At 41.9% G+C, this 72089-nt stretch overlaps 1 protein-coding gene across 1 annotated transcript; it reads right to left on the bottom strand.

Moving 5' to 3' along the window:
* Positions 1-43241: 43241 nt before the first annotated feature.
* On the bottom strand, positions 43242-68493 carry LOC118358277 (angiopoietin-related protein 2-like). The gene is made up of 5 exons (XM_035735900.2): positions 67969-68493; positions 57168-58114; positions 51224-51417; positions 49730-50000; positions 43242-49550 (listed from the first exon to the last, which is right to left on the bottom strand). Exons 2-5 carry the CDS (start codon positions 58075-58077, stop codon positions 49351-49353), a joined length of 1575 nt encoding a protein of 524 aa, XP_035591793.1. The 5' UTR covers positions 58078-58114; positions 67969-68493; the 3' UTR covers positions 43242-49350.
* Between the last annotated feature and the right edge of the window lie 3596 nt (positions 68494-72089).

The raw sequence follows: 72089 nt of genomic DNA, 5'->3' as shown, positions 1-72089 counted from the left end.
GATGTGTTATTTTAGTGTTCCCTTTTTTTGATCAGCGTATTTCCTTCAGAAAATCGAAACAGTGACTGTTTCTAGTGGTTCTTTGAGGTGGTAAAACACTAGGCTATACCAGGTCATATCATTTATGTATTTTCTCTGGGTAAATTTTGACATCTTATTTTGAAACTTAAATAAAAGTATGACTTTTGCTCATGAAGAGGAAATGTTTATGACTGCCTGTTTCAGATGTTGCTTGGTCATAAAACCCCATTGGTAGAACAGCCTATGCCAACCCTTCTTAACTGGCGGACCGCGGTCCGAATCTGGCTTTCAATTTAATGCCGTTGAGCGTTGTAATAGTACTTAGAATGCAATTTCGGAATTTGGCAGCGCATGGGCAGTTTTCATCTTATGTCATGAACTGACAGATCTTAGAGCTATTTGTAACCTGTCAGAAATGTCCAGTTGATCAACTCGCCCATGTTGGCTAGGCTGGTAATTTAGGCCAACCAGTTATATAAATCTTGTAGTTATCAGGGCTAGATTATGTGCCCATGCGGGCCTCAACCACCTGGCTTACGTTGATTTTGTTGAGTCACTCCGGCACTGTATCATATAAATACACACGGCACGGCAAAATGTGTAGAATTGCAGAAAATGTGATTTAAAACTTCAAAATGTTCTTTCTGCCAATGAGGGGTTTGAACCGTTTTGGGTCGTGAGTTGGGAGTTTGTTACTACGCCGAAAAAGTATAATATCCATCTGGACCTTTGGCATCTAGGAAATGTTTGTGACTGAACCTGGCCTATACTATATCTCCCTTTTAAAACAAATGGAATCATCTCCTTCTCTGGGCTGTCTCCTGTTGCCTGTACTGACGTACCCTCACTGTTAGAGCACAGCATAGCTTTTGTGCCATCCAGTCTTTATTTAGTGAATGTGGGTAAATGTGTAAGAAATTAAAGGCAGGCAATAGGCTATTTACAGTAGTAGGCTATCCATGCATGAATCCATGCTCAGTTTGGTAGCTTTTGAGCTGTGCCCAAACCTAATGAGTATATGAAAGAGCTATTGGGCCTGGATATTAAATTGTGGCTGGCCTTTTTCCTTATGATCCATTACAGTATGTTTATAGGTCCTGCTGGTGCAATATTTCTAATGGCACTTAATGAAGGGGCTAATTTCTCTGGTTATTCCGCTTTGATATTTTGTGACATTACAAAAGTGTTTTGGTTTCATAGTTGGCACTTTTTCCAGTCATATTTTCCATATTTTTCTGTAACACAAGAGTTATTTGACATTTTCAGATGTGCATTTGTTGTCGCTGTATTTGAGTGACACAGGCATTATTTATGGCCTGTTGAATAGGAGGAGTGGCTGTGCTGAAATTATGGACATGATGCCTCCCTCTGATTTTTGCCTGTTAAATCATTATTAGGAACTATTCAGCGACGAGGCTCTAAATTATTCACCCCATTCCTGCCTTTATTACTCTCTTAAGATTATGTTTTAATAACCAGAAAATGCATGAATGTAGGCCTATACATTGAATTACATTGAAGGTTTGTGTTAGTACAACAGTAAAGTAGATTGATAGCTTGGCCATGGACAGAAACACATGTCATAAACTGGAATTCATAGTGTTAATATTTTGAGATGATCAGTCATTGATATTACATGAATGAAAGCTGTAAACGTTAGGCTTGAACAAGGGATAGGACAAACAAGATTTCTTTGCCTTTTGACAGACAGACAGTTATTGTAGCAATGTGCAAAAGATCATGAATCGTTTACTGTGCTTTCACAACTAAATAAATGAGCTCATTCACCACGGGAACATTAAAACATAACTTTGATTGGATGTTAGGCTACAGTTTATATTAGCTGTGGAATTCAAGACATTGTTTAACTGTTGTGTATAATTTATCACGTTTTGCTTGAATCGCAACCGCAAAGCTAAGCTTGACTGATTTTGGGATGTCACGCAAACCCAATGATGGACAGTGGAATGTTATTGTCAAGATTCTTAGTTAACATGTTATTGTTATAATTGTGGCATGTGTTGAGCTGATCTCAGACCATTTCCATAGTTACACATAAATTCCAACCATAGACATTGGGAATAGATAATGAGGCATTAAACCATTTTGGAAATGTAGAATCCTGTGTCATCAACCATATGTCAGCTGTGCCCCAGAACCATGTATCCCACATCACGCCAAGCATTTATAGGGTGGTTCACTTCACCTGCTTTCCTAAAAGTTTTTTTTTTTTTTTTTTTTGGTAGTACTTTACCACTTTTTCACCCCAATTTCATGATATCCAATTGGTAGTTAGTCTTGTCCCATCGCTTGCAACTCCACTATGGATTCAGGAGAGGTGAAAGTCGAAGTCCGGCCTGCCAAACCCTCTCCTAACCCAGACGACGCTGGGCTAATTGTGCACTGCCTCGTGGGATTCCTGCTCAAGGCCGTCTATGACACAAGGAAGACATCAAACCCTAACCTCCCGTTGCCTTGATGACAGCTTTGCACACTCTTGGCCTTTTCTCAACCAGCTTCATGAGGTAGTCACCTGGCATGCATTTTAATTAACAAGTGTGCCTTCTTAAAAGTACATTTGTGGAATTTCTTTACATCTTAACGTGTTTGAGCCAATCCGTTGTGTTGTGACAAGGTAGGGGTGGTATACAGAAGATCAAGTGCTATGATGAAACTGGCTCTCATGAGGACCGCCACAGGAAAGGAAGACCCAGAGTTACCTCTACTGCAGAGAATATGTTCATTAGTTACCCGCCTCAGAAATTGCAGTCCAAATAAATGCTTCAGAGTTCAATTAACAGACACATCTCAACATCAACTGTTCAGAGGAGACTGAGTGAATCTGGCTTTCATGGTTGAATTGCAGCAAAGAAACCGCTACTAAAGGACACCAATAAGAAGAAGAGACTTGCTTGGGCCAAGAAACACGAGCAATGGACATTAGACTGGTGGAAATCTGTCCTTTGGTCTGATGAGTCAGAATCATGGAGGAGGAGGTGTGGGGGTGCTTTGCTGCTGACACTGTCAGTGATTTATTTAGAATTCAAGGCACACTTAACCAGCATAGCTACCACAGCGTTCTGCAGAGATATGCCATCCCATCTCGTTTGCGCTCAGTGGGACTTTTTTTGCTTTTCAACAGGACAATGACCCAAAACACACCTCCAGGCTGTGTGAGGGCTATTTGACCAAGAAGGAGAGTGATGGAGTGCTACATCAGATGACCTAGTCTCCACAATTACCCAACTTCAACCCAATTGAGATGGTTTGGGATGAGTTGGACCGCATTCCAGGTGAAGCTGAGAATGCCAAGAGTGTGCAAAGCTGTCAAGGCAAAGGGGGACTACTTTGAAGAAACTAAAATCTAAAATATATTTTGATTTAACACTTTTTTTTTCTTGGTTACTACATGATTCCATGTGTGTTATTTCATAGTTTTGATGTCTTCACTATTATTCTACAATGTAGAAAATTGTAAAAATAAAGAAAAATCCTTGAATGAGTAGAACACTTCTATTGTTTCAGAGCCTATCAGCTGCGTGGAACCTGCTGCACTGTACCTTAAAATATACTGTATTACATTGTAAAAAAGAAACCGTTTCCAGGGCAAAACAGACCAAAAGGACATGGTAAAATGCTCAACCATTTTAAGGTTTAGACTTGCTGCCAATCTGCCCCTATACATCTTACATTGATGGGGCATTATAACCACATAGGAGCTAAATTGGTACCGCATGCTCACTCACAAGGTGCAACAAATATAGCCTCTTACAAGGCACGCTTCAAAATATGGTAATGAGAACGGAAACAACACCATGCACCCACTAGTGGTCATTTGTTTTTTTGGCGCTCCAAAGATACGGTACATTACGGTCCTCTATTCTGTGGGGTAGAATTACAGTCCCATTTGAAATACAGCAATTCTTTCCCCACCCCCAACATTTTCCCACAATGCACCATGATGTACAATATGCTGCCGTAAAACATTTCAAGTTATTTTACTGCTGATAAAAATGAGTGTATAATTTACTGTTTACTTGTACAGTATGGGTTACAGTGTGAGAGAACAGTTTGTTTTGCTCTTAGCTGATGGACATTGAAAGGGGTAAAGAAAATGTTATTGTACTGTTTGATCTTGTATCTTTTTTCTCTTTTCTCTCTTGTAGGCAACGCATTCCTTGAATTCATGTGATCATTTTAAGTGTTATTTCCATTTCAAGGGAAAATCGAGTTCATGTGTTTTATTGGACTTGCAGCTGTCATGGGAACACTTATGAAAATGGGATTTAGTGCAACAATGTGCTCCATGTCAGTAACGGACTAGGAGAGCTGATGGCTTTAAAGTAAATCTTTAAAAAAAAAAATGTTTTACTCTAACACATTGGCATACCATTCTACAATACGATAAGTTCACCTCTAAAGGGTACAACAGCAGTGTGTACTACTGTATATCTGTGTTATGACTCTTTCCAATTCCTAATCTCTCTTATCCTTTCGATAATGGCTAAAGCAGGCGCATTGACAACAAAAACAAAGTTCCTTCTGGCTTTTCTCCGACAACGAAAGCCAGCACAGTGCTACAGACCGGTCACCCTGTGGAAATGAAGAACGTGGCAGAAGAATGACATCATCCACCCCAAAAATCTGGAAAGGAACAAACGACTGAAGATTGCACAGAGGTCAATAAATCATTGAGTTTATTGAGGATGTAAGGAAGTAGGATGAAAGCAGAGTCTCAGTATTAAAATTAAATACATTTGAACTTGTAATATTTTATTGTTTTTGTCTGCTACAAAGCCGTACACTATTGTGAATCCTTATAGCAAGCCATATAATGCATTAATAGCTGTCTCATGTTGAAAGCTTGATGCTCTTCTGTTTGCCTTGGAACTGAATGACCTATGTTCTCTTATCTCTGCACTTTAGATCTTCAGACTCAGACAGACTTGGACGGCATGACATGGTAGGACGGTAAGAAGTTGCTCACTGCATCAACACCCTGCTCTAACTGTTTCAAGAAGTATATGTTTGTATAGTCTATTCAAACACAGGACAGATCAGAATGTCCACACAGAGAGAAGTGAACAGAAGTGGGTTGGAAGAACTTGAAACATTGGTCATCAGTTTTTACCCAGGTTTCCCAGCTGTCAGTAGATCTAGACATCACCACATTTTGAAGCCAGTTCATGCTCAGTTCAATAGTTTTGGTCATTGAGAAAGTTGAATTATTCCACATTTCATACTGACAAATGCAATAAACAACTAAGGGTATTTTTCTTCAGCCAGCCACACTGCATTAGCCAATATACTATGTGTGATTCTCTGTTTCTAAATGTTTCCAATGACTACCATATGATGATAATACTTTTGTGACCATCATTTGGTGTGGTTTGGATATAGGCAGGGAAAAATATACTGGTTCGTCTTTTATTGCACACCATTTATTATTAGAATGATTCCATCCATGCTGTTTAGAATGGTGTTTTTGCTGATTTGCAATGAGTCAGTGAAGTGGTACCATTCTCTGCTCTAATTCAGTGACATGCTACACTGTATATCACCTCCATGGGAAGGTCTTTACGTGCCAGTTTCCTTTTCCCAGTCTGATGTACTCTATAGGGCATATTTGTTTATATATGATAACAAAGGTCAAAGAGGAATACTCTAGTATGACCAGACTGGATGAGGAATGTTCTTCACATTACCCATAACTGCCTGTCACCATTTAAGAGTGGAATATGGGACATTTGGGCTTTTTAAGCTTCTTTATGGAAATAGGCACATAACATCAGAGCACTTTGCAGTAAATTATCTTGGTAAAGTTGTAAAATATAGGCCCTAACACTGGCCCTAACACTGATGCCTCTCAACAATGGGCCTATGAGACCATATTGTCTATGCATTTCTCATTCTGTGGTTGGTTAAAGTGACTCCATAACTGTCTGCCCTGGAAGCTTTGACAGATTTACAGTGTCTGTGTTTTACATTGTGCTGCATGAATGCGTTAAGATTTCAGAAAACATTTCCACATGCCTAACGCCTTGTACACACATGGGATGGAATTCCATTGACTGTACGCCCTTTTCATGCAGTGTTGCCCCACTACTGCTCGGATAAGTCAATGCAAAATAAGTATAAAACAATATTTTTTATCTTTCTGTGTTTCATCATTTTCCTTCACTTTGCAAGTGCCTGAATCGATCTCACCGTGTAGTGTTTATAACGCAAGATGGAGGAGAGCCTGTCTCTCTTCAGATTTTCATTTATTTTGGGAGATTGAAAAATATGTCCTTTTCAGTCAAGACAGGAGAAACATGTTGTTTCAGGTGATAAGAAAACATGTTTAGTTACTTTTTCCTCAACTTGTTTCTCTTACTTTCTAGCAAGTCCAGCTAGCATACACAGAGCAACTAAAGTTAGCTCCCTCTAGTTTGTGTGTATGCATTGATATGTAGGCTGTGTGCCTTTTTATCTAGTTCTGTCCTTGAACTGTTCTTGTCTAATGATATTTTGTATTATGTGTCATGTTTTGTGTGGACCCCAGGAAGAGTAGCTGCTGCTTTTGCAACAGCTAATGGGGACCCTAATAAAATACCGAAACCAACAACTAGACTAGGTTGAAGATTCTGTAGCGACACCTAATAATTATCATCATAAACAAATATCATCACCATCACAATTTCTTCAGCTTCCCTGAAACATTGCCTCAGATCAGAACCTGTCTGCAATTTGCTGTATTGTACCATGATTGTTGTTGAAGGCAGATAACTATGTTGACAGCACAGCAACCCCTCGTCAGCTTGATTCAGCCTTCACTAGGTTGCTCAGCAAAGACTAGTGTACTGCAAGGCAGAGATGATGTCTTCTAATACAGTACCTTTGTGAAAGCTACATGACAGAGATGGAACGATAGGAGAAGTAGAGGTGAGGGGTAATTCAAACGCCAATAGGAAAATATGACTATTTTATCAAGGTCCGCCTGTGGAGTTTGAGTAAAGAGAGGAGGATGGAGAGCTAAGTATGCAATGGTGCTCGTCAGGTGGAGGGGGGAGAGAGTGAGAGTGATAGATGAGGGTGTGCTGCCATAAATGATATATAGATGATATACTATTGCTGGCTGTTTTTAGCTGTTTGTATATAGACCAAATGCCTTTTAAACTATACTGAACAAAAAATATAATCAGTCAATTGAAATAAATTCATTAGGCCTTAATTTATGGATTTCACATGACTGGAAATACAGATATGCATCTGTTGGTTGCTGATACCTTAAAAAAAGGTGGGGGCGCGGACTAGAAAACCAGTCAGTATCTGGCAGTGGTGGAAAAAGTACCCGATTGTCATACTTGAGTAAAAGTTACCTTTAATAGAAAATGACTCAAATAAAAGTGACGGTCAACCAGTAAACTACTACTTGAGTAAAAGTCCAAAAGTTTTTGGTTTTAAATATACATACACGTCAATCCAGATCATCCCAAACATGCTCAATGGGTGAGGTGTCTGGTCAGTATACAGGCCATGGAAGAACTGGGGCTTTTCAGCTTCCAGGAATTGTGTACAGATCCTTGTGACATGGGGCCGTGCATTATCATGCTGAAACATGAGGTGATGGCGGCGGATGAATGGCACAATTAATCACCCTCAGGATCTCGTCATGGTATCTCTGCATATTCAAATTGCCATCGATAAAATGCAGTTGTGTTCGTTGTCCGTAACTGATGCCTACCTATACCATAACCACACCGCCACCATGGGGCAATCTACAACGTTGACATCAGCAAACCGCTCGCCCACACGCCGCCATACAAGCTGTCTGGCATCTGCCCGGTACAGTTGAAACCAGGATACATCCGTGTAGAGCACACTGTGCCAGTGGCCACCAAAGTTGAGCATGTTCCCACTGAAGTCAGTTACGACGCTGAACTGCAGACAGGTCCAGACCTTGGTGATGATGATGAGAATGCAGATGAGCTTCCCTAAGATGGTTTCCGTTTATTATAAAAATATTTGGTTGTGCAAAACCACCTGTTCATCAGTTGTCTGGGTGGCTGGTTTCAAATGGTCCCGCAGGTGAAGAAGCCAAATATGGAGGTCCTGGGCTGGCTACAAGTGGTCTGCGGTTGTGAGGTCGGGTTGGATGTACTGCCAATTTCTCTAAAATGATTTTGGAGGCTGCTTATGGTAGAGAAATTAACATTAAATTCTCTGGCAACTGCTCTGGTGGACTGTCGTCAGCATAACAATTGCACATTTTAGAGTGGCCTTTTATTATCCCCAGCACAAGGTGCACCTGTGTAATGATCATGCTGTTTAATCAGCTTCTTGAAATGCCACACCTGTCAGATAGATGAATTATTTTGGCAAATGACAAATAATCACTAACACGGATGTAAACAAATTTATGCACAACATTTGGGAGAAATAAGCTTTTTGTGTGTATGGAACATTTCTGGTATCTTTTATTTCAACTCATGAAACATGGGACCAACACTTTACATGTTGCGTTTATATTTTTGTTCAGTATATATTCCATTTTGGGGCAGCAGGTAGCCTAGTGGTTAGAGTGTTGGGCCAGTAACTGAAAGGTTGCTAGATCGAATCGCTGAGTTGACAAGGTAAAAATCTGTCATTCTTCCCCTGAACAAGGCAGTTAACCCACTGTTTCTAGGCCGTCATTGTAAATAAGATTTTTTTATTAAATGACTTGCCTAGTTTAAGATTACATTTTTAAAAAATAATCCTGTGGTTCCACTCCTTGTCCTTACTACATGCAGGGTTGGGGAGTAACGGATTCAATGTAAAACCACAGATTTCATAGTGGTATCTGATTTGAAGGATGACAGCAGTCTACGTAGCGCATTGATGTGAATCACACTGCTGCTCTCTCATTTAGTCATTTGCGCCTTACGTATTATGGTTGTTGTGGATGGCTGTTCACAAATAATTTAAATGTGTATTTTAACCCAATAATGGTTGAATTCAATCATTGTTTTTGAAACCAGTGGACAGCAGGTGAAATATGAGCTCTTGCAACAGCTGTATAGTGCGGATCCCAGCCTATGGGCTTTCATTGCTCAGTCTAATTCATGCTGATAATTTTTAAAAATCCATAGTCCTAATGGAAACGTGCTCAAACTCGCACACTTTTGATACACTTAAAAGGGGAATATGTAGTTGCTATATACATGGCAACTTTTTGAGTTATTTAAGCAATAAGGCACTAGGCGGTGTGGTATATGGCCAATATACCATGGCTGTTCTTATGCATGACGCAACGCGGAAGTACCTGGATACAGCCCTTATCCGTGGTATACTAGCCATATACCACAAACCTCAGAGGTGCGTTATTGCTATTATAAACTGGTTACCAACTAATTAGAGCAGTAAATGTTTTGTCATACCTGTGGTATACGGCCTGATATACCACAGCTGTCAGCCAATCAGCATTCAGTGCTCAAACCTCCCAGTTTATAAATATATCCATTGAATCTTGAAAAATATAATAAATGCCTCATGAGCTTAGTTAAACTGTTACACTCCATGAGAACCCAAAATATAAGCTTGTTTTTCCAATGTTTGTAAACATTTTAAATATAAACAATCACTGTATAGCCTCATAAAATGCTAAAACAATCATTTTGATATCATGTATGGTCAGTCCTTGTATCCATAGCTCTGTCTATTAATCTTAGTGGTTACATTTCTCCCGGCCCATCCTTCAGCTTTTTACCAAAACAGAGGCGTGATGTTCATTTTGTTATTGTTTCATCTGTAGATTTGCCCTTTAAACAGTTGCATATTATCAAGATATCTAAGTGTCACCAACAAAAAGGTCAACCATAGGCCTATAGAAAATGTAGCAAATGGCATTTATTTGTACACATGTAAATAGCACTTCAGTAGTGCTCAAAGCATACCATTCCATGAGCGCAGCATTTATTGTTCAACTAGAATCAATGAGCCCAATCAGTCCTCCATGACAACAAAATCATAAACAACAGAGTAGGACTGGCTAATAAGTCCTTAGTTTTGGGGTTATGCTCAGGTTAAACAATTTGGCTAATCTATACTTCCATATTTCCAAGTCCTATTCTTGAAGATTAAGTGGTATAACATTTACTGGAATGACTGGAATTCTGATATACTTTGGTTTTTAATGTAAAGATATAATTTAATAATGTCAGAAGAAGCCTACATACCCAACCCAGTAAACTGTATGGCCAGCAATTTACAAGCCCTTAAGTAAGAGATAAGAATAACAAATAATTAAAGAGCAACAGTAAATAACAATATCGGGGCTATATACAGGGGGTACCGGTACAGAGTCAATGTGCACCGGCATTCAGGTAATATGTACATGTAGGTAGAGTTATCCGATTACGTTACTCAGTTTGGGTAATCCAAAAGTTACTTTACTGATTACATTTTTGGTCAGGGAATTGTAACGGATTACATTTAGAAAGTAACCTTTCCAACCCTGACTACACGTACACTGCCCTACAGACAGTCATGCACTGATACACTCCTGCTACATAGCCTTTAGGCCCAAAGCCACAAAGACAAACTGCAGGGAGCCATGAAATGCATCTAATGGAAATTATCTCTCAATGCCCTGCCACAGCCATTGATGTATGAGGTATTAAGATCTCTTGGAACCTCAGGGAGATACTGGCGTCAATGAGCCTGAACAGCAATATGAGTCAGTCAGCGTCATTATATGTGTATATGTAGATTCAACACTAGAACATGGTTTTGTCTGTTTGGGAGGATGCAGTGGCGGTGGGGACTCAGCCTCACTGAGTGGGTTTTTCCATTGTGGTGTTACCACAAACAGACGCAGCGGCAGCCGAAGTGGCTGTTCTGTTTATGGAGACGATGAGACACCTATTGTAACTCTGTTTTGGCAAAGTTGAAGCTGGCTGATGAGCTGACACTATATTTAGCTGACAGTTAGGCTACACTCACATTCATGTCCATGATATACAGTACCTCACTCCTCAGATTTAGATCCATAAATGGAACTCTCTTATACCATTTCACTTACCAAGATACATTTTGAAGCTAAACAATCTGCTTAGACCTGAGCATATGAGTTATTGCTTAAGGTTGAAGAAATGACATGTTTAGGCCTGTTTCTGAGTGCCACTCTAGTAGGTTCTTGACCCAGCAGGTTGGTTGGTTCTTCACCAGGCTGGTTAAAGCTGGATGTGCCGACTCAACTCAGTGTGAGTGAATAGCTGATTGAGAGCCAGCCCACTGTCAGAGCAGCTTTACAGTCCACCTTGAACATAGACTGTTACATAAGAAATTGTATTTGTGCTCTTCTGGCAGAGACCTGAACATGAAAGGGGGAGGATGAGCTCGGCTTAAGTTGTCCTGTCTCATCGGTCTATGCTGATATGACACACAACTACTTCCATACTTCCATTCGTTTGTATGGGTTATCTTCGGTCAAGTCACGTGAAACTTGTGGGAAAACGGAGAACACCGTCATGTTTGTGGGATTCTCATCTTTCCTTCGTGGTCATATTAGTTTGTAGGCCAGACGTGTTCAATTTTTGGGATGTCTCACGGTCTGACAAATGCGGAAGGCCGACATAGGAGGATGTGATGGATTGAGACGCAGCCCCTGCAAAACTGATATCTCCAGCTTAAACTGACGGAATTTAATGTGGATTTGTTTTATGTTACTTAGATTTAAAAAATGTATTTTTTACCCCTCTTCGGAGGACACGGCTTTGTTTTTTACAGCTTTTTTTGTTACATATACATACATTTTACATATACATTTTACATACATATTTTGCAAACATGGTACTTTTAGAGAAAGCAATCACATAACAATAACACATTACCAAACATACGCTCTTTTATCCCACCCCTCAGCTACTCTCAGCCCATCCCACCTATCATAAACTACCCTTGTTTGGATTCCATGTGCCATATATTTTTCAATTGTGCTGTGATGTTTTACATACATTTTGAACCTTTCTAATCGTATAGTGTCCACAGATTGTGAGCTAAAGATGAAAACCTTTCCTACGAGTATTATGTTATTTATTGACTGACTATGGCTTTCCAAATCGCCCAACACTGCTATTTGTAAGGTTCATTTTCAGGGAATGTTGTGATTTTTAACCATTCCTGAATCTGTGACCAGAAACAAAGGATCAATACCAGAATAAATGATCATGTCTCTTCGCAGCAATATCTACAGAGCTGAGACTGTTGTATGCCCTATAGCATTCTGTTGGTGGCAATCATTTTGTATAATTTAAATGGAACAACTTGAAGTTATGAATCAAGTGTAGTTTTTTTGTATCAGTTCATATACCATGTGTCATGGAATTGGTACATCGAAAATCTCTTCCCATTTATTTTGCAACCTTTGTGGAATAGCTGTCAACATCTATGTCCTCAAATGAAACTGGTATATTTTTCTATTTATGCCAATTCCTTTCAGCCAATTTTAGTCTTTAATATATGGCAGGTAAACAAGTTACCTACTTTCTCCCTTTTCCGCTTTCCTCCACCATTTTTGTGTTAATGCTGCAATCACTTGGTTCTAAGTTTGGATTGAGCAGACATTTCTATATCTTTTCGATAGCTGCACATGTTACATAACTCCACCGTTTCTTAGTAAATATAATAGGTTTTTTTCCATGAAGAATGTTTTTTTAATCAGTATATCTGAGTTTGTGCTTTTACACCTGCATTGTTTGCTGTTTGGGGTTTTAGGCTGGGTTTCTGTACAGCACTTTGAGATATCAGCTGATGTACGAAGGGCTATATAAATACATTTGATTTGATTTGATTTGATTTGAGTTTAACCATAACATTTGTTGTAATATTTGTTCTATCTTTTCTGGAGGATAAAACTGAAATTGTAACTAGCTTTGTATGGATCCTTTAAGAAATAACAATAATTTAAACAAAATATAATTTTAAATTAGTTGGAAATTAGAAGTTGTAATCTGTATAAAGGCCATTTTTTAACAAAGGATGAGTCTCTTAATCTACTGGAGAACCATTTTGGGTTTAAGTATAACTTAAGTATGAGTGAAGCTTTAATATTTAGTCATTTTAGTCCCCCAAACTCATATTAATTATATAAATAGACATGTTTAATTTTGTCTGCGCGTAGCGTAACAAATAATTTTATTTTTTGTTTTGCTCATATAATTTAAAAAACTGAGTCATCTGGAGTATGCAGCGCCGTTAGTAGGTAAGTTAACTCTGATAGGACCAAAGAGTTAATCAATGGGATTTTTCTATAAATAGACAAGTATCTACCTTTCCATGATTGCAGAATCTTATCTATTTTTGCTAACTTTCTATTGAAATTTATTGTGGTAACTGAATACCAAGTATGTATACTTCACCATTCACCATGTGCCCATTTTATTGGTAAACTACAAGGCAGTGTAAACACTGTGTCTTTAACTATCCAATACATAATATGGTACACTTGTCATATTTAGGTTTTAGTCCAGTCTAAAAAAAAAAATATCAAGATCTTCAATGAGACTGTGCAGGGATCAAGATTGCGGACTCAAGAAAAAACTGGAGTCATCAACATACATTGACACTTGGATTTCTAACCCCTTGATGTTCTTATTGGATCTTATTTTAATAACTAGCATTTCAAAGGCCATAATAAATAGATATGGAGACAATGCCCAGCCTTGTTTTACTCCTCTTAAAAGCTCAATACTTTCTGAGAAGTAACCATTATTTCCTATTTTACATCTGGGCTTTGCTGTACATAACTTTAACCCATTGTATAAAAGATTCACTGAAATTAAAGTAATCCAGGTATTTATATATAAATTCTAGTCATACTTTATCAAACACCTTTTCGAAATCTGCTATGAAGACCAGGCCTGGTATCTTTGATGTTTCATAATGTTCAATTGTATCAAGTAATTGTTGCATATTATCTCAATTATATCATTCATTGTAAAAAACTCTGTCTTATCAGGATAAACAATATCTGGTAAAACCTTTTTTATTCTATTTTTGCATTACAACATTAAAGTGTAAGAGGCCTCCAGTTTTTTTTAAATGGACTGGACCTTTATACTTACCACCTGGGTCCTGTTTTAGTTGTAATGAAATCAGACCTTCTTGTGGAGTATCTGAAAGTCTACCATTTTTATAGGAGTAATTAAATAAATAAAACCCTGGAATGAGTAGGCGTGAAAAAAACCCACTGATTTTTGACTACTACTTTATTGATTTTTTTTTATTGGCAAGATTAGCAAACTTAGGCATGACATGCCAGCAACAAACGCTGACACTATACACCCAAGTTAAGCTGATCAGATTATGAAAGACAAAAATTATATTTTTGAATTCCGTAAAGTGAGTGTGGAAGAAGTAAATAAATTATTGTTGTCTATCAACAATGACAAGCCATCGGGGTCTGACAACTTGGATAGAAAAATACGGAGGATAATAGAGGACGATATTGCCACTCCTATTTGCCATATCTATGCCTACTAGAAAGTGTGTGCCCTCATGCCTGAAAGGTAGCAAAAGTAATTCAGCTACCCAAGAATAGTAAAGCCCCCTTTTTACTGGCTCAAATAGCCAACCAATCAGCCTGTTTGCAACCCTGAACACAGAACTTTTGGGAAAAATTGTGTTTGACCAGATACAATGCTATTTTACTGTAATCAAATTGACAGCAGACTATCAGCATGCTTATAGGGAAGTACATTCAACAAGCACAGCACTGACACAAATTAATGATGATGGCTGAGAAATGTATCATAAAAAGATTGTGGGGCTTTACGTTATGTGTTATGGCGACGTGTTATGGCTTTACGTTATGTGTTATGGCGACGTGTTAGGGCTTTACGTTATGTGTTATGGCGACGTGTTAGGGCTTTACGTTATGTGTTATGGCGACGTGTTAGGGCTTTACGTTATGTGTTATGGTGACGTGTTAGGGCTTTACGTTATGTGTTATGGTGACGTGTTAGGGCTTTACGTTATGTGTTATGGTGACGTGTTAGGGCTTTACGTTATGTGTTATGGTTAGGGCTTTACGTTATGTGTTACGTGGGCTTTACGTTATGTGTTATGGTGACGTGTTAGGGCTTTACGTTATGTGTTATGGCGACGTGTTAGGGCTTTACGTTATGTGTTATGGCGACGTGTTAGGGCTTTACGTTATGTGTTATGGCGACGTGTTATGGCTGTTAGGGCTTTACGTTATGTGTTATGGCGACGTGTTAGGGCTTTACGTTATGTGTTATGGGCGACGTGTTATGGCTTTACGTTATGTGTTATGGCGACGTGTTAGGGCTTTACGTTATGTGTTATGGCGACGTGTTAGGGCTTTACGTTATGTGTTATGGGCGTGTTTTACGTTATGTGTTATGGCGACGTGTTAGGGCTTTACGTTATGTGTTATGGCGACGTGTTAGGGCTTTACGTTATGTGTTATGGCGACGTGTTATGGCTTTACGTTATGTGTTATGGCGACGTGTTATGGCTTTACGTTATGTGTTATGGCGACGTGTTAGGGCTTTACGTTATGTGTTATGGCGACGTGTTAGGGCTTTACGTTATGTGTTATGGCGACGTGTTAGGGCTTTACGTTATGTGTTATGGCGACGTGTTAGGGCTTTACGTTATGTGTTATGGCGACGTGTTATGGCTTTACGTTATGTGTTATGGCGACGTGTTAGGGCTTTACGTTATGTGTTATGGTGACGTGTTATGGCTTTACGTTATGTGTTATGGCGACGTGTTAGGGCTTTACGTTATGTGTTATGGCGACGTGTTATGGCTTTACGTTATGTGTTATGGCGACGTGTTATGGCTTTACGTTATGTGTTATGGCGACGTGTTAGGGCTTTACGTTATGTGTTATGGCGACGTGTTAGGGCTTTACGTTATGTGTTATGGTGACGTGTTAGGGCTTTACGTTATGTGTTATGGGCGACGTGTTAGGGCTTTACGTTATGTGTTATGGCGACGTGTTAGGGCTTTACGTTATGTGTTATGGCGACGTGTTATGGCTTTACGTTATGTGTTATGGCGACGTGTTATGGCTTTACGTTATGTGTTATGGCGACGTGTTAGGGCTTTACGTTATGTGTTATGGCGACGTGTTAGGGCTTTACGTTATGTGTTATGGCGTGTTAGGGTGTTATGGCGACGTGTTAGGGCTTTACGTTATGTGTTATGGCGACGTGTTATGGCTTTACGTTATGTGTTATGGCGACGTGTTATGGCTTTACGTTATGTGTTATGGCGACGTGTTATGGCTTTACGTTATGTGTTATGGCGACGTGTTATGGCTTTACGTTATGTGTTATGGCGACGTGTTAGGGCTTTACGTTATGTGTTATGGCGACGTGTTATGGCTTTACGTTATGTGTTATGGCGACGTGTTATGGCTTTACGTTATGTGTTATGGCGACGTGTTATGGCTTTACGTTATGTGTTATGGCGACGTGTTATGGCTTTACGTTATGTGTTATGGCGACGTGTTAGGGCTTTACGTTATGTGTTATGGTGACGTGTTAGGGCTTTACGTTATGTGTTATGGCGACGTGTTAGGGCTTTACGTTATGTGTTATGGCGGCGTGTTATGGCTTTACGTTATGTGTTATGGCGTGTTATGGCTTTACGTGTTATGGGCTTTACGTTATGTGTTATGGTGACGTGTTATGGCTTTACGTTATGTGTTATGGCGACGTGTTATGGCTTTACGTTATGTGTTATGGTGACGTGTTATGGCTTTACGTTATGTGTTATGGCGACGTGTTAGGGCTTTACGTTATGTGTTATGGGCGACGTGTTATGGCTTTACGTTATGTGTTATGGCGACGTGTTAGGGCTTTACGTTATGTGTTATGGTGACGTGTTATGGCTTTACGTTATGTGTTATGGTGACGTGTTAGGGCTTTACGTTATGTGTTATGGTGACGTGTTATGGCTTTACGTTATGTGTTATGGGCGACGTGTTAGGGCTTTACGTTATGTGTTATGGTGACGTGTTAGGGCTTTACGTTATGTGTTATGGCGACGTGTTAGGGCTTTACGTTATGTGTTATGGGCGACGTGTTATGGCTTTACGTTATGTGTTATGGCGACGTGTTAGGGCTTTACGTTATGTGTTATGGTGACGTGTTAGGGCTTTACGTTATGTGTTATGGGCGACGTGTTATGGCTTTACGTTATGTGTTATGGCGACGTGTTAGGGCTTTACGTTATGTGTTATGGGCGACGTGTTATGGCTTTACGTTATGTGTTATGGCGACGTGTTAGGGCTTTACGTTATGTGTTATGGCGACGTGTTAGGGCTTTACGTTATGTGTTATGGTGACGTGTTAGGGCTTTACGTTATGTGTTATGGTGACGTGTTAGGGCTTTACGTTATGTGTTATGGCGACGTGTTAGGGCTTTACGTTATGTGTTATGGCGACGTGTTAGGGCTTTACGTTATGTGTTATGGTGACGTGTTAGGGCTTTACGTTATGTGTTATGGCGGCGTGTTAGGGCTTTACGTTATGTGTTATGGCGGCGTGTTATGGCTTTACGTTATGTGTTATGGCGGCGTGTTATGGCTTTACGTTATGTGTTATGGCGACGTGTTAGGGCTTTACGTTATGTGTTATGGCGGCGTGTTAGGGCTTTACGTTATGTGTTATGGCGGCGTGTTAGGGCTTTACGTTATGTGTTATGGCGGCGTGTTATGGCTTTACGTTATGTGTTATGGCGGCGTGTTATGGCTTTACGTTATGTGTTATGGCGACGTGTTAGGGCTTTACGTTATGTGTTATGGCGACGTGTTAGGGCTTTACGTTATGTGTTATGGCGGCGTGTTAGGGCTTTACGTTATGTGTTATGGCGACGTGTTAGGGCTTTACGTTATGTGTTATGGCGACGTGTTAGGGCTTTACGTTATGTGTTATGGCGACGTGTTAGGGCTTTACGTTATGTGTTATGGCGACGTGTTATGGCTTTACGTTATGTGTTATGGCGGCGTGTTAGGGCTTTACGTTATGTGTTATGGCGGCGTGTTAGGGCTTTACGTTATGTGTTATGGCGGCGTGTTATGGCTTTACGTTATGTGTTATGGCGGCGTGTTATGGCTTTACGTTATGTGTTATGGCGGCGTGTTAGGGCTTTACGTTATGTGTTATGGCGACGTGTTAGGGCTTTACGTTATGTGTTATGGCGGCGTGTTATGGCTTTACGTTATGTGTTATGGCGACGTGTTAGGGCTTTACGTTATGTGTTATGGCGACGTGTTAGGGCTTTACGTTATGTGTTATGGGCGGCGTGTTATGGCTTTACGTTATGTGTTATGGCGCGTGTTAGGGCTTTACGTTATGTGTTATGGCGACGTGTTAGGGCTTTACGTTATGTGTTATGGGCGACGTGTTATGGCTTTACGTTATGTGTTATGGCGACGTGTTAGGGCTTTACGTTATGTGTTATGGCGGCGTGTTAGGGCTTTACGTTATGTGTTATGGGCGGCGTGTTATGGCTTTACGTTATGTGTTATGGCGGCGTGTTAGGGCTTTACGTTATGTGTTATGGCGGCGTGTTATGGCTTTACGTTATGTGTTATGGCGGCGTGTTAGGGCTTTACGTTATGTGTTATGGCGACGTGTTATGGCTTTACGTTATGTGTTATGGCGAAGTGTTATGGCTTTACGTTATGTGTTATGGCGACGTGTTAGGGCTTTACGTTATGTGTTATGGCGACGTGTTATGGCTTTACGTTATGTGTTATGGCGACGTGTTAGGGCTTTACGTTATGTGTTATGGCGACGTGTTATGGCTTTACGTTATGTGTTATGGCGACGTGTTAGGGCTTTACGTTATGTGTTATGGCGACGTGTTAGGGCTTTACGTTATGTGTTATGGGCGACGTGTTATGGCTTTACGTTATGTGTTATGGCGACGTGTTAGGGCTTTACGTTATGTGTTATGGCGACGTGTTAGGGCTTTACGTTATGTGTTATGGGCGACGTGTTATGGCTTTACGTTATGTGTTATGGCGACGTGTTAGGGCTTTACGTTATGTGTTATGGCGACGTGTTAGGGCTTTACGTTATGTGTTATGGGCGACGTGTTATCAAATCAAATCAAATTTATTTATATAGCCCTTCGTACATCAGCTGATATCTCAAAGTGCTGTACAGAAACCCAGCCTAAAACCCCAAACAGCAAACAATGCAGGTGTAAAAGCACGGTGGCTAGGAAAAACTCCCTAGAAAGGCCAAAACCTAGGAAGAAACCTAGAGAGGAACCGGGCTATGTGGGGTGGCCAGTCCTCTTCTGGCTGTGCCGGGTAGAGATTATAACAGAACATGACCAAGATGTTCAAATGTTCATAAATGACCAGCATGGTCGAATAATAATAAGGCAGAACAGTTGAAACTGGAGCAGCAGCAGTCAGGTGGAATGGGGACAGCAAGGAGCCATCATGTCAGGTAGTCCTGGGGCACTGTCCTAGGGCTCAGGTCCTCCGAGAGAGAGAGAAAGAAAGAGAGAGCATATGTGGGGTGGCCAGTCCTCTTTTGGCTGTGCCGGGTGGAGATTATAACAGAACGTGGCCAAGATGTTCAAATGTTCATAAATGACCCAGCATGGTTGAATAATAGTAAGGCAGAACAGTTGAAACTGGAGCAGGAGCATGGCCAGGTGGACTGGGGACAGCAAGGAGTCCTCATGTCAGGTAGTCCTGGGACATGGTCCTAGGGCCCAGGCCAGTTGAAACTGGAGCAGCAGCATGGCCAGGTGGACTGGGGACAGCAAGGAGTCATCATGTCAGGTAGTCCTGGGGCATGGTCCTAGGGCTCAGGTCCTCCGAGAGAGAGAAAGAAAGAGAGAAGGAGAGAATTAGAGAACGCACACTTAGATTCACACAGGACACCGAATAGGACAGGAGAAGTACTCCAGATATAACAAACTGACCCTAGCCCCCCGACACATAAACTACTGCAGCATAAATACTGGAGGCTGAGACAGGAGGGGTCAGGAGACACTGTGGCCCCATCCGAGGACACCCCGGACAGGGCCAAACAGGAAGGATATAACCCCACCCACTTTGCCAAAGCACAGCCCCACACCACTAGAGGGATATCTTCAACCACCAACTCACCATCCTGAGACAAGGCCAGTATAGCCCACAAAGATCTCCGCCACGGTACAACCCAAGGGGGGCAACCCAGACAGGCCGACCACAACAGTGAATCAACCCACCCAGGTGACGCACCCCCAGGGACGGCACGAGAGAGCCCCAGCAAGCCAGTGACTCAGCCCCCGTAACAGGGTTAGAGGCAGAGAATCCCAGTGGAAGAGGGGAACCGGCCAGGCAGAGACAGCAAGGGCGGTTCGTTGCTCCAGAGCCTTTCCGTTCACCTTCCCACTCCTGGGCCAGACTACACTCAATCATATGACCCACTGAAGAGATGAGTCTTCAGTAAAGACTTAAAGGTTGAGACCGAGTTTGCGTCTCTGACATGGGTAGGCAGACAGTTCCATAAAAATGGAGCTCTATAGGAGAAAGCCCTGCCTCCAGCTGTTTGCTTAGAAATTCTAGGGACAATTAGGAGGCCTGCGTCTTGTGACCGTAGCGTACGTGTAGGTATGCGGCAGGACCAAATCAGAGAGGTAGGTAGGAGCAAGCCCATGTAATGCTTTGTAGGTTAGCAGTAAAACCTTGAAATCAGCCCTTGCTTTGACAGGAAGCCAGTGTAGAGAGGCTAGCACTGGAGTAATATGATCAAATTTTTTGGTTCTAGTCAGGATTCTAGCAGCCGTATTTAGCACTAACTGAAGTTTATTTAGTGCTTTATCCGGGTAGCCGGAAAATAGAGCATTGCAGTAGTCTAACCTAGAAGTGACAAAAGCATGGATTAATTTTTCTGCATCATTTTTGGACAGAAAGTTTCTGATTTTTGCAATGTTACGTAGATGGAAAAAAGCTGTCCTCGAAATGGTCTTGATATGTTCTTCAAAAGAGAGATCAGGGTCCAGAGTAATGCCGAGGTCCTTCACAGTTTTATTTGAGGCGACTGTACAACCATTAAGATTAATTGTCAGATTCAACAGAAGATCTCTTTGTTTCTTGGGACCTAGAACAAGCATCTCTGTTTTGTCCGAGTTTAATAGTAGAAAGTTTGCAGCCATCCACTTCCTTATGTCTGAAACACATGCTTCTAGCGAGGGCAATTTTGGGGCTTCACCATGTTTCATTGAAATGTACAGCTGTGTGTCATCCGCATAGCAGTGAAAGTTTACATTATGTTTTCGAATAACATCCCCAAGAGGTAAAATATATAGTGAAAACAATAGTGGTCCTAAAACAGAACCTTGAGGAACACCGAAATGTACAGTTGATTTGTCAGAGGACAAGCCATTCACAGAGACAAACTGATATCTTTCCGACAGATAAGACCTAAACCAGGCCAGAACATGTCCGTGTAGACCAATTTGGGTTTCCAATCTCTCCAAAAGGATGTGGTGATCGATGGTATCAAAAGCAGCACTAAGGTCTAGGAGCACGAGGACAGATGCAGAGCCTCGGTCCGATGCCATTAAAATGTCATTTACCACCTTCACAAGTGCCGTCTCAGTGCTATGATGGGGTCTAAAACCAGACTGAAGCATTTCGTATACATTGTTTGTCTTCAGGAAGGCAGTGAGTTGCTGCGCAACAGCCTTCTCTAAAATCTTTGAGAGGAATGGAAGATTCGATATAGGCCGATAGTTTTTTATATTTTCTGGGTCAAGGTTTGGCTTTTTCAAGAGAGGCTTTATTACTGCCACTTTTAGTGAGTTTGGTACACATCCAGTGGATAGAGAGCCGTTTATTATGTTCAACATAGGAGGGCCAAGCACAGGAAGCAGCTCTTTCAGTAGTTTAGTTGGAATAGGGTCCAGTATACAGCTTGAAGGTTTAGAGGCCATGATTATTTTCATCATGGCTTTACGTTATGTGTTATGGCGACGTGTTAGGGCTTTACGTTATGTGTTATGGCGACGTGTTATGGCTTTACGTTATGTGTTATGGCGACGTGTTAGGGCTTTACGTTATGTGTTATGGCGACGTGTTATGGCTTTACGTTATGTGTTATGGCGACGTGTTATGGCTTTACGTTATGTGTTATGGCGACGTGTTATGGCTTTACGTTATGTGTTATGGTGACGTGTTAGGGCTTTACGTTATGTGTTATGGTGACGTGTTAGGGCTTTACGTTATGTGTTATGGCGACGTGTTAGGGCTTTACGTTATGTGTTATGGTGACGTGTTATGGCTTTACGTTATGTGTTATGGTGACGTGTTAGGGCTTTACGTTATGTGTTATGGTGACGTGTTAGGGCTTTACGTTATGTGTTATGGCGACGTGTTAGGGCTTTACGTTATGTGTTATGGCGACGTGTTAGGGCTTTACGTTATGTGTTATGGTGACGTGTTATGGCTTTACGTTATGTGTTATGGTGACGTGTTAGTGCTTTACGTTATGTGTTATGGCGACGTGTTAGGGCTTTACGTTATGTGTTATGGCGACGTGTTAGGGCTTTACGTTATGTGTTATGGCGACGTGTTAGGGCTTTACGTTATGTGTTATGGTGACGTGTTAGGGCTTTACGTTATGTGTTATGGTGACGTGTTAGGGCTTTACGTTATGTGTTATGGTGACGTGTTAGGGCTTTACGTTATGTGTTATGGTGACGTGTTAGGGCTTTACGTTATGTGTTATGGCGACGTGTTAGGGCTTTACGTTATGTGTTATGGCGGCGTGTTATGGCTTTACGTTATGTGTTATGGCGGCGTGTTAGGGCTTTACGTTATGTGTTATGGCGACGTGTTATGGCTTTACGTTATGTGTTATGGCGACGTGTTAGGGCTTTACGTTATGTGTTATGGCGACGTGTTATGGCTTTACGTTATGTGTTATGGCGACGTGTTAGGGCTTTACGTTATGTGTTATGGCGACGTGTTAGGGCTTTACGTTATGTGTTATGGCGACGTGTTATGGCTTTACGTTATGTGTTATGGTGACGTGTTAGGGCTTTACGTTATGTGTTATGGTGACGTGTTAGGGCTTTACGTTATGTGTTATGGCGACGTGTTATGGCTTTACGTTATGTGTTATGGGCGACGTGTTAGGGCTTTACGTTATGTGTTATGGCGACGTGTTAGGGCTTTACGTTATGTGTTATGGCGGCGTGTTAGGGCTTTACGTTATGTGTTATGGCGGCGTGTTATGGCTTTACGTTATGTGTTATGGCGGCGTGTTATGGCTTTACGTTATGTGTTATGGCGGCGTGTTAGGGCTTTACGTTATGTGTTATGGCGACGTGTTATGGCTTTACGTTATGTGTTATGGCGACGTGTTAGGGCTTTACGTTATGTGTTATGGGCGACGTGTTATGGCTTTACGTTATGTGTTATGGCGACGTGTTAGGGCTTTACGTTATGTGTTATGGCGACGTGTTAGGGCTTTACGTTATGTGTTATGGCGACGTGTTATGGCTTTACGTTATGTGTTATGGCGACGTGTTAGGGCTTTACGTTATGTGTTATGGCGACGTGTTATGGCTTTACGTTATGTGTTATGGCGACGTGTTATGGCTTTACGTTATGTGTTATGGCGACGTGTTAGGGCTTTACGTTATGTGTTATGGGCGACGTGTTATGGCTTTACGTTATGTGTTATGGGCGACGTGTTATGGCTTTACGTTATGTGTTATGGGCGACGTGTTATGGCTTTACGTTATGTGTTATGGCGACGTGTTAGGGCTTTACGTTATGTGTTATGGCGACGTGTTAGGGCTTTACGTTATGTGTTATGGCGACGTGTTAGGGCTTTACGTTATGTGTTATGGGCGACGTGTTATGGCTTTACGTTATGTGTTATGGGCGACGTGTTAGGGCTTTACGTTATGTGTTATGGCGGCGTGTTATGGCTTTACGTTATGTGTTATGGCGGCGTGTTATGGCTTTACGTTATGTGTTATGGCGGCGTGTTAGGGCTTTACGTTATGTGTTATGGCGGCGTGTTATGGCTTTACGTTATGTGTTATGGGCGACGTGTTAGGGCTTTCGTTATGTGTTATGGCGGCGTGTTAGGGCTTTACGTTATGTGTTATGGCGGCGTGTTAGGGCTTTACGTTATGTGTTATGGCGGCGTGTTATGGCTTTCGTTATGTGTTATGGCGGCGTGTTAGGGCTTTACGTTATGTGTTATGGCGGCGTGTTATGGCTTTACGTTATGTGTTATGGCGGCGTGTTATGGCTTTACGTTATGTGTTATGGCGGCGTGTTAGGGCTTTACGTTATGTGTTATGGCGGCGTGTTAGGGCTTTACGTTATGTGTTATGGCGGCGTGTTATGGCTTTACGTTATGTGTTATGGCGGCGTGTTATGGCTTTACGTTATGTGTTATGGCGGCGTGTTAGGGCTTTATGTTATGTGTTATGGCGGCGTGTTAGGGCTTTACGTTATGTGTTATGGCGACGTGTTAGGGCTTTCGTTATGTGTTATGGCGGCGTGTTAGGGCTTTACGTTATGTGTTATGGCGGCGTGTTATGGCTTTACGTTATGTGTTATGGCGGCGTGTTAGGGCTTTACGTTATGTGTTATGGCGACGTGTTATGGCTTTACGTTATGTGTTATGGCGACGTGTTATGGCTTTACGTTATGTGTTATGGCGACGTGTTAGGGCTTTACGTTATGTGTTATGGTGACGTGTTAGGGCTTTACGTTATGTGTTATGGTCGACGTGTTAGGGCTTTACGTTATGTGTTATGGCGACGTGTTAGGGCTTTACGTTATGTGTTATGGGCGACGTGTTAGGGCTTTTACGTTATGTGTTATGGTGACGTGTTATGGCTTTACGTTATGTGTTATGGTGACGTGTTATGGCTTTACGTTATGTGTTATGGCGACGTGTTAGGGCTTTACGTTATGTGTTATGGTGACGTGTTATGGCTTTACGTTATGTGTTATGGCGACGTGTTAGGGCTTTACGTTATGTGTTATGGCGACGTGTTAGGGCTTTACGTTATGTGTTATGGCGACGTGTTATGGCTTTACGTTATGTGTTATGGCGACGTGTTAGGGCTTTACGTTATGTGTTATGGGCGACGTGTTAGGGCTTTACGTTATGTGTTATGGCGACGTGTTAGGGCTTTACGTTATGTGTTATGGCGACGTGTTATGGCTTTACGTTATGTGTTATGGCGACGTGTTAGGGCTTTACGTTATGTGTTATGGCGACGTGTTAGGGCTTTACGTTATGTGTTATGGGCGACGTGTTATGGCTTTACGTTATGTGTTGTGGGCGACGTGTTATGGCTTTACGTTATGTGTTATGGCGACGTGTTAGGGCTTTACGTTATGTGTTATGGCGACGTGTTAGGGCTTTACGTTATGTGTTATGGCGACGTGTTAGAGCTTTACGTTATGTGTTATGGGCGACGTGTTATGGCTTTTCGTTATGTGTTATGGCGGCGTGTTATGGCTTTACGTTATGTGTTATGGCGGCGTGTTAGGGCTTTACGTTATGTGTTATGGCGGCGTGTTATGGCTTTACGTTATGTGTTATGGCGGCGTGTTATGGCTTTACGTTATGTGTTATGGCGGCGTGTTATGGCTTTACGTTATGTGTTATGGCGCGTGTTAGGGCTTTACGTTATGTGTTATGGCGACGTGTTAGGGCTTTACGTTATGTGTTATGGCGACGTGTTAGGGCTTTACGTTATGTGTTATGGTGACGTGTTAGGGCTTTACGTTATGTGTTATGGCGGCGTGTTAGGGCTTTCGTTATGTGTTATGGTGGCGTGTTAGGGCTTTACGTTATGTGTTATGGCGGCGTGTTAGGGCTTTCGTTATGTGTTATGGTGGCGTGTTAGGGCTTTACGTTATGTGTTATGGCGGCGTGTTAGGGCTTTACGTTATGTGTTATGGCGGACGTGTTAGGGCTTTACGTTATGTGTTATGGCGGCGTGTTAGGGCTTTACGTTATGTGTTATGGCGACGTGTTAGGGCTTTACGTTATGTGTTATGGCGGCGTGTTATGGCTTTACGTTATGTGTTATGGCGACGTGTTATGGCTTTACGTTATGTGTTATGGCGACGTGTTATGGCTTTACGTTATGTGTTATGGTGACGTGTTAGGGCTTTACGTTATGTGTTATGGCGACGTGTTATGGCTTTACGTTATGTGTTATGGCGACGTGTTAGGGCTTTACGTTATGTGTTATGGCGACGTGTTATGGCTTTACGTTATGTGTTATGGCGACGTGTTAGGGCTTTACGTTATGTGTTATGGCGACGTGTTATGGCTTTACGTTATGTGTTATGGCGACGTGTTATGGCTTTACGTTATGTGTTATGGGCGACGTGTTAGGGCTTTACGTTATGTGTTATGGCGACGTGTTATGGCTTTACGTTATGTGTTATGGCGACGTGTTATGGCTTTACGTTATGTGTTATGGCGACGTGTTAGGGCTTTACGTTATGTGTTACGTGTTAGGGCTTTACGTTATGTGTTATGGCGGCGTGTTAGGGCTTTACGTTATGTGTTATGGCGACGTGTTAGGGCTTTACGTTATGTGTTATGGCGGACGTGTTAGGGCTTTACGTTATGTGTTATGGTGGCGTGTTAGGGCTTTACGTTATGTGTTATGGTGGCGTGTTAGGGCTTTACGTTATGTGTTATGGCGGCGTGTTAGGGCTTTACGTTATGTGTTATGGTGACGTGTTAGGGCTTTACGTTATGTGTTATGGCGGCGTGTTAGGGCTTTACGTTATGTGTTATGGCGGCGTGTTAGGGCTTTACGTTATGTGTTATGGCGGCGTGTTATGGCTTTACGTTATGTGTTATGGCGGCGTGTTATGGCTTTACGTTATGTGTTATGGTGACGTGTTAGGGCTTTACGTTATGTGTTATGGCGGCGTGTTAGGGCTTTACGTTATGTGTTATGGTGACGTGTTAGGGCTTTACGTTATGTGTTATGGCGACGTGTTAGGGCTTTACGTTATGTGTTATGGCGACGTGTTAGGGCTTTACGTTATGTGTTATGGTGACGTGTTATGGCTTTACGTTATGTGTTATGGCGGCGTGTTAGGGCTTTACGTTATGTGTTATGGTGACGTGTTAGGGCTTTACGTTATGTGTTATGGCGGCGTGTTAGGGCTTTACGTTATGTGTTATGGTGACGTGTTAGGGCTTTACGTTATGTGTTATGGCGACGTGTTAGGGCTTTACGTTATGTGTTATGGTGACGTGTTAGGGCTTTACGTTATGTGTTATGGCGACGTGTTAGGGCTTTACGTTATGTGTTATGGTGGCGTGTTAGGGCTTTACGTTATGTGTTATGGCGGCGTGTTAGGGCTTTACGTTATGTGTTATGGTGACGTGTTATGGCTTTACGTTATGTGTTATGGTGACGTGTTAGGGCTTTACGTTATGTGTTATGGCGACGTGTTAGGGCTTTACGTTATGTGTTATGGCGACGTGTTAGGGCTTTACGTTATGTGTTATGGCGACGTGTTAGGGCTTTACGTTATGTGTTATGGTGGCGTGTTATGGCTTTACGTTATGTGTTATGGCGGCGTGTTAGGGCTTTACGTTATGTGTTATGGTGGCGTGTTAGGGCTTTACGTTATGTGTTATGGCGACGTGTTAGGGCTTTACGTTATGTGTTATGGTGACGTGTTAGGGCTTTACGTTATGTGTTATGGCGACGTGTTAGGGCTTTACGTTATGTGTTATGGTGACGTGTTATGGCTTTACGTTATGTGTTATGGTGACGTGTTAGGGCTTTACGTTATGTGTTATGGCGACGTGTTAGGGCTTTACGTTATGTGTTATGGTGACGTGTTATGGCTTTACGTTATGTGTTATGGCGACGTGTTAGGGCTTTACGTTATGTGTTATGGCGACGTGTTAGGGCTTTACGTTATGTGTTATGGGCGACGTGTTAGGGCTTTACGTTATGTGTTATGGTGACGTGTTAGGGCTTTACGTTATGTGTTATGGTGACGTGTTATGGCTTTACGTTATGTGTTATGGTGACGTGTTAGGGCTTTACGTTATGTGTTATGGCGACGTGTTATGGCTTTACGTTATGTGTTATGGCGACGTGTTAGGGCTTTACGTTATGTGTTATGGCGACGTGTTAGGGCTTTACGTTATGTGTTATGGCGACGTGTTAGGGCTTTACGTTATGTGTTATGGTGACGTGTTAGGGCTTTACGTTATGTGTTATGGGGACGTGTTATGGCTTTACGTTATGTGTTATGGTGACGTGTTAGGGCTTTACGTTATGTGTTATGGTGACGTGTTATGGCTTTACGTTATGTGTTATGGTGACGTGTTAGGGCTTTACGTTATGTGTTATGGTGACGTGTTAGGGCTTTACGTTATGTGTTATGGTGACGTGTTAGGGCTTTACGTTATGTGTTATGGTGACGTGTTAGGGCTTTACGTTATGTGTTATGGTGACGTGTTAGGGCTTTACGTTATGTGTTATGGTGACGTGTTAGGGCTTTACGTTATGTGTTATGGTGACGTGTTATGGCTTTACGTTATGTGTTATGGCGACGTGTTAGGGCTTTACGTTATGTGTTATGGTGACGTGTTATGGCTTTACGTTATGTGTTATGGTGACGTGTTAGGGCTTTACGTTATGTGTTATGGTGACGTGTTAGGGCTTTACGTTATGTGTTATGGTGACGTGTTATGGCTTTACGTTATGTGTTATGGCGACGTGTTAGGGCTTTACGTTATGTGTTATGGTGACGTGTTATGGCTTTACGTTATGTGTTATGGTGACGTGTTATGGCTTTACGTTATGTGTTATGGTGACGTGTTAGGGCTTTACGTTATGTGTTATGGTGACGTGTTAGGGCTTTACGTTATGTGTTATGGTGACGTGTTAGGGCTTTACGTTATGTGTTATGGTGGCGTGTTAGGGCTTTACGTTATGTGTTATGGTGACGTGTTATGGCTTTACGTTATGTGTTATGGTGACGTGTTAGGGCTTTACGTTATGTGTTATGGCGACGTGTTAGGGCTTTACGTTATGTGTTATGGCGACGTGTTAGGGCTTTACGTTATGTGTTATGGCGACGTGTTAGGGCTTTACTTTATGTGTTATGGTGACGTGTTAGGGCTTTACGTTATGTGTTATGGCGACGTGTTAGGGCTTTACGTTATGTGTTATGGCGACGTGTTAGGGCTTTACTTTATGTGTTATGGCGACGTGTTAGGGCTTTACGTTATGTGTTATGGCGACGTGTTAGGGCTTTACTTTATGTGTTATGGTGACGTGTTAGGGCTTTACGTTATGTGTTATGGCGACGTGTTAGGGCTTTACGTTATGTGTTATGGTGGACGTGTTAGGGCTTTACGTTATGTGTTATGGTGACGTGTTAGGGCTTTACGTTATGTGTTATGGCGGCGTGTTAGGGTGTTATGGCGACGTGTTATGTGTTATGGTGGCGTGTTAGGGCTTTACGTTATGTGTTATGGCGGCGTGTTAGGGCTTTACGTTATGTGTTATGGCGACGTGTTAGGGCTTTACGTTATGTGTTATGGTGACGTGTTAGGGCTTTACGTTATGTGTTATGGCGACGTGTTAGGGCTTTACGTTATGTGTTATGGCGACGTGTTAGGGCTTTACGTTATGTGTTATGGCGGCGTGTTAGGGCTTTACGTTATGTGTTATGGTGGCGTGTTAGGGCTTTACGTTATGTGTTATGGCGCGTGTTAGGGCTTTACGTTATGTGTTATGGCGGCGTGTTAGGGCTTTACGTTATGTGTTATGGCGGCGTGTTATGGCTTTACGTTATGTGTTATGGCGACGTGTTAGGGCTTTACGTTATGTGTTATGGCGACGTGTTAGGGCTTTACGTTATGTGTTATGGTGACGTGTTAGGGCTTTACGTTATGTGTTATGGTGACGTGTTAGGGCTTTACGTTATGTGTTATGGCGACGTGTTAGGGCTTTACGTTATGTGTTATGGCGACGTGTTAGGGCTTTACGTTATGTGTTATGGTGACGTGTTAGGGCTTTACGTTATGTGTTATGGCGACGTGTTAGGGCTTTACGTTATGTGTTATGGCGACGTGTTAGGGCTTTACGTTATGTGTTATGGCGACGTGTTAGGGGCGTTATGTGTTATGGCGACGTGTTATGTGTTATGGTGACGTGTTAGGGCTTTACGTTATGTGTTATGGCGACGTGTTAGGGCTTTACGTTATGTGTTATGGCGACGTGTTAGGGCTTTACGTTATGTGTTATGGCGGCGTGTTAGGGCTTTACGTTATGTGTTATGGCGACGTGTTAGGGCTTTACGTTATGTGTTATGGTGACGTGTTAGGGCTTTACGTTATGTGTTATGGCGACGTGTTAGGGCTTTACGTTATGTGTTATGGCGGCGTGTTAGGGCTTTACGTTATGTGTTATGGCGGCGTGTTAGGGCTTTACGTTATGTGTTATGGCGACGTGTTAGGGCTTTACGTTATGTGTTATGGCGACGTGTTAGGGCTTTACGTTATGTGTTATGGCGACGTGTTAGGGCTTTACGTTATGTGTTATGGTGACGTGTTATGGCTTTACGTTATGTGTTATGGTGGCGTGTTAGGGCTTTACGTTATGTGTTATGGCGGCGTGTTAGGGCTTTACGTTATGTGTTATGGTGACGTGTTAGGGCTTTACGTTATGTGTTATGGCGACGTGTTAGGGCTTTACGTTATGTGTTATGGTGACGTGTTAGGGCTTTACGTTATGTGTTATGGCGACGTGTTAGGGCTTTACGTTATGTGTTATGGCGGCGTGTTAGGGCTTTACGTTATGTGTTATGGTGACGTGTTAGGGCTTTACGTTATGTGTTATGGCGGCGTGTTAGGGCTTTCCGTTATGTGTTATGGTGACGTGTTAGGGCTTTACGTTATGTGTTATGGCGACGTGTTAGGGCTTTACGTTATGTGTTATGGCGGCGTGTTAGGGCTTTACGTTATGTGTTATGGTGACGTGTTAGGGCTTTACGTTATGTGTTATGGCGGCGTGTTAGGGCTTTACGTTATGTGTTATGGCGGCGTGTTAGGGCTTTACGTTATGTGTTATGGCGGCGTGTTAGGGCTTTACTTTATGTGTTATGGTGACGTGTTAGGGCTTTACGTTATGTGTTATGGCGACGTGTTAGGGCTTTACGTTATGTGTTATGGCGACGTGTTAGGGCTTTACTTTATGTGTTATGGCGACGTGTTAGGGCTTTACGTTATGTGTTATGGCGACGTGTTAGGGCTTTACTTTATGTGTTATGGTGACGTGTTAGGGCTTTACGTTATGTGTTATGGCGACGTGTTAGGGCTTTACGTTATGTGTTATGGTGACGTGTTAGGGCTTTACGTTATGTGTTATGGTGACGTGTTAGGGCTTTACGTTATGTGTTATGGCGACGTGTTAGGGCTTTACGTTATGTGTTATGGCGACGTGTTAGGGCTTTACTTTATGTGTTATGGTGACGTGTTAGGGCTTTACGTTATGTGTTATGGCGACGTGTTAGGGCTTTACGTTATGTGTTATGGTGACGTGTTAGGGCTTTACGTTATGTGTTATGGCGACGTGTTAGGGCTTTACATTATGTGTTATGGTGACGTGTTAGGGCTTTACGTTATGTGTTATGGTGACGTGTTATGGCTTTACGTTATGTGTTATGGTGACGTGTTAGGGCTTTACGTTATGTGTTATGGTGACGTGTTAGGGCTTTACGTTATGTGTTATGGTGACGTGTTAGGGCTTTACGTTATGTGTTATGGTGACGTGTTAGGGCTTTACGTTATGTGTTATGGTGACGTGTTAGGGCTTTACGTTATGTGTTATGGTGACGTGTTATGGCTTTACGTTATGTGTTATGGTGACGTGTTAGGGCTTTACGTTATGTGTTATGGCGACGTGTTAGGGCTTTACGTTATGTGTTATGGCGACGTGTTAGGGCTTTACGTTATGTGTTATGGCGACGTGTTAGGGCTTTACTTTATGTGTTATGGTGACGTGTTAGGGCTTTACGTTATGTGTTATGGCGACGTGTTAGGGCTTTACGTTATGTGTTATGGCGACGTGTTAGGGCTTTACTTTATGTGTTATGGCGACGTGTTAGGGCTTTACGTTATGTGTTATGGCGACGTGTTAGGGCTTTACTTTATGTGTTATGGTGACGTGTTAGGGCTTTACGTTATGTGTTATGGCGACGTGTTAGGGCTTTACGTTATGTGTTATGGTGACGTGTTAGGGCTTTACGTTATGTGTTATGGTGACGTGTTAGGGCTTTACATTATGTGTTATGGCGACGTGTTAGGGCTTTACGTTATGTGTTATGGCGACGTGTTAGGGCTTTACTTTATGTGTTATGGTGACGTGTTAGGGCTTTACGTTATGTGTTATGGCGACGTGTTAGGGCTTTACGTTATGTGTTATGGTGACGTGTTAGGGCTTTCGTTATGTGTTATGGCGGCGTGTTAGGGCTTTACGTTATGTGTTATGGTGACGTGTTAGGGCTTTACGTTATGTGTTATGGCGACGTGTTAGGGCTTTACGTTATGTGTTATGGTGACGTGTTAGGGCTTTACGTTATGTGTTATGGTGACGTGTTAGGGCTTTACGTTATGTGTTATGGCGACGTGTTAGGGCTTTACGTTATGTGTTATGGTGACGTGTTAGGGCTTTACGTTATGTGTTATGGTGACGTGTTATGGCTTTACGTTATGTGTTATGGCGACGTGTTAGGGCTTTACGTTATGTGTTATGGCGACGTGTTAGGGCTTTACGTTATGTGTTATGGCGACGTGTTAGGGCTTTACGTTATGTGTTATGGTGACGTGTTAGGGCTTTACGTTATGTGTTATGGTGACGTGTTAGGGCTTTACTTTATGTGTTATGGTGACGTGTTAGGGCTTTACGTTATGTGTTATGGCGACGTGTTAGGGCTTTACGTTATGTGTTATGGTGACGTGTTAGGGCTTTACGTTATGTGTTATGGCGACGTGTTAGGGCTTTACGTTATGTGTTATGGTGACGTGTTAGGGCTTTACGTTATGTGTTATGGCGACGTGTTAGGGCTTTACGTTATGTGTTATGGTGACGTGTTAGGGCTTTACGTTATGTGTTATGGTGACGTGTTAGGGCTTTACGTTATGTGTTATGGCGACGTGTTAGGGCTTTACGTTATGTGTTATGGTGACGTGTTAGGGCTTTACGTTATGTGTTATGGTGACGTGTTATGGCTTTACGTTATGTGTTATGGCGACGTGTTAGGGCTTTACGTTATGTGTTATGGCGACGTGTTAGGGCTTTACGTTATGTGTTATGGCGACGTGTTAGGGCTTTACGTTATGTGTTATGGTGACGTGTTATGGCTTTACGTTATGTGTTATGGCGACGTGTTAGGGCTTTACGTTATGTGTTATGGCGACGTGTTATGGCTTTACGTTATGTGTTATGGTGACGTGTTAGGGCTTTACGTTATGTGTTATGGTGACGTGTTAGGGCTTTACGTTATGTGTTATGGCGACGTGTTAGGGCTTTACGTTATGTGTTATGGTGACGTATTAGGGCTTTACGTTATGTGTTATGGCGACGTGTTAGGGCTTTACGTTATGTGTTATGGCGACGTGTTAGGGCTTTACGTTATGTGTTATGGCGACGTGTTAGGGCTTTACGTTATGTGTTATGGTGGCGTGTTAGGGCTTTACGTTATGTGTTATGGCGCGTGTTAGGGCTTTACGTTATGTGTTATGGCGACGTGTTAGGGCTTTACGTTATGTGTTATGGCGGCGTGTTAGGGCTTTACGTTATGTGTTATGGCGGCGTGTTAGGGCTTTACGTTATGTGTTATGGCGGCGTGTTAGGGCTTTACGTTATGTGTTATGGCGGCGTGTTAGGGCTTTACGTTATGTGTTATGGTGACGTGTTAGGGCTTTACGTTATGTGTTATGGCGGCGTGTTAGGGCTTTACGTTATGTGTTATGGCGGCGTGTTAGGGCTTTACGTTATGTGTTATGGCGACGTGTTAGGGCTTTACGTTATGTGTTATGGCGACGTGTTAGGGCTTTACGTTATGTGTTATGGCGACGTGTTAGGGCTTTCGTTATGTGTTATGGCGACGTGTTAGGGCTTTACGTTATGTGTTATGGTGGCGTGTTATGGCTTTACGTTATGTGTTATGGCGACGTGTTAGGGCTTTACGTTATGTGTTATGGCGACGTGTTAGGGCTTTACGTTATGTGTTATGGTGACGTGTTAGGGCTTTACGTTATGTGTTATGGTGACGTGTTAGGGCTTTACGTTATGTGTTATGGTGGACGTGTTAGGGCTTTACGTTATGTGTTATGGCGCGTGTTAGGGCTTTACGTTATGTGTTATGGTGACGTGTTAGGGCTTTACGTTATGTGTTATGGCGACGTGTTAGGGCTTTACGTTATGTGTTATGGCGACGTGTTAGGGCTTTACGTTATGTGTTATGGCGACGTGTTAGGGCTTTACGTTATGTGTTATGGTGACGTGTTAGGGCTTTACGTTATGTGTTATGGCGACGTGTTAGGGCTTTACGTTATGTGTTATGGCGACGTGTTAGGGCTTTACGTTATGTGTTATGGCGACGTGTTAGGGCTTTACGTTATGTGTTATGGCGACGTGTTATGGCTTTACGTTATGTGTTATGGCGACGTGTTAGGGCTTTACGTTATGTGTTATGGCGACGTGTTAGGGCTTTACGTTATGTGTTATGGTGACGTGTTATGGCTTTACGTTATGTGTTATGGTGGCGTGTTAGGGCTTTACGTTATGTGTTATGGCGACGTGTTAGGGCTTTACGTTATGTGTTATGGCGACGTGTTAGGGCTTTACGTTATGTGTTATGGCGACGTGTTAGGGCTTTACGTTATGTGTTATGGCGGCGTGTTAGGGCTTTACGTTATGTGTTATGGCGGCGTGTTAGGGCTTTACGTTATGTGTTATGGTGACGTGTTATGGCTTTACGTTATGTGTTATGGTGGCGTGTTAGGGCTTTACGTTATGTGTTATGGCGGCGTGTTAGGGCTTTACGTTATGTGTTATGGTGACGTGTTAGGGCTTTACGTTATGTGTTATGGCGACGTGTTAGGGCTTTACGTTATGTGTTATGGTGACGTGTTAGGGCTTTACGTTATGTGTTATGGCGACGTGTTAGGGCTTTACGTTATGTGTTATGGCGACGTGTTAGGGCTTTACGTTATGTGTTATGGTTATGGTGACGTGTTAGGGCTTTACGTTATGTGTTATGGCGACGTGTTAGGGCTTTCCGTTATGTGTTATGGTGGCGTGTTAGGGCTTTACGTTATGTGTTATGGCGACGTGTTAGGGGCTTTACGTTATGTGTTATGGCGACGTGTTAGGGCTTTACGTTATGTGTTATGGTGACGTGTTAGGGCTTTACGTTATGTGTTATGGCGACGTGTTAGGGCTTTACGTTATGTGTTATGGCGACGTGTTAGGGCTTTACGTTATGTGTTATGGCGTGTTAGGGCTTTACGTGTTAGGGCTTTACTTTATGTGTTATGGTGACGTGTTAGGGCTTTCGTTATGTGTTATGGCGGCGTGTTAGGGCTTTACGTTATGTGTTATGGCGACGTGTTAGGGCTTTACTTTATGTGTTATGGCGACGTGTTAGGGCTTTACGTTATGTGTTATGGCGACGTGTTAGGGCTTTACTTTATGTGTTATGGTGCTTTACGTGTTAGGGCTGTTCGTTATGTGTTATGGCGACGTGTTAGGGCTTTACGTTATGTGTTATGGTGACGTGTTAGGGCTTTACGTTATGTGTTATGGTGACGTGTTAGGGCTTTACGTTATGTGTTATGGCGACGTGTTAGGGCTTTACGTTATGTGTTATGGCGACGTGTTAGGGCTTTACTTTATGTGTTATGGTGACGTGTTAGGGCTTTACGTTATGTGTTATGGCGGCGTGTTAGGGCTTTACGTTATGTGTTATGGTGACGTGTTAGGGCTTTACGTTATGTGTTATGGCGACGTGTTAGGGCTTTACGTTATGTGTTATGGTGCGTGTTAGGGCTTTACGTTATGTGTTATGGCGACGTGTTAGGGCTTTACGTTATGTGTTATGGCGACGTGTTAGGGCTTTACGTTATGTGTTATGGCGACGTGTTAGGGCTTTACGTTATGTGTTATGGCGACGTGTTAGGGCTTTACGTTATGTGTTATGGTGACGTGTTATGGCTTTACGTTATGTGTTATGGCGACGTGTTAGGGCTTTACGTTATGTGTTATGGCGACGTGTTAGGGCTTTACGTTATGTGTTATGGTGACGTGTTAGGGCTTTACGTTATGTGTTATGGTGACGTGTTAGGGCTTTACGTTATGTGTTATGGTGACGTGTTAGGGCTTTACGTTATGTGTTATGGCGACGTGTTAGGGCTTTACGTTATGTGTTATGGTGACGTGTTAGGGCTTTACGTTATGTGTTATGGCGACGTGTTAGGGCTTTACGTTATGTGTTATGGCGACGTGTTAGGGCTTTACGTTATGTGTTATGGCGACGTGTTAGGGCTTTACGTTATGTGTTATGGCGACGTGTTAGGGCTTTACGTTATGTGTTATGGTGACGTGTTAGGGCTTTACGTTATGTGTTATGGCGACGTGTTAGGGCTTTACGTTATGTGTTATGGCGACGTGTTAGGGCTTTACGTTATGTGTTATGGCGACGTGTTAGGGCTTTACGTTATGTGTTATGGCGACGTGTTAGGGCTTTACGTTATGTGTTATGGCGACGTGTTAGGGCTTTACGTTATGTGTTATGGCGACGTGTTAGGGCTTTACGTTATGTGTTATGGTGACGTGTTAGGGCTTTACGTTATGTGTTATGGCGACGTGTTAGGGCTTTACGTTATGTGTTATGGCGACGTGTTAGGGCTTTACGTTATGTGTTATGGCGACGTGTTAGGGCTTTACGTTATGTGTTATGGCGACGTGTTAGGGCTTTACGTTATGTGTTATGGCGACGTGTTAGGGCTTTACGTTATGTGTTATGGCGACGTGTTAGGGCTTTACGTTATGTGTTATGGTGACGTGTTATGGCTTTACGTTATGTGTTATGGTGACGTGTTAGGGCTTTACGTTATGTGTTATGGCGACGTGTTAGGGCTTTACGTTATGTGTTATGGTGACGTGTTAGGGCTTTACGTTATGTGTTATGGCGACGTGTTAGGGCTTTACGTTATGTGTTATGGTGACGTGTTAGGGCTTTACGTTATGTGTTATGGCGACGTGTTAGGGCTTTACGTTATGTGTTATGGCGACGTGTTAGGGCTTTACGTTATGTGTTATGGTGACGTGTTAGGGCTTTACGTTATGTGTTATGGCGACGTGTTAGGGCTTTACGTTATGTGTTATGGTGACGTGTTAGGGCTTTACGTTATGTGTTATGGCGACGTGTTAGGGCTTTACGTTATGTGTTATGGCGACGTGTTAGGGCTTTACGTTATGTGTTATGGTGACGTGTTAGGGCTTTACGTTATGTGTTATGGCGACGTGTTAGGGCTTTACGTTATGTGTTATGGCGACGTGTTAGGGCTTTACGTTATGTGTTATGGCGACGTGTTAGGGCTTTACGTTATGTGTTATGGCGACGTGTTAGGGCTTTACGTTATGTGTTATGGTGACGTGTTAGGGCTTTACGTTATGTGTTATGGCGACGTGTTAGGGCTTTACGTTATGTGTTATGGCGACGTGTTAGGGCTTTACGTTATGTGTTATGGCGACGTGTTAGGGCTTTACGTTATGTGTTATGGCGACGTGTTAGGGCTTTACGTTATGTGTTATGGCGACGTGTTAGGGCTTTACGTTATGTGTTATGGCGACGTGTTAGGGCTTTACGTTATGTGTTATGGCGACGTGTTAGGGCTTTACGTTATGTGTTATGGTGACGTGTTAGGGCTTTACGTTATGTGTTATGGCGACGTGTTAGGGCTTTACGTTATGTGTTATGGCGACGTGTTAGGGCTTTACGTTATGTGTTATGGCGACGTGTTATGGCCTCCCGCTATATTGTGGGTAAAGAGTTACCTGTCTAACAGAACACAGAGGGTGTTCTTTAATGGAAGCCTTGAACATTTAAATAGCTTGTCAGCAGATGTTTATTCTGCAAGAGCACTTCAAAAAAGGTGAAATTGAATATTTAAAGAGGAGCTGGGTTGGAGAGGCCTAGGCTGCCACCTAATATAGTAACAGCAGAGATGTAGGCATCTTGATGAATACGAATACACCCTTTTCCCTTATATCCCAGGATGTGGACCAAGATGTTTTCTCATTTTGAATTGTACCTTACATGAGGAATAAATACACATTGATTTCATTGTGTATTCCCCAGGGGAAACCTGGTATTTTGCAGATAGAATTCAAGCTATATTAGATCAAACCCAGACAGATACGATTATTTCAGCAGGTGACCTAAATCAAGCATTCAACAAGTTAGACAGACGTAGCAATACTAAAGGGAAATTCATGGAACCTCCAAAGAGGCTGAAAAATGTCATCTCTACAAATATTTCACAGCACACCTGGAGATTATTCCGAACTCCGAAAATGTCTCTCTTTTTCTCCAAAAATGCGCTCAACAATATGCTTGGTTCTAAAATCGATGATAAAGTGATATCGGATCATTCTCCTGTATCATACTTACACCAACAGAAAAATACACACTGACAGAATATGGAGAATGAGCATTTTCAAGACATTTAAATATGTAAACGAAAAACCTAGACAAAGAGGACAAAGAAAAGCTGACCCCGACAACATTTGGGATGCTTTTAAGGTATACATTCGGGGAATGATAATCTTATACTCAGCTAAAGTTAAATCTGAGTTAGAAATGAAAATGGAAGAAATATAAATCACTATATTAGAAAAGGCCTGTAAAACATCTTTACAAGGTAAAGAAGAATATACCATTTCTGAACTTAAGCAGGAATACGATCTTTTACTTTTGAAGAGGGCCAACAACTCCAGGTTAAACTCAAATAAAGCATACTATTTAATGGGAAGTAAACCTGGTAAACACCTCACAAAACCAATACATGCCAAACTAGTTATAATTGTCAAAGATAAGGATCCAAATGCTTTAATTAGAAACAACACTAATAATATTTAAAGCAGAACTAAATAACAGTTGGACTGATCCTACTGCCGCCTTAGACTCAATAACCCTGAAGCAACTATCAGCAAAAATGGAAATCACCCCAACATTTTAGACACTGTTAAAACATTTGCACTCAGAAAAGCTTTCCCATAGAATTGTATTTCATATTCTGGAACAAAGTAGCATCCCTATTTACTTAAATAACACAAGTCAATTCACAACTCTATTCAGTGCTTCTGAGTTCCATGCATCTAACAGTTATTTCAGGAAAAGTGTCATGCAGATTATAGACCCTGAAATGTAATAAATTGCGACAATAAGATAAAACTCATAAGCATCAGAATGGCAACTATTACCATACTTGATACATATTAATGAAACAGGGTTTATAAAAAATTGACACTATTTTAGTACATATTTTAGTATAATACAGTATGCTGAAAAACAAGTTGGGAAAGATGAACAGAGCAAAGTACAGAGAGATCCTTGATGAAAACATGCTCCAGAGCGCTCAGGACCTCAGACTGGGGTGAATGTTCAACTTCCAACTGGGCAATGACCCTAAGCACACAGCCACAACAACACAGGAGTGGCTTCGGGACAAGTCTCTGAATGTCCTTGAGTGGCCCAGCCAGAGCCTGGACCTGATCGAACATCTCTGGGGAGACCTGAAAATAGCTGTGCAGCGACACTCCCCATTCAAACTGACAGAGCTTGAGAGGATGTGCAGAAAAGAATGGGAGAAACTCCCCAAATACAGATGTGCCAAGCTTGTAGCGTCATACCTAAGAAGACTCAATACTGTACTCTCTGCCAAAGGGGCTTCAACAAAGTACTGAATAAAGGGTCTGAATACTAATGCAAATGTGATATTTCTGTTATTTTTGTTTGCAAAAATTTCTAAAAAACAGATTTTGCTTTGTCATTATGGGGTGTTGTATGTAGATTGATGTGGGGGGGGACTATTCAATCCATTTTATAATACTGCTGTGACGTAACAAAATGTAGAGAAAGTCAAGGGGTCTGAATGTTTTCTGAATGCGCTGTATGTATATATGTGTCCCCCCAACCCACACCCTTACCCGAAACTGGGTTCGTATCCTCTACCAATTTTGCTACCCAACCCTTCCATCCTCTTTTTATCTGTTTATTCTGGTCCTTGATTCAAATTTTACTTTGATTATTGCAAATGATTTCATGATCTTATATACTGCACTTGCTTGTATGTAGGCCTACTTTTAATGTAAGATGTCCTTGAGTACCCTGAAAGGCATCCACCAAATAAAATGTATTATTATTAATATTACATATTGACGAGGTGCATGCTCATCCCCAGAATCTTGAACATGAACAACTTCTTAGTGAAGAACACTATAACAACATGGAAGAAAATGAAATGGATTCTACAAGAACCAATATCACGCCCCAAAAACACACCCCTATGGAATAATTATTGGATAGCTTTTCAAAATCCACAGATAAATTGGCCCACATGAAAAACTAAAGGCATAGAAACCGTGGTAATTACATGGTAATAGGAAATACAATTATTTCCATAACAGAATTGAAAATACATTTTTAAATCATTTTTAAATCACTAAGTTTTCACCGGAAAGCTTTTGAAAAGCAAAGTCATTTTGAGGGAAATCTTTTTTGAGTCAGAAAATATACTCATATGATGAGATATACACAACCTTACAGAGAACCTAACCAACTGACAATCTCTTAGAAAATATATAAACTATTGGAACCAAAGACTTTAAAATAACTGATATTAGCACAAGATGGAGGGAGTGTTGGAACATAATGAACAAACATGAATTACAGCTAATGAAAATCTACGCTTAATCCATTATAAACTAATGTATAGAATGTATTATACAACCAACCTAATTCACAAATTCTACAGCACAACAGCAAAGTCATAACTAAAGTGTAAAACTAACAAGGACTCAATAATTAATTCCTTCCGGGAGTGCTTATAAAGTCAAAAAGTTATGGGCGAAGTTAGAATGTTGGCAGTCAGAAGTTTTACAATATAAGTTTACTTTTAAACTGTCTATCTGCATATATCAAGACATGGCATATGAGGTTACGGTCAGATACCCAATGGGATGGACCGTACTTTTCTCAACTACTTAACTGGAAATCAAAGGATCCTCCATCACTACAACAGCGGATGGGTCAAATGTACTATAATTTGAATATTGAAAAGATGTGGGCTGCAGAGAAAAATAGAACAGTGCAATTTGAGGCCATATGGCATAGAGTGCTACAAGCACTGGAAAGTTCCAGGGGATGGAGAATGAGGGCGAGTGTGGTTGTGAGACATATGAGATGTGTGTAGTTGAGGTGGGAACATGTGGGTCTGTGTAGGTGTCAAGTTACTGACGTTTGTTGGAATTTGTGTGCATCTGTTTGTCTTTTCTTTTATGTATGGTTGTTATTGTTTGAGGATAAAATATGTAATCATACAAAACTAGAATAGTAGAATACACAAGGTGCAATTAAAAAATGTGGTTGTGCATCAGGAGATTTTCTCTTGTCATGTCAGTCACTGACAGTCACTCAATTAGCCATGTCAGAATCAAATGTTAGATTGGTAAGTTAGTCTAGCCAGCTATCTAAACTTGTAGTAATCATGGCCGAATACCAAAACTGCACATTTTTCTCTCTCTGCCCCATAGCAAAATGTGTAGAAATGCAGAAAGCTTGCTTTAAAACTGCAGCATTTTCGCAACTCCCCATGGTAAAATGTGTAGAATTGCAGGAAATTCACCATAAGCCGTTTTAATCTCAATATCAAATTGTTTTCAATTAAAATGGTCAAAAGCAAACAAAAATAGCTTCTTCACCACGAGCAATTTCTCAAGCAAGGATTTTGCTAGGACTGTCTAGGAGTAGTCTGAGTGGGAAGGAGAAAACTAGCTGTTATTGGCATAGAGGGTTGGAACTCTCTTTCTTATAGCTTAAACAGGCAGAAATTTCAGGCGGTCTGTTCAAACAGCCCTTCCACCAAAAGGGCGTTAATCATCATTTTGCTAGGTGGCTGTGCTAACGTCTTTTAGATTCTTTTATTCTGAAGAGCTGTTATAAATAAACACGCACATCAAGCTTTTATCTGACTGTTTATTATTCGTTTGGACACGTCTCATTGGTTAACAGATCCCACTGAGCACAGATGTCAGTTTAACGTCTAGTTTTGGTTTACATTTGATTGAGTTGTCAACTAATGTAAATTCACAACAAAAAAAATGCATGTCATTGGATTAAGTAAAAATGTCAGTGAAACTCTATTAATTGCAGTGTAACCATGGATATTTCCCATCTCTAGAGAAAGGATATGCATCTACTAAGTTTTGATATACTGCTATAGTTTCTTAATGCATGAATGTCCTGTCTGCTCTCCTAAAGGGAAATATTTTCAGACTGCATTACAAATGGCGTGCTTAACAGTTTGCCATTAGTCCATGAATGTGCTTCTCTCTCTCTTTCTATCCTTTCTATCTTTCTTTCTTTCTTGCTCGCTCTCCCTCTCTCTCTCTCTCGTCATTTTCCACCCTGGTTTGGAAATCACCGGTTCAGTCAAATAAAAGCACTGTCTGCTGTGAGGGTAAGGGACTGTAGCATGCCTGGGGTTTTACAGGCTGTCAGCTTTCATTTGTCATCCCATGTTCCACTGGCCCTGTGGTTGATAAACGCTACGTCGCTACGTCAGAGACTTGAGACAGTGGCTCTGTCTCCTTAGTCACACGTGGCCTAATATTGTCCACAGGAGAGGAGAGCAGCTCGCTGACATCTTCATCGCAGACTGCCTGTAATTAGCTTAATCTCCATGGAGCCATGCCCTGTCTGGCTCGGCCTCTCAAACATTCTCGCTCGCTCTCTCTCTCTCTCTGTCAATCAATCTATCTATCTCTGTGTGTGTGTGTGGCCTGTAATAGTAGATCCAAGACACATGAACATATACAAGATCATACAACAGAATGTACAGTAGTGTCTGTACATAAAGCTAGAACTCCCAAAGAAAAGCAAAGAAGCTGCACATCGTTTATTGCAACTGTATGGTGATATGTTAGCTTTGTTACATTATATTACAAATGATATTTTATGTACAGACAAAATGTGTTGAGTCATTTTACACCAACAATACATTCATACAGTACATACATTGTTCCTTGGTTGCAAGCTAAATTCAGTTTTCATGTCAGAAAGCAATATTGAAATATGACATGTAACCTTTATATTTGATAAAATATCACTCTACCATCTAGACTTATGATCAAGTCAGTTGTCATTGTATAGTCATAGCCAACAGTTTTGAGAATGACACAAACATTCATTTTCACAAAGTTTGCTGCTTCAGTGTCTTTAGATATTTTTGTCAGATGTTACTATGCAATACCGAAGTATAATTACAACCATTTCATAAGTATCAAAGGCTTTTATTGACATTTGCATGAAGTTGATGCAATGCAAGAGTCGATATTTGCAGTGTTGACCCTTCTTTTTCAAGACCTCTGCAATCTACCCTGGCATGCTGTCGATTAACTTCTGGGCCACATCCTGACTGATGGCAGCCCATTCTTGCATAATCAATGCTTGGAGTTTGTCAGAATTTGTGGGGTTTTGTTTGTCCACCCGCCTCTTGAGGATTGACCACAAGTTCTCAATGGGATTAAGGTCTGGAGAGTTTCCTGGCCATGGACCCAAAATATCGATGTTTTGTTCCCCGAGCCACTTAGTTATCACTTTTGCCTTGTGGCAAGGTTCTCCATCATGCTGGAAAAGACACTGTTTGTCACCAAACTGTTCCTGGTTGGTTGGGAGAAGTTGCTCTCTGAGGATGTGTTGGTACCATTCTTTATTCATGGCTGTGTTCTTAGGCAAAATTGTGAGTGAGCCCACTCCCTTGGCTGAGAAGCAACCCCACACATGAATGGTCTCAGAATACTTTACTGTTGGCATGACACAGGACTGATGGGAGCGCTCACCTTGTCTTCTCCAGACAAGCTTTTGTCCGGATGCCCCGAACAATTGGAAAGGGGATTCATCAGAGAAAATGACTTTACCCCAGTCCTCAGCAGTCCAATCCCTGTACCTTTTGCAGAATATCAGTCTGTCCCTGATGTTTTTCCTGGAGAGAAGTAGCTACTTTGCTGCCCTTCTTGACACCAGGCCATCCTCCAAAAGTCATCGCCTCACTGTGCGTGCAGATGCACTCACACCTGCCTGCTGCCATTCCTGAGCAAGCTCTGTACTGGTGGTGCTCCAATCCCGCAGCTGAATCAACTTTAGGAGACGGTTCTGGCGCTTGCTGGACTTTCTTGGGTGCCCTGAAGCCGCCTTCACAACAATTGAACCACTCTCCTTGAAGTTCTTGATGATCCGATAAATTGTTGATTTAGGTGCAATCTTACTGGCAGCAATATCCTTGCCTGTGAAGCCCTTTTTGTGCAAAGCAATGATGACGGCATGTGTTTCCTTGCAGGTAACCATGGTTGACAGAGGAAGAACAATGATTCCAAGCACCACCCTCCTTTTGAAGCTTCCAGTCTGTTATTCGAACTCAGTCAGCATGACAGAGTGATCTCCAGCATTGTCCTCGTCAGCACTCACACCTGTGTTAACGAGAGAATCACTGACATGATGTCAGCTGGTCCTTTTGAGGCAGGGTTGAAATGCAGTGGAAATGTTTGTTGGAGGATTCAGTTCACTTGCATGGCAAAGAGGGACTTTGCAATTAATTGCAATTCATCTGATCACTCTTCATAACATTCTGGAGCATATGCTAATTGCCATCATACAATCTGAGGCAGCATACTTTGTGAAAATTAATATTTGTGTCATTCTCAAAACTTTTGGCCACGACTGTACTTCGGTTTTACTGGACCCTGTACCTTGGACTACTGTGCCACACAAGCATTATGCATAGTTGAATGATATACATCATTGTTTACTGTGAGTTTGTAAGACAGATATCAGGTGATGATTGTTGACAGTACCAGACTATTGTATCTGTGCCTCCTTCAACATCCGTGGTAGACGGATGTTAGATTGTATGTCTTAACAAAGATGATGGCTAATGGTGAATGAATTGCAGGTACCTGTACCAAGAAATGTGATTATTGTTTCCTATAAATGACTCACCTGAAGAGCTTGCTTTAAACAAAATAAGGCTAGTCACTGGATATAATGTCCTGTGTCATCTTCATTCTACTAAAAATATCTATTGCATTATAATACATACGGACTTCAATATAAGATTGCAATCCCAAGCTACTTTGTGTAAGTACTGTGAACTGACGGACTCTCTCCTCATTTTATTTTTATCTTTGTTTTATCCCAACTGAATCACGCCGTTCCATTAGTTCTAAGGCAGCAGTACACCTTACTCAGTGTAAAGTTAACAGACACATTTTAATAGAATTTGAAGGGAGAGCTGTGCTAGTGCATATGTTTGTCTTTGGAGCAACATTTGTTTTTAATATGGATCCCCATTAGCAGCAGCTACTCTTTCCTGGGGCCCAGCAAAATTAAGGCAGTTATATACAATTAAAAACATAACATTCCAATTCACAACAGATTTCACAACACATTAAATGTGTGTCCCCAGGCCACTATTCTACTACCACATATCTACAACAGAAAACCCATGTGTACGTGTGTGTATAGTGCGTACGTTATCATGTGTGTGTGTGCCTCTTCACAGTCCCTGTTGTTCCATAAGGTGTGTTTTTATCTGGGGGTTTTCAATCTGATTTAACTGCTTGCATGAGTTACTTGATGTGGAATATGTATAGTCTGTTCTAGACTTGGGGACTGTGAAGAGACCTCTGGTGACATATCTTATGGGGTATGCATGGGTGTCTGTGCATTCAACATGTAAATATGTCTCACAAATACAAGCAGTGATAAAGTCAATCTCGTATATTTTGAGCCAGGAGATATTGACATATTAATGTTAGCTCTCCGTGTACATTTAAGAGCCAGCCGTGCTGTCCTGTTCTGGGCTTGTTCAGTCCAGTCGCGTGGCACCTGACCACAAGACTGGACAGTAGTCCAGATCCTACAAAACTAGGGCCTATAGGACCTGCCTTGTTAATAGCATTGTTGACAAGACAGAACAGCACTTTATTATGCACAGACTTAACCCATCTTAGCTACTGTTGCATCTATGTTTTGACCCTGATAGTTTACAATCCAGGATCACTCCAAACAGTTGTCTCAACTTGCTTAATTTGCACATTATTCATTACAATATTTAGTTGAGTCTTAGGGTATAGTGAATGATTTGTCCCAAATACAATGCTTTTAGTTTTTGAAATATTCAGGACTAACTTATTTCTTGCCACCCATTCTGAAACTGACTGCAGCTCTTTAAGTGTTACAGTTATTTCACTTGCTATTGAAGTGTATAGTGTTGAGTCATCAGCATACATTGAAACACAGGCTTTACTCAGAGCCAGTGGCAGGTCATTAGTAAAGATTGAAAAAAGTAAGGGGCCTAGATAACTGCCCTGGGGAATGCCTGACTATACCTGGATTATGTTGCCGAAGTTTCCATTAAAGAACACCCTCTGTGTTTTGTTAGACAGGTAACTCTTGATCCACAATATACCAGGGGATGTAAAGCCATAACACAAACACTACCATTCAAATGTTTGGGGTCACTTAGAAATGTCCTTGTTTTTGAAAGAAAAGCACATTTTTGGTACATTAAAATAACATCAAATTATTGATCAGAAATACAGTGTAGACATTGTTAATGTTGTAAATGACTATTGTAGCTGGAAACGCCTGAATTTAATGGAATATCTACATTGGCATACAGAGGCCCATTATCAGCAACCATCACTCCTGTGTTCCAATGACACGTTGTGTTAGCTAATCCAAGTTTATAATTTTAAAAGTTTAATTGATCATTAGAAAACCCTTTTACAATTATGTTAGCACAGCTGAAAACTGTTGTGATGATTAAAGAAGCAATAAAACTGGCCTTCTTTAGACTAGTTGAGTGTCTGTAGCATCAGCATTTGTGGGTTTGAGTACTGTTAAGGGAATTTTTTTATCAATGATGACTAATTATGTATACATTTCAATCAGGACTGACTAATCAGAATACTATTATGTTACTGTATATGTACTAATCAGAATACTATTATGTTACTGTACATGTATGAATTTTCTTTTTAATCTTAGTACTGAATATAATGTGTGCAAATATAATCAAGAATTAGAACAATGACGGTCTGTACCATGGTAGAAATGAATGAACTCATAGCCAGACTGGCTAGAAGGCTTATCTACACCAGCTGTCCTAAGCTCAAGTCATATATCATCTTAATAGGGAGAGACGATGTGAGAACCATACAGCCTTTGTACTAGAGCGGAGATGGCACGGGTTGGTACTGAAACTAATGACGTCATTTTAAGTTTATAACCTGTGGTAAAATGTGTAAGGAGCAGTACTCTCATGAATAAAGGCTGCTGTTTGACTTTAAGACTGGGCTCTGTCCATTTTTATACTAATAAGGGTCATACATATCCTTAAGAATTGACAGTGTTTAATTTTAATTGGGTGTTAAAACATAGAGGAATTTAATTCCTGCAACAAGTACAGGCTCAAAAGGGCCAGAAACAAAGAACTTTCTGCTGAAAGACATCAGTCTATTGTTGTTCTGATAAATGAAGGCTATTCCATGCAAGACATTTCCAAGAAACTGAAGATCTCATACCAACTCTGTGTACTATTCCCTTCAGAGAACAGTGCAAACTAGCTCTAACCAGAATAGAAAGAGGAGTGGGAGGTACATTACAGGGTCTAGTTTGAGAAACAGACAAGTCCTCAACTGGCAGCTTCATTAAATAGGACCCTCAAAACACCAGTCTCAACGTCAACAGTGAAGAGGCGACTCCGGGATGCTGGCCTTCTAGGCAGAGTTGCAAAGAAAAAGCCATATCTCAGACTGGCCAATAAAAATAAAATAATTAGATGGGCAAAAGAACACAGACACTGGGCACAGGAAGATCTAAGTTTGAGGTGTTCGGATCACAAGTAAGAACATTCGTGAGATGCAGAAAAAATGAATATATGCTGGAGGAGTGCTTGACAGCATCTGTCAATCATGGTGGAGATAATGTGATGGTCTGGGGGTGCTTTGGTGGTAAATTGGGAGCTTTGTACAGGGTAATAGGGACCTTGAAGAGGGAAGGCTATCACTCCATTTCGCACCGCCATACACTGTGGACGGCGCTTAATTGGAGCCAATTTCCTCCTAAAACAGGACAATGACCCAAAGCACAGCTCCAAACTATGCAAGAACTATTTAGGGAAGAAGAGGTCAGCTGGTATTCTGTCTATAATGGAGTGGCCAGCACTGTCAACAGATCTCAACCCTATTGCGCTCTTGTGGGAGCAGCTTGACCATATTGTATGTAAAAAGTGCCCATCAAGCCAATCCAACTTGTGGGAGGTACTTCACGAAGCATTGGGTGAAATCTCTTCAGATTACCTCAACAAATTGACAACTAGAATGCCAAATGTCTGTAAGGCTGTAATTGTTGCAAATTGAGGATTCTTTGGCACAATTACTATTTAAATTAAAAATCTATATTTATAACCTTGTCCACGTCTTGACTATATTTCCTATTCATTTTGCAACTCATTTCCTGTATGTTTTCATGGAAAACAAGGACATTTCTAAGTGACCCCAAACTTTTGAACGGTAGTGTGTTTATCCAGCAGCAGATTATGATCGATAATGTCAGGAGCTGCACTGAAGTCTAGCAAAACAGCCCCCACAATCTTTTTATTATCATTTTCTCTCAGCCAATCATCAAACATTTGTGTAAGTGCCATACATGTTGAATGCTTTTCCCTATCAGCGTGCTGAGAAGCCGTTGCTAATTTGTTTACTGTGAAAACGCATTGTATCTGGTCAAACCCTCTTTTTTTTAACGAAGGGACTTTGAAGCAACATGATGCACCCTGCTTCTCCTTTATTGCTTCTCCAAGGCTTAGATATTTGCACTTTCTATGTCATCGTCCTCTTGATCTGGTTGTGTGAGGTTCCATTGTATCAGAGTTCAAGAGCTTGTTTCAATTTAAGTTTGTGTAAAGGAAATAGTTTTGCAATGGATACTTAATGAAAGGTGTTTGGGTTCGGTCTTATCATCATAGATACTTTCTTCAGGGAGTAGGCCCCTCCTCTGAATTCAGCCCAGTAGACTCCATCTTGGTAGCGACTGCGGTAGTGTCCACCTCTGTACCATACTCCATTGAGGTTAGAATGGGCACATGCATTGTACCACCAGCCTCCCTTCTGGTAGTGGGCACAGTTACCTGGGTTGACGCAAATATTAGTTAGACATCATTGTTGAATCTCAATCAAAATCTATTGTCGGCCTATGCACTAGGTTCAATGTCAGTTAATTTGGCAAATTGTCAGAACACTGAAGCTTTTATCTCACATTTCTGTTGTTATAGTGAGAGTGTATGCAACTGTATGATCTTGACATTACCTGTATACACATCATGGTCTCTGTCCAGCGTAGTAAACTGTTTGCCGTTGTGCCAGGTGAGGGAGTCTCCGGCGTTGCCATGGTAGCGGCCCACCCTGAGTTTGTAGAAGTCTGCCTCAGGCTCCAGCCTGAAGCTGGCATACTCTGCAAACACCTTCCTACCAGACCAGTCCTCCAGAGTCACCAGCAGCTTGTAGTTCCCCTGGTTGGTCAGCCAGTAGATGTTCTCCAGGCCCAGCCAATACTCTCCATCTATGTTTCCAAAGCCTTGCTATGAGGGGAAAAGATACATACAACACGGTCAACATGATGGGCTTTACACAAGTCCTGTCAACTGTAAGCAGTTGATCTGGAGTTCTGGGGGATAATTCATAGGCTCTACTCTTTTTTTTAAATATGTTTTATTTTTTATTTAACTACAGAGGCTCTACTCTACTCAAAGCCCTTGAAGTACTTGAAGTACTGAGAGGAACAGTCCCTCTAGAACGCCCTGACAATTAAGCTCCATATGAATCTGTCTTAGAGTGTTGTTTATTGTCAGAAAAAGTAACATCAAACATCAAGAACCAACTACACCATAGCCAGCCCAGTATTCAGTGGTTAGTTCTTCATTATCTTTCATTTATCAAAAACGTATTAATGGCCTGTGGAGAAGAATGGGAGATCTGTGAGCTTGTTACAAGATGTGTGCTGGTCTGGACTGTTCTGCCTCAGCTCTGTGCCAGCCTAAGTCATAGGATGTTATAGGGCTTACATTACATTGTAGATGCTTTGTTTCTTGGGATGATCTGGCTATTGTACACATTTACTTCCCATGTGTTTTAAGGTGTATTGTAAGGTCTTGGAAAGTTCTCTGGCAAAGATTTAAACAAGACCCTTGCAAATTGTCTGCCCTCTGATGTTCACCCTTTAATTGCTTCACCCTTTTCTAGTGCTTTAGATCCTTTTACTGGCTCAGGAAAAATATTGGCATTAGTCATCCCTTAGTATTTCATGCTGTCCTCATAAATGCCTGTGTAAAGTTGTATAAATGCCTGAATTCATCAATGTCTTTTTCCTCATCATAAACCATTGCCATGACGTAAATATAAATAATTTTTTCCATTTTACAGTGGGCTGTTTTTTTATTGTGGCATTTATTTCCAGTATGGCAGCCTCTCGTCTACACGTTTCTCATTAAGTCTGTATGCGTCCTATGTGGACTAATTTCACAAAGACCCAACTCATGTTGGCGGGTGTTATGAGTCATAGGCCAGTGGTGTGACTGACAGGTGCAGAACCCTGTAGGTACCACAGCAGAGCAGGCAGTGCAGGGGACCATTCTCCTCAAACCTAAAGAATTACATTTCATTATTAGTACAGATCTGCATAACGTCAGACACACCAGACATGTCACCTGTTTCACTCAGCCACGACATACAGACACAAGTCTACACTGAACCTGCCTCCCTCTTTACTAAATGAGTTTGCCGTAGTGTGGAGCTGTTTACCTACCTTATAAGTCTCCCAGTTCCTGAAGAAGTTGACTGATCCGTCCAGCCTCCTCTGGATGACAGTCCAGCCACCAGGGTCATGTCTCTGGTCACACCACACCTGCATCAGCCTGTTGGCGTTCTCTGGCTTCACTAGGTACATGCCACTAGCCGTGTGGCCATCCTCCAGGGCCTGCAGGCAGTCCTTCCATGGCCCTGTATGGGACAGGACAGGAGACAGAAACCATGGTGGAGTCAATGGAGGTTGCCAAATGATATATTTTTCTATAATATGAGTCACTCGCTTCTTTAGTCTTCATATATTCATAATGAATACCACAGTATTATTGTGTGACTATTACAGTATTAGAGACAGAGGCTATGTAGCCTAATTGACCACAGCATGATCTACTGTTACAGATGCAGGATCTTCATGTGATCACCCTGTTGCAGGAATGGAAAAACTTTAAGTGTATTTGAGCTTTAAAAGGGCTTCTAAAGTTTGTAATTTCCACTTTGAAATGTCAGAGTTGATTTCCACTTACGAAAAATGTATCAATATCTACAAAAAATGTCCATTAATTATAATCCACATAATAATTAACATTTCCATTTGCTGAAGGATTATTTTCCTGCTCTAGCAAAGTGGCTCAAATTAAGATCCTACATCTGTAATGCTGCTACTACCATCTTTCAGTAGGAAAAGCTCTCAGCTTAAGGCCAGCGTTGACTTTGGCTGCTGCTCTCACAAGCGAAATGGCTGCAGGCAGTGCAGCCAAGAGCAACATTGGCATATGGCTAAAGGGAGACCTGATTGCTGAATGATGCAACAGTAGCAGATGGATCAGCAGGTACTCTAACGGTCCCTTGGTGATGAATGACATCATGGGCATTGGGCTTTAAGAAAATACTCTTTCATTGAAATATAGTATTAAAAAATCTAATATTTGACGTCTTCCTAAACCCATTTATGATGCAGCAACTATCATAGTAAACCTCTGAGCAAAACATAACAAACTTTAGACAGTACTTTCTGTAGGTGCCTCTTCTTGATTTCACCATTTAGCATGCATGTTTCCCATGTTGTTATTGTCAGAGGGTGTTTTTGACCTACCCCGGTGGAGGTAAAACCATATCCTGTACGATACTGACCCAGAGAGCTGTTGCGCTATTATGCGATCTGAGACATTCCATCTGAACTATAGGGGTTTCAAATAGCATGTGCTTTTAGCAGTGGGCTCTAGTTTGGCCATTCTCTGGTAATCTAATCTCAGATATCAGACATGGAAACTCTGCTGAGACAGTGGTCTCCTTCATCAAAATACTTGTGCGTTTATGTGGGTGGTGTGGCTTTGAAATGAAGCCTCTCACCAGGACACACAGCATGGCACTACATGCCACTCACAACCACACAATGTGACATACAGCTGTCTATATGCTAGATGCAAGGGCCATTTCTCACTCAGAGAAGTACACATATCTTCTGGTAGGGGCTGGAGGGTGAGGGTGGGAGTGATTAAATAAAGGTGTTTGGGTAAAGGATGTTCCATGTAAGTAGGGGGGATCCTTCCTTACCCTATTTCCTCCCGTTCATCTACAGTGATTGAAGTGAACATCAATAAAGAATGATAGCTTTCACTTGGATTCACCAGGTCAGTCTGTCATAGAAAGAGCAGGTGTTCTTAATGTTTTGTATACTCAGTTTTTTAACAGACCCAAATGCTAAGATGGATGCCCTGAAACCAAAGATTGAGCAGGATGTGTTTTATATTGCTCTGCAGTATATGATTTAACGAGGAATGAAGTTTATGTTAACTTCTGCTTGTGTTTGGTTTATTCGTTTGTCTTGGTGTTCTGGTTCATATCTGTAAAAACAGGAATTGGCGTATTGCCTGTTAGCCATTACTCTCCCCCTCAGAAGATCTCTAGTCCGCATACATGGAAACAGTCTTCTATAGGACTCCTGACTCCACTTTTTTAATTGGATGTGAAAGTGTTAACTTATTCAAGACTTTACACTGATGTGATTCGCCAAATGACCCTGTTTAGAACACAATGGACATTTGTACAGAAACAGGAGGAAGAGAGGTATCCACACAGAGGCAGAAGCGGCTGGTCTGCATCCAGCCAGGGTAGGGAGGGAGCAATATGAGGAAAAGGCAGTATGTGAGAGAGGGGTGATGGAGAGAGAGGAAGACTAGACAGGGAGATGTCAGGCTTTCATAAAGCGACACAGCCTGGCTGTATCAAAATATAAAGGAGGAAAACATGGAGCTAATTCCGAGCAGGACTGTCAATCACAAGGTGTCACACAGAGACATATGAACAAAGGTTCACATTGTAACCTAATAAGCTAAAACGGCTATAGTCACTTCTATGAAATAGATTTTGCTAAGATGGCATGTGAGAAGTAATCCATTAGCCAGCCACCTCCTCTCCAGAAAGATCTGTGTTGTTCAGACATAAGCCAGAGGACTGCACTACTGATAAACCCTGCCACTGTGGCAGAACCCTGCCACTGTGGCAGAACCCTGCCACTGTGGTGAGTTTGTATAAACTTTGGGGTGTGAGTTGCAATTGGCCCTGGCAGGAAATTGCTAGCCTCCCTTCAAATAAAATAACATTTTAATTGGCACATGCTTCGTAAACAGCAGGTGTAGATTAACAGTGAAATGCTTACTTACAAGGCCTTCCCAAAGATGCAGAATAAAAATAAAATAATATTTCAGCCAAACCCATTGCTGACAGGTGTAGAAATTGAGCACACAGCCATGCAATCTCCATAGGAAACATAGGCAGTAGAATGGCTTTACTGAAGCGCTCAGTGACTTTCAACGTGACACCCTCATAGGATGCCACCTTTCCAACAAGTCAGTTCGTCAAATTTCTTCCCTGCTAGAGCTGCCCCGGTCAACTGGAAGTGCTGTTTTTGTTTTATATATTTTATTTTTATTTTTTCACCTTTATTGAACCAGGCAAGTCAGTTAAGAACAAATTCTTATTTTCAATGACGGCCTAGGAACAGTGGGTGAACTGCCTGTTCAGGGGCAGAACGACAGATTTGTACCTTTGTACCTTATTGTGAAGTGGAAACGTCTAGGAGCAACAAGGGCTCAGCCGCGAAGTGGTAGGCCACACAAGCAAGCTCACAGAACGGAACTGGTGGAGTGTTGAAGTTATTAGAGTGTAGAAATCGTCTCTCCTCAGTTGCAAGACTCATTACCGAGTTCCAAACTGCCTCTGGCAGCAACGTCAGCGCAAAAACTGTTTGTCAGAAGCTTCGTGAAATGGGTTTCCATGGCCAAGCAGCCGCATACAAGCCTAAGATCACCATGCACAATGCCAAACATTGACTGGAGTGGTGTAAATCTCACCACTTTTGGACTCTGGAGCAGTGGAAATGCTGTTTTTCATGGTTTGGGCTAGGCAACTTAGTTCCAGTGAAGTGAAATCTTAACGCTACAGCATACAATGACATTCTAGATGACTCTGTGCTTTCAACCTTGTGGCAACAGTTTGGGGAAGGCCCTTCCCTGTTTCAGCATGACAATTCCCCCGTGCACAAAGCGATGTCCATACAGAAATGTTGGTTGAGATCGGTGTGGAAGAACTTGACTGGCTTGCACAGAGCCCTGACCTTAACCCCATCGTACACCTTGTGATAAATTGGAATGACGACTGCAAGCCAGGCCTAATCGCCATCCGTGTCTGACATCCGTGTCTGACCTCACTAATGCTCGTGGCTGAATGGAAGCAAGTCCCTGCAGCAATGTTCCAACATCTAGTGGAAAGCAGAAGAGTGGAGGCCGTTATAGCAGCAAAGAGGGGACAAATTCCATATTAATGCCCATGATTTTGGAAGGAGATGTTCGACGAACAGGTGTCCACATACTTATGGCCATGTGTATGTACAGTTAGGCAGGGGTAAAGTGACTAGGCAACAGGATAGATAATAAACAGTAGCAGCAGCGTATGTCATGAGTGTGGAAGTGTAGAAGCGAATATGTGTACGTGTTATATGTGAGTGAGTGAATGAGTGTGTAAGTGTTGAAGTGTGAGTGTGTATAGTCCAGTGTGTGCGCATAGAGTCAAGAATAGTTAGTACAAGAAGGGTCAAGGCAGATTGTCCGGGTAGCTATTTTGTGAATTATTTAGCAGAGCACAGAGCACAGTGTCTACACATCAGTCAGGAAAGCACACTGTGACACAGTGTCGAGGGAAAGAGCTTACCATGGTCAAATACTGTATAGCGTAAGCCAATGTGACATACTACATTCAAATGACATGGTATCTAGTGGAAGTATCTGTTAACAAGAAAATACTAATCAAATCACTTTGAGATGATTGAGAGATCTCCCTAGAGTCCCATACATCCTCTGGCCAATTCCTGCTGCTAGCCTGTGGTGGGGTTTCCTCTCATAACTGGAAGGCTATTCTTACCATGGTCAGGGTTAGATTGACCATGAAATGCAGTGTAAGCTGGCTTTGCCCCCTCGGCAGTGGGCTTGTAGCCCATGGTGAGTTGAGACCACACAGAGCTTGTCTCTAAACTCCCCCTCATCTGGTGTCTGTTTCTGCTGAGACACATGTCTGTCTGTGGCTCAGCACTCCCATCCAACAGCAATAGTCACTGGCACAGGCATACGAACTAACACCTCACTGTTAACAGTTAAATATGAGCAGGATAATAAATACAGCAAGGTTTGTGAAAGGGATGAGACTTGAACAAGAGGAGAAATCACAAGAACACGATATACTGTAGCTATTAGGCATGTTTTGTTAAAAGACCACTCTGCATATTGTACTTCTATTATCAGCTTAAGACCTTAGTTAACTCGCCACACACACTTCGTGACATTCAGTCTCATCCACATCTCTGTTGTATTCAGTTAACTACACAGTTCACTAAGTTGCCAAGTAATCATCCAGTAACTTAAGCTTCTAAATGTACTAAATCAATGATGATGGTTTCAGACAGCTCCACTTTCAGTGGCCTCAATACCAGAGGGCTCCAGTCCAACCATCCATGAGCATACAAAATATGTGTTTTAAGATGCTTTGTGGATTATCATCAGCTGACTGTAGTATCAAGCCCATTAGATGATATGCATCGCAATGGCTTTTAAACAACATCCGCTCTGTTTTCCCCTAGAGGCCTTTTCTCAGGGAATGTTTGAGGCGTATTATTCTCATAGACAATAGTGAGAAGAATGGATAAAGAATAGATAGCTGCTGTTGTCTGGTGATTAATGATTTCGAAAGACCAAACTAGTCTCACACACAACCCTCTGTTTCAGTCTGTCTGACATGAGTCTGATGAGGGTTCATAGAACCTGCCAGCTTCTCTTTTTCTGCTTGAATCCTCATATACAGTGAGCTTCAAATGTCATTCACTTATATGTGTATTAAGTAGTAAAACCTTAAGTATTTCATCCCCGTTTTCCTAGCACGCAATGACTACATCAAGCTTGTGACTCTCCAAATTTGTTGGATGCCGTTTCTGTTTGTTTTGATTGTGTTTCAGATTATTTTGTGCCCAATAGAAATGAATGGTAAATAATGTACTGCCATTTTGAAGTCATTTTTATTGTAAATAAGAATATCATATATTTCTAAACACTTCTACATTCATCTGGATGCTACTATGATTACGGATAATCCTGAATGAATCGTGAATAATGATGAGTGAGAAAGTTACAGACGCACAAATATCAATATTTGTGCGTCTCACTCATCATTATTCACGATTCATTCAGGATTATCCGTAATCATAGTAGCATCCAGATGAATGCAAAAGTGTTTAGAAATATATTGGATTCTTATTTACAATTCTAGTGACTGAATGGTAAAGCGCTGCACCCGAGCTCACTGTAAATGTAACTTCAGACCAGATCTGTATCAAGGAATATTCATTTCAATAGGTGACTATAAGCATACAGGCTGCTCAATGAAACAGAGCGACTCACCAGAGGGTTTGTTGGTGGTAGAAGGGCTGCCTGTGCCACTGGGCATGGTAGGAAGGACAGGCAGCACAGACTTCTGGTCACTCTGAATCTCGTTGTTTATCTGGTTGGTGAGGCGTGGGTAGGTGGGAGGTTGGTAGGGCTTGTTGATGGGTGGTGATGGTGCGGGTGGGGGCTGAGGCCTGGGCTGGGGTACAGGGACTGGGCGAGGGAGGCTGACCGGCTGACCCTGACACTGCTCCTCCAGCAGGGCGATGAGGACCGACTGGTTGTTGGCCAGAGAGGTCAGGTGCTGGTACTTGTGCTCCAGGTCCTTGTAGCGGTTAGTGAGCTGTTGCATCTCAGAGGTCTGGTTGAGGATGCGGTTCTCCATCTGGGACAGCTCCAGGGAGTTGTCCCTCTTCCTGATGATCTCGTGAAGAAGCTGCATGTAGAGCTGGGTCACCCTTGAATTCATGTTCCTGCTCTCCTTCCTCAGCAGCTTGACCTCGTTGACAATGCCTCCGTCCACCTCCACTAGCTGCTGCAGCGTCTCGATCTGCCTCTTCTGCTTCTGCAGCTCCCCGTTCAGCAGCTCCAGCTCCTGCTTGTTGACGCGGTTCTCCAGCACTGCTTCCGGCTCCTTGCGGTTCACACAGATGGCCCCTGTCACCTTCTGCTGGGGAACGATAAAGGTGTATGAACAACCGTCAGGCTGCTGGGAGTCGGCGAGGGCCCGTCTGCTCCTCCGCCCAGAATACAGGAACTCTCTCTCCAGACCATCCTGACTCCTCTCAAACTCCTGGGATGAGGTTCTGCCCTGGCTCCTGGCCTGGGGGTTGCTCTCCTGGCGGTTCCCCTGGCCCTGGGGCTGCTGGGCTCCAGACACCAGACCATACACCAGGAACAGCAGCACCACTGCAGGGAGCTCCATCAGTCTGGGAAGGGCTCTCACTCACACACACCTTAGGCTTAGGAGGCAGAGGGATATGAGAGACAGGGAGGTCATTGCTCTGGTATAAATACTGAATTATTACACAAATACTGTGACACACCAACCAGGTCAACTATCTTGTTCAAATTATCTCTAATTGTACAGTATATTGTTTCAATAAATGGATGAATGTGTTATAAAGCCTAAACTGTTTCCTTTGTATTGTTTCAACTAATTATCATATTCACATCTTGGGTTTAGCATGTCTCCAGTGAAAGGGTTTTGTTTGGTCAGGTATTGTCACCCTGTAATGGTGTGTTTTCCATGGGTCTTGTCTGAACAGGCTGAGAGAAATGACATGCTGATTCCAACAAGATCTGGCATCACCTATTCTATGCTTGTGGTATCATTGAGTGGGTTTCACTAAACCTCCCACTATTATCAAACAGTGGAAATCTCAACTGCGAGCCAGGTTAAATTTCACCAAGGGGTCAAGCTGGTGTGCCATAATGTCTCTAAACAGGCACCAGTCTGATGGTTTAGGCTATGTTTGTGAGAGCATGGCTGGCTCTGGCTCTCTTAGATTGGGTATTATGAAACCTTTTTCCTGGCCTGCCTGTTCAGTCCACCAAGGCCCCTTTTGGAGACCCATAGGGCTGGAGTCTACTCTTACATGGACAGGACATCAATGGGAGGCTTCAGAAGTCCACTGATTGGTACCAGAGGCAGCCTGTCCCTTAGGATGGCTTCTTCCTAGTCTCCATTTCACGAGAGGGCCAGGCAGACACAGCTCAGGGAGCAGACATGCTCTGTCCTGGGACCTCCTATTCATTCCAGATTCCAGCCCAGAATCCAGGGCAGACTGGGGGTTGTTAGGGCTAAAGAAATATAGGCCACCATAAAAGGAGGCCTTTCCCAATAAGGATGCTGTGACTTTGTATTATATAAGGTATACTGTATGTAACTATCAGTGGTGGTAAAAGTAAAGATACCTTAATAGAAAATGACTCAATTAAAAGTGAAAGTCACCCAGTAAAATACTACTTGAGTAAAAGTCTACAAATATTTGATTTTAAATATACTTACTGTAAGTTTCAAAAGTAAATGTAGTTGCTAAAATATACTTAAGTATCAAAAGTAAAAGTATGAATTATTTAAAATTCCTTATATTAAGCAAACCAGACAGCACAATTATTATTTAATATTTTGAATTGACGGATAGCCAGGGTCACACTCCAATGCTCTGACATAATTTACAAACAAAGTATTTGTGTTTAGTGAGTCCACCAGATCAGAAGCAGTAGGGATGACCAGGGATGTGTGCGAATTGGACCATTTTCTGTCCTGCTAAGCATTCAAAATGTAACGAGTACTTTTTGATTTCAGGGAAAATGGAGTAAAAAGTACATAATTTTCTATAGGAATGTAGTTATGTAAAAGTAAAAGTTGTCAAAAATATAAATAGTCAAATACAGATACCCCAAAAGTAGTACTTTAAAGAATTCTTACTTAAGTACTTTACACCACTGGTAACTGTGTTACAAAAGGAAAAGCAGAATCTTAAAACGTATGTTTGAGTATGAAAAACACAGCCAGACACCATAAAATGTGACTTTTTCTCAGTGTGAATTGAAAGTATTTAGTCACCTCTACTTATCAGTAAAATAATCTGTTTGGAGTTGTGAACTGTAATTCAGTGGGTGAGATGCAGGTGTGTTAAATGAAAGCTGTTGGAGTGTTAATAGTCTAACCCTTTTGACCCATGCTATGTTATTTATTTTAGCTAGTAAAGTACTGATCTCTCTAGTTGCTAAGTCTGTTTTAATCAAATCAAACTTTATTTGTCACATGCGCCGAATACAACAGGTTACCATGAAATGCTTACTTACAAGCCCTTAACCAATAATGCAGTTCAAGAATTAGAGTTAAGAAAATATTTACTAAATAAACTCAAGTAAAAAAAATATAAAAAGTAACACAATAAAATAACAATACCGAGGCTATATACAGGGGGTACCGGTACCGAGTCAATGTGAGGGCGTACAGGTTAGTCGAAGTAATTTGTACATGTACAATTCAAGTCGGATGTTTACATACACTTAGGTTGGAGTCATTAAAACTAGTTTTTCAACCATTCCACAAATATCTTGTTAACAAACTATAGTTTTGACGAGTCGGTTAGGACATCTACTTTGTGCAAGACACAAATAATTTTTCCAACAATTGTTTACAGACAGATTATTTCACTTATAATTCACTATATCACAATTTAAGTGGGTCAGAAGTTTACAGTTTAAACAGCTTGGAAAATTCCGGAAAATTATGTCATGGCTTTAGAAGCTTCTGATAGGCTAATTGACATAATCTGTCATTTTACATAAACTATTTATTCATTGAATTTACAGAAAATGTGCTACATCTCGCGATATGTATCGTTATCGGGATATGAAATGTTGGCCATATCGCCCAGCCCTAGTAGGTAGGGGTAAAGTGACTATGCATACATAATAAACAGTGAGTAGCAGCAGTGGGGGGTCAATGTACATAGTCTGGGTGGCATGTAATTAATTGTTCATCAGTCTTATGGCTTGGGGGTAGAAGCTGTTAAGGAGCCTTTTGGACCTAGACTTAGCGCTCCGGTACCACCGTGCGGTAGCAGAGAGAACAGTCTATGACTTGGGTGACTGGAGTCTGTGACAATCTTTTGGGCCTTCCTCTGACACACCTAGTAAATAGGTCCTGAATGGCAGGAAGCTTGGCCCCAGTGATGTACAGGGCCATACGCACTACCCTTTGTAGTACCTTACGTTCGGATGCCGAGCAGTTGCCATACCAGGTGGTGATGCTCTCGATGGTGCAGCTGTATAACTTTTTGAGGATCTGGGGACCCATGCCAAATCTTTTCAGTCTCCTGAGGGGGAAAAGGAGTTGTTGTGCCCTCTTTACGACTCTCTTGTTGTGTTTGGACCATGATAGTTTGTCGGTGATGTGGACACCAAGGAACTTGAAACTCTTGACCTGCTCCACTACACCCCGTCGCTGGTGGCATGTTCGGCCCTTTGTTTCCTGTAGTCCATGATCATCTCCTTTGTCTTGCTCACGTTGAAGGAGAGGTTGTTGTCCTGGCACCACACTGCCAGGTCTCTGACCTCCTCACTATAGGCAGTCTCATCGTTGTTGGTGATCTGGCCTACCACTGTTGTGTTGTCAGCAAACTTAGTGATGGTGTTGAAGTCGTGCTTTCACAGTGCCTTGTGAAAGTATTCGGCCCCCTTGAACTTTGCGACCTTTTGCCACATTTCAGGCTTCAAACATAAAGATATAAAACGGTATTTTTATGTGAAGAATCAACAACAAGTGGGACACAATCATGAAGTGGAACGACATTTATTGGATATTTCAAACTTTTTTATCAAATCAAAAACTGAAAAATTGGGGGTGCAAAATTATTCAGCCCCTTTACTTTCAGTGCAGCAAACTCTCTCCAGAAGTTCAGTGAGGATCTCTGAATGATCCAATGTTGACCTAAATGACTAATGATGATAAATACAATCCACCTGTGTGTAATCAAGTCTCCGTATAAATGCACCTGCACTGTGATAGTCTCAGAGGTCCGTTAAAAGCGCAGAGAGCATCATGAAGAACAAGGAACACACCAGGCAGGTCCGAGATACTGTTTTGAAGAAGTTTAAAGCCGGATTTGGATACAAAAAGATTTCCCAAGCTTTAAACATCCCAAGGAGCACTGTGCAAGCGATAATATTGAAATGGAAGGAGTATCAGACCACTGCAAATCTACCAAGACCTGGCCGTCCTTCTAAACTTTCAGCTCATACAAGGAGAAGACTGATCAGAGATGCAGCCAAGAGGCCCATGATCACTCTGGATGAACTGCAGAGATCTACAGCTGAGGTGGGAGACTCTGTCCATAGGACAACAATCAGTCGTATATTGCGCAAATCTGGCCTTTATGGAAGAGTGGCAAGAAGAAAGCCATTTCTTAAAGATATCCATAAAAAGTGTCATTTAAAGTTTGCCACAAGCCACCTGGGAGACACACCAAACATGTGGAAGAAGGTGCTCTGGTCAGATGAAACCAAAATTGAACTTTTTGGCAACAATGCAAAATGTTATGTTTGGCGTAAAAGCAACACACTGAACACACCATCCCCACTGTCAAACATGGTGGTGGCTGCATCATGGTTTGGGCCTGCTTTTCTTCAGCAGGGACAGGGAAGATGGATGGAGCCAAATACAGGACCATTCTGGAAGAAAACCTGATGGAGTCTGCAAAAGACCTGAGACTGGGACGGAGATTTGTCTTCCAACAAGACAATGATCCAAAACATAAAGCAAAATCTACAATGGAATGGTTCAAAAATAAACATATCCAGGTGTTAGAATGGCCAAGTCAAAGTCCAGACCTGAATCTAATCGAGAATCTGTGGAAAGAACTGAAAACTGCTGTTCACAAATGCTCTCCATCCAACCTCACTGAGCTCGAGCTGTTTTGCAAGGAGGAATGGGAAACAATTTCAGTCTCTCGATGTGCAAAACTGATAGAGACATACCCCAAGCGACTTAAAGCTGTAATCGCAGCAAAGTATTAACTTAAGGGGGCTGAATAATTTTGCATGCCCAATTTTTCAGTTTTTGATTTGTTAAAAAAGTTTGAAATATCCAATAAATGTCGTTCCACTTCATGATTGTGTCCCACTTGTTGTTGATTCTTCACAAAAAAATACAGTTTTATATCTTTATGTTTGAAGCCTGAAATGTGGCAAAAGGTCGCAAAGTTCAAGGGGGCCGAATACTTTCGCAAGGCACTGTACATACATTTTTTTAAAGGCACACATAGCCTACATATCAATGCATACACACAAACTATCTAGGTCAAATAGGGGAGAGGCGTTGTGCCACGAGGTGTTGCTTTATCTGTTTTTTGAAACCAGGTTTGCTGTTTATTTGAGAAATATGAGATGGAAGGAAGTTCCATGCAATCAGGGCTCTATATAGTACTGTATGTTTTCTTGAATTTGTTCTGGATTTGGGGACTATGAAAAGAACCCTGGTGGCATGTGTTTTGGGATAAGTGTGTGTGTCAGAACTGTGTGTAAGTTGACTATGCAAAATGTCCCATTGGTAGGATAGTGTCGAGCGGAATTCATCCAGTTTATTTTCCAGTGATTGCACGTTGGCCAATAGAACAGATGTTAGAGGCGGGTTACCCACTCGCCAACGAATTCTCACAAAGCAACCCGATCTCCGCCCCCTGTATTTCCGTCTTTTCTTCACGAGAATAACAGGGATTTGGGACTGGTCTTTGAGAAGCAGTACATTCTTCGCATCTGACTATATTAAGAAACAATCTACATCCAGTTCGAGGTGAGTAATCGCTGTTCTGATGTCCAGAAGCTCTTTTTGGCCATAAGAGACATTAGCAGCAACATTATGTACAAAATAAGTTACAAACAATGCAGAAAAAAACACAAAATAGCACAGTTGGTTAGGAGCCTGTAGAACGGCAGCCATCCCCTTCGGCGCCATTATCTCACTTGATGTCAGGTGAGTGTGTTTAGCTAGCTGTCCTGACTCTGGCTCTCTTGGGTGACTGCCACTGTTAAGAGGAGCGGTTTCACACTGCGTATGGAAAGTTTGACACACAGAGCAGCTGATGCTATTCCTGCGCCTGTTTTAAGATATTGATCAGATTGCATCAGGCCTCAACCGTTTACCAAGAGACAGGTCATGCGGCTCAATCACAAGATTAAGCACACATCCCTGTCTATACTGTATATTATTTCCTATATGTATTTAGAATATTGGAATTTCAATGTAAACTTAACCTGGAAAGAATGTTGAACTCTTAGCTAAGCCTTCTCTGGACCATTACATTGCTCTGTTTAACAGTGTAGAGGGAATGTTGTCTAATAACAATCTTACAGTTACAGTTTTTCTCTGGACAGAGGTTGCATTTAAGTAGTGTGATTAGTGCACAACAACTAACTTTTAAGATGCAACGCTTAGATTATCACAGGAGTTCATGAAAAAGAGACACTTTGACTGTTTGTTCCAGATTTCAAAGGGCCTTTTTATTAGAAAAATAGCCAAGCAGCAGTTGAAGGGGCTGTGGTGCTTTTGGAAGCGGAGGGGGATGACACTGAGTGCAAAGGAGAATGTGACCGCAGTTTAAGGGTAACAAGGGCCTGCACCCCTTGGGTTCCTTAATTGAAAGCTGCTGCAGATTGGATTACAGAGGAGCCCTGTGCAACACTTCCCCAGAGTCAGAACAAGCCTTTCTGATCTCATACCTCTAGAGTGGGAGGCTTGGTGCAGGGCAGGCGCATGGCTGCTGGCCTGATTCTGTTGACTCTATTTAGTATTAGAGTAACTACATTACCTGCTCAGTAGTTACTGCTAGAGGTCTGACCCAAAGGAGAACCACGTGCAAGATGTCCAGACAGCCTTCAGAATCAGAGGGGAGAATACTTTTGTTTTTGCCTTGCTATTCTGGGCATGGGGCCAGCCCATTAGGTTGAATAGACGGAGAGCAACTGTCCAAGATTAAGACCCTTGGAGATCTCTGGCTGGTATGAAGAAAATTAGTGTCGAAGATACTGTATGAAAGCGATAAAGACATGGAGTGGGAGAGATACACATATACTAACTTAAAACTGTTTGAGCTGTAAACGTTCTAACACATTTAAAGCTCTATATCGTCGCTGTCCGATTTGGCAATTTTTCATTTTTTACATTTATTGAAAGCAGTAACTCTCCTCAATGTACTCTAAACATTTCATGACTCTAGGACCAAGAACATTTATTCAAAATAGCTTCTGAAGTTTCATAATTGTATGTTCTTAATAGAAAAAATATGCAATTTTTTTTACTTTCCTGAAAAGTTTGTTTTGGAAGTTTTGATCAGACATCAACGATATATGTTGTTCTCATGAATATAAAAGTCTATTTTTGCCTACCAGTAAAAGTTCAAAATAAGCCATGGTTAGGTTTCGTTTTACTGTGAAACACTCCTCTGATACAGTATGTGGGTCTCTTTAATGGAGTTAATCACTAATCAAGCCATATGACATCATCACAGCCAATGCTGATTGACAAAGAGAAGATGGTAAAAGGTTGGATTTAGCTACATTATCTAAACACAGGCTATAAGTCCTTATTAAGAACATCTGCTGAGCTCTTTGTGGGATGTAAAACAGAAAATAAAATGAATTCCTCAGGGTGAAACAGAGGACAACAACACTTGATAATGACCAATCAGTTCTAATACAACAGTCACGGTCTCCACTCTGTTAATGGCCTGGGACTACTGTGGTACTGCTGTGGCTTCCCTCTCTGAAACATGAGCTGTCTGTTTGAGGGAAGTTATGAGCCAGCCACTTCATGACTGCAGAGGAGCCCCACAATACCATGCGGTTAGCCAGGAGTCTCCCAGCCACCTCAAAGCTGAAGGAAAATGCCTGAGCTTGTAGTGAGGGAGTGTGTGTATTCAAATAACACCACATGCCAGACTCAGGCTCCCAGGGACCAGAGAGGTTCCCATCTGCCCAAGAATATCACCCTGTTATTAACACCTGAGGCAACGACAGCAGGCCCCATGCTCTCTCCTCCTTCATAGTTATACACAGACAGCAGACTGACTGGCCTTATTATTGTCGTGACATCATTTCTGTTTAAATGAGCAGCCATTGACTGCATGGCCACGAGCAATGTGTATGATTTACTGGTGTTGAGTAGCTTCATTTACTGTCGGGCACAGAGGACACCATGGAGGACACCACGGAGGACACCGCAGAGGACACTGAACACCTGTGTCAACACTCAGTGGATAGGTGTTTAAGAGGACAGTGATACTGTAGACAAATAACTACAGTAGCTTTATGGATGATAGTGCCCTTGAGGTAAACAGTGTTCCTAAGTAGGGCTGTCTTGCTCATTAGCATGTCTGTCAAATTCACAGGTCGGTAGTGACTTTATCTAATAGTGTGACAGGTAGTGCTTTGTGTGGTTCAGTGTGGCTGTGAGCAGCAGCATGCTCCAGTGTTTTTGTTCATGCTCAGCACATAGTAATTAGTAGGTGAGCAGAGCGGCACGGCAGGCCCGGCTGATGTCCCTCGCCCCAGCCCCTCTCATTTCAGAGTGAGTGTGGCATTCCTCACATTCTTAGCCACCTCATTAGAGTGAGCTGCCACAGACACTACAGACAGACACACTGTTATTTGCGGAGAAAGAAAGAGAAAGAGACCCCCCCCCTCTGCCCCAACTCTGCTGTACCTATACGTCAGCTCTGCCTCCTGCCCTACAACACCGCAGCAAGTCATACAAACATCAGAAGCTCTGTTATCTCAACAACCACCCCCACTAATACAAGTGCACTTCAATCTTAACAGTTTATTACTAGTCACAATGTATAAATTCAACACTACAGCACTGGAGCACTGTGCAAAATGAGGCACCCGTACATGCTCAAATTCAGAACAATTATAGTGAGCCATAACAGTGCTGGTTGTATGACATGCAATATGGTTTGGATCAGAATCAAGTTAACTTTGTACATGGTAATCTGGGTTATTACTTTATCTATGGTGACCACATTATTTCCTCAAGCATGTAATCCTGGTTAGCCCATAACATAACACTGTAGACATAATTCAACTCAGCCCCAGACGCAGCCTAAACTATCTGCTCGGTCTGATTGTGTTGAGTCTGAATCTGCCGCCATTGTTTTGGCTTTCCATGGCACAGAATAGTTCTGATGATAATTTACCACATTTAGTAGGGTTGCTTTATTTGACTCATTCTGGCTTGTTTGATGTTGTGTGGTGTGGTTTTGGCTGTCACATTTCCTCTGATGGTGTCAGGCAGGGGGTTTCAGGAACCGTTTCAAAACGTTTCTAAATGCACCCTCAAAGCCCTCTTATCCAAGCACAGCCCTGGCAGCAGAGACAAAGCAGAGATTCAACAGAACAGCTCTCTTCTTCCCTGTCCACTTCAGCATGGGGGAACATCCTGACGCAGGGGAAGGCTGTACCCAGTACTCTATGGATCATTTTAATAAAATATATCTATCTATATCCATTAATGTACAAATGACAGCAATCTCATTTAGACTAAAATGAAACTGTGCAAGCTTCTTGGGTTGTAATTTGAAATTTTGTGATATGAAATATTTTATTTTTATGAATAATCAAACATCCTCAAACAAACAACTTCTGCTGGTGTGAACCATATCAGAAAATTAGGGCATAGTTTTTTGTGGCTCTGCTTACAATCATGACTGCCCCATAGATGTTCCTATTAAAAAGCCCAGGCTCCTGCTATTGGCACTATTCACTAGCAGCCTATCTTTGTTGTTCGAGTACACCTTTGGAATCCTCTGTGATGACAAGCTGAGTGTTTATCAGTAGTTTACAAGCCCTTGCCCTGGAAAGCCCATGACTTTAGTCTCTTTCATTTGTGTTGACCCCTATCTTCTGAGTCTATATCAGATCCAGCTGCTTCGTTAATCCCAGACAGGGGAATTAACCCCGGACAACAGACCTCCTTGTAGCTTCATATAGATAGCACCCAGGTTCTAAGCTTCAAACTGGTCAGCAGGAATCTCTGGCTAACTCAACACAGAGTGGCCAAAGCCTGTCTGACACTGTGCAGCTCAGTGGTCAATTTCAAACAAAGTTACTAAATTATCAACTGATAATCAACAGATTAGACAAGTGAGCTAATTAAATCAGTGAAAAGTTCATATTGAGGATCTACTTAGGAGCAACACTAGCAACACTTACAGAAGTATGAGCAAGCCATGCTAGATTATTGCATATAGACATTCAATACAGAAAAAGATGCAGAGAAAGTGAAAGGCCACTGAATCCTTACCAGATAATTGTCAACTCTAGCTTGTTATTCCTTCAGTTCCCTTGCCGTTCTGGCAACACTGATTGAAGTGTCCCCTTGAAGAAAGTCATCACCGGTCTGTGTGAAAGCTGTTTGGGGCTGTCCTCTCTCTAGATCACTTGTTCTTTGTCACCTGCATCCGTCTTGTCACTTAAAAGTGGACTGTGGTTTGAAGCCTGTTATTAAAACACCTTCATTATAGAATCAGGAGCTGCACTTGTCGGGAAGATGTCCTTTGTACTGAAGGCATTGAGCAAAGATGAAAAAATCCACTTGAAAAGACTAAATACATTAAATCCACATTTGTTTTTAGATATAATGTGTAGATTCCTCACAGGCAGTGAGAAAGCAGGAGACAGTGAGAGGTCACTGTGCTCTCTGTAGCCCGGTAGGAGAAGAATGTCACTTTCTGAGTGCTGAGTCCATCACTTCTGCCTCACAGCTCTCAGACGTAGTCTTTTTCTCCTGCCCTCCTTACCTCCCCTCTCCTTTCTCTCCCTCTCTCTCTCAGTGCATTTACATGATGAAAAATGCTCTGGCACAACGTTTCAGTAAGCTGACAAATTGAGCACAAGCCCTCCCCTGTCTCCTCCCCTTGGCACAAAGACATCCACAAGCATGAGATACAAGCTCTGACTACACATACACCACATACCCCTCTCTCATTCACACATGCACACACACACGCGCACACACACACAGACACACAGTTTCCCAGCCCGCTCTCACCCTCTCAGTCCACCACCACTATTGGCTGTTGGTTGTAACAGCAAGGAGTGGTGATGTCACAGCAATCAGAGCCTAATTGGGCATGTATGTGAGCCAGCGCTGTAGGAGGAAGGAAGCTGGTTATAGAGATATGAAGAAAAGCACCCAAGCATTGGTTTGAGATAATAGTGGTTGAGCTTTTGATTGGACGAGAGACAGTGGATCCAAGACCAGAGCTAAGGAGCAAGCTTTCTCTGTTGTAAAGCAGGCTGCTCTGTGGAGGGCTCCAGATTGGGCTGAAGGGGTGAAGAGGAGCATTGAAACTGTTTCTTTATTTCTTCAGTTCCTCAACTTTCTCTACTCAGGGTTACTTTTTCTTGTTGTTTGCATTATTGTGTTTGTGTGTTTGGTTTGTTGATGTTGTTTGAAGGAGATGACTGGACTTGGTTGTGATTGGGAACATCTTGCTCAATATGAACAGAGTCATAGTGTGTTCATGATATGTCAGTGTGTAGACAAGCTTGCCAAAGCTCCGAGAAAAGCAGTCATGCAGAGAATTGACAGTGACAGTCTTCACCTGGCTGTAGTCAAATGGGTTTTGATGTTCTCTTATTTAGCTTAAAGATTGAATTGGGTTTTTTTCTCAGAGAAATAGTATTGCTATCAGGTTTAAGGATTCCACTTTAGTTGTTCATGCGTTTATTCTGAATGCTGTCCGATCCAGTGTGATTAGCAATTAAAACATTTGTTGAATTGCTTTTTTCCAACAGTGAGGGCTTACAGTTTTTCTCGATTGCTTAAACACAAAAACTGGTTCCGGTAGCTCAAAAACCCATACCCTTACGTCATTCCCAAAAACACACACACATTTCCCATAACCGTAAACACTATTCACTTGTTTCCACGCATGTTTCAACATTCAAAACTCTTTCTGCAAAACCTTACACAAAAGTGGCTAAATAAATCATTCATTGCACTATATATTCATTCAGCAAACACATGCTCTCAATATAATTAACTCAAGTCATCACAACCCAAACTCAAAGAGCAAGCCTTTCTCCAGGTGCAAACAATAAACCTCAAAATTGTTAACACATACATTAGAATTGCAGGATCAATAAATAGGGCATAGAGGCATGTCCATGTGCTTTGGAACAATGGATCCTAACAATGCTGATGTTGCAAGACAACAGAGAGGAAGAGGACGACGACAACAACAGAGACAAGTAATCTCAGATGAAATCCGTGCCACCCTAGTTCATCATGCGAAAACAGATCATTTGCCTTGTTGTTACTATGATACATGTAATGTTGTAGTGCATATAGACTGAATCTCCACTTTGTTCTTCGTGTAGCTTTTACCACAGTAATGGATGACCATAGGTCAGTAATGGACAAATGTCATTTTTGCAGAACTGAGAGGCGGCCATCTATTGGAGGTAGGCGGAGACTTCTCACAGCTGAGCAGGAGACTGTCCTGGTGAATATGGTGATTGCCAGTAATGCCATCCGTTTGAGGGAAATTCAAACCCAAACCGTTGAAGACCAGGTAGTCTTCCAAGGAATTGACAGCATCAGTATTTCCACCATTGACCAGATTGTTCAGAAGAACCACACAAGGACAAAGCAGCCGTACCGTGTGCCTTTTGAAGGGAATTCAAACAGAGTTAAGGAGCAAGGATTCCAATATGTGCAGGTAATTGCTATACTGTACAGAATTTTTACAGTATGTAGAATATGACCCATCTCTCCAGCATATCAATTCAGTACTGTACAGTAATGTGTTACAGTATATGCAGTATACAATATTTAATTCCAGTACAGTAGTACACTATAGTACTGTATTTGTAGTACAGTAAAATGTGTGTTTTAATTTTAATTTGACATTTTTTACTTCTGTAGAGAATCTTTGAGCTGGATGCCATGGCTGACCCACAGGACGACATCTTCACCTTCTAACCAAAAGGCGCAAAAGGGGGCGCAACATAATTGGTCACCGTGCCATCATACAAGTTCCTGGCCAGAGGAGAGGCAACGTCACCCTATGTGCAGCCATCAGAAATCGTGGCGTCCTCCACCGCCATGTCAAAGTGGGTCCATACAACACGACACAACTCCTTCAATTTCTAGATCAGCTGCACAATAATTCTTCAACAGGAAGCGGAGCCAGAACAACCAGAGCAAACCCAATATGTTGTCATTTGGGATACGGTGAGTTTCCATCGGGCTGCTCTGGTTCGCGGCTGGTTCAATGACCACCCCAGGTTCACCATTATTTTTTTGCCAGCATATTCCCCATTTCTGAATCTGATTGAGGATTTTTTTCTCAGCATGGCTGTGGAGAGTGTATGACCGCAACCCCTACACACAGCAAAACCTCCTGGAGGCAATGGTGGACGCCTGTGGTGATGTGTCTGTGGAGTCTATCCAGGGTTTTCTAAGTCACACAAGGGCATTTTTCCCATGCTGCCTGGCAAGAGCAAACATAATGTATGACGTTGATGAGATATTATGGAATGACCCAGACCTGAGACGAGATGATGAGAACGCTGATGTTGATTCTGAGTAGCCTGTACATTTTCTGCAATTGGAAATAAAGCTTTTGGAAATTTGGTATTTTACTGAGCATGAACTCTTCCTTACATGTTTTGTCAGTGTTAAATTTCAAAGGTGAGGTTTTTGACCAAACAGCATTTACAGTAGTATTCCCTTATCCACTAATGAAAGAGGTATTTATTACAGTACTTGTTTTGAATTTCTCTCACCAGGGTGTCCTGAAAGGGTTATCTGGATAATCAGTGCTGTGATTTTACAAAGTTCTAAATTATTTCTCTGAAAACCTATTCTAAACATTTTGGTAGCAGTGTTTTGAATTAATCCATCCAGTGTGTAACAAACAATCATGTAGTCTGTGTTTTTGACAGCTTGTGTATTGTCCGAGTGCAAAGTTTGAAGTGGGACACAGAAGTTAGATGTTTGTACCGTTGGGTGAGTTCTTAAAATTGAGTGTGAAGAGTTGAGAAATGGTGAGTTGTTCCAGGAATTGTGTCTTAACAATCGAGAAAAACTGAAATAATAACTAAATGTAAGCAGTTGCCATTGTACTTGTTCAGACTTGTTTTGTGATACATGATCAAAGATGACTTGAGATGCCTAGGCTAGTTGGTCAACTGAAACAGCAGGCTACGACGTTATTAAATGCTATGAGGTTATGTAAAGATGTTACTTCTCTGCTTTTTATTATTGGTTGGTGTTATAATATAATCATTAAGTTAAACTGTGGGTTTTGACCATGTACAGGATGTCTGGCTTTTCCCTTGAGCTGCATCCATTACAAATGTGATTCAGATGTTGCCTCTCACTGCTACAAAGGTGCTATCTAGAACCTAAAAGGG

The sequence above is a fragment of the Oncorhynchus keta genome, chromosome 25, assembly GCF_023373465.1.
Source record: "Oncorhynchus keta strain PuntledgeMale-10-30-2019 chromosome 25, Oket_V2, whole genome shotgun sequence".
Classification (NCBI taxonomy): Eukaryota; Metazoa; Chordata; class Actinopteri; order Salmoniformes; family Salmonidae; genus Oncorhynchus; species Oncorhynchus keta.
The sequence above is the reverse complement of the archived record's forward strand: the minus strand, read 5'-3'. Positions and strand labels throughout refer to the sequence as shown.

Bases quoted from the DNA above. Each gene is read 5' to 3' on its own strand.
- LOC118358277 (XM_035735900.2), bottom strand. From the start codon at position 58,077: ATGGAGCTCCCTGCAGTGGTGCTGCTGTTCCTGGTGTATGGTCTGGTG. The intron at 51,418-57,167 runs GTGAGTCGCTCT...TGTCCCATACAG, and splicing joins TACCACCAACAAACCCTCTG to GGCCATGGAAGGACTGCCTG. The intron at 49,551-49,729 runs GTAATGTCAAGA...GCGTCAACCCAG, and splicing joins AGACCATGATGTGTATACAG to GTAACTGTGCCCACTACCAG.